This window comes from Eptesicus fuscus, chromosome 1 (genome assembly GCF_027574615.1).
Source record: "Eptesicus fuscus isolate TK198812 chromosome 1, DD_ASM_mEF_20220401, whole genome shotgun sequence".
NCBI lineage: Eukaryota > Metazoa > Chordata > Mammalia > Chiroptera > Vespertilionidae > Eptesicus > Eptesicus fuscus.
The window spans coordinates 50,986,154-51,052,738 of NC_072473.1; the positions used below are offsets into that span (position 1 = coordinate 50,986,154).

Consider the following 66,585-nt stretch of genomic DNA (forward strand, 5'->3'; position numbering starts at 1 on the left):
ATCATGACATTTTATTTAGACAACAACCTTATGAAGGAGCTATTTTTACTATTTTACTAGTAGGGAAACTGGTAGGCTCTAACTGCTTGTGCTCAAAAATGCTGGGATAGGATGCAAACCCAGGCCTGCCTGATGCCAGTCTGTGCTGCTGTTTCCACTACCAATGTGCTGCTTCCAGAACAAGGTGGGAGCCACAGACTAGAGCCCACAAGGCCAGCTGAAAGAGACAACTTCTAAGTCCTGGTACCATGCCCCAACCTCAGGAGGGGAACCACAGACCCTCCAGGGAACAGGACAGCCACAGAGCCAAAGTGTAGCACGTGTCAGAGCATGAGCCTCCCACTCGGAAACAGTACAGGAACAGGTTATGGGAGGGACTGAGAGAGAAGCTCCAGTCTAGGCAATACAGGACTTCCTTGGGCTAACGTCCCAGGTCATGCATGGGCCATCATCCATGGTGATTCGGACTAGTGCTTATCAGTTCTGTGCTTTAAGACCTCCAATTGGTTCCCTCCTATATCAGCAGAGGAGGAGGCAGACAATGAATTGGTATTGAGTCCTGGAGATGGAGATCCTTCCTTACCCCCTGGGTCTACCTTTCACCACCTTCATTATGCAGTACCCTATAGCACAGTGAGGTAGGCAGCTGCAGAGAGGGGCTTCCTGGCCTTCACAAACAATCTGCACCAGGTCACAACTCCAGGAGCCTTTTGCCCAAGGCCTTGCCAAGCCTAGGGGGCTGGCTCCAAAGAGAATCTGAAGAACAGTGCTGGAGGGGCCCCATTTGCCCACTGCCAGCTGGAAAGTCGACCTCTGTCTCTACAGGTAGGTCTCTTCTTAACCCATGAGAAAGTACCTGGTGACTAAAGAAACTGCTTCCCTTGTTAGGAGAATCCATTGCACTGAAAAGAGAATATCCATGGGGGAAGAGGCTGTGGTGGTCTTCCAAGTCTGGCTCATTGAATCTCCCCTCTTCCCTTAGGGCTCTGGCTTTTACTCTGGCCTTACCACTACCACACACTTGGTAAAACAACACAGAGTCTCCCAGATTGGAGCAAAGAAGACATAGGGAAGGAGGCATGCAGGAGGTAAACGCTCACTCTCAGACCTCCTTTGTGGGCCCCATGGCCTCTTTCTCATTGCCACTGTTGCCACATACTCAGCTCCAGGCATATGCCACTCGCTTTTTTAATACTCTGGCCTAAGATAACTACAAAGCCCATCTTTGGTTTTTCCCTGAACACAGTAGAGACAGCAGGAAGCATTTCCACAAAGAACTTCCTGAAACACTCAGAAAAGCACAAGGCAATGCCAGAAATCCAAACATCCCAGCATCCACAGCAATCATCTCTGAGCCAACTATGGCTAACTCTTCTCTGGGATGCATATACTCTGTCTGGACTGCATCCAGACTCCAAAGTGGCAGGGCCTGGACTCCTTTCCTGTCTGCCCTTGGCCTGTGTTCACAGGGGAGGCACCACTTACCTCAAACCTCAGTGACCAAGTATTTGAGGACTAGGTTTCCTCCTCAGCCAATACTAAAAACACCCGAGTCCCAGACTTCCAAGAGGCCTCCTCCTCAGCCCTGGTTTCCTCTGACAAACACATTTCTCAGGTAATCCTCAGAACTCTACAGTGATTGATACCATTTATTATCCCACATTTCAGGTGAGAGCCAACCCCCTACTTTGAGAGGCATGGCTTTGACCTGTACAGACCCCACAGTCTGACAATACTTCAGCCTTACAAGACCCTTAACATCTGAATAGCAAGAGCAACCCATTTACAGTATAACAAACGGCACCCCAATTTTCTATACTGTGAAATGTGGAGACTTGAACTCATCCCAAAATAATAACCTTTGTTTAAAAATGTTTTGATACAACTGGGCAGTGTACTTTCATCCTTGCTTTGGGAAGTATGAAGAAATAGCTTTAAATTTAAGCAGGAAAGATAAAAATTGGAAGCAAGATTGACAGTAAATGATGCAATTTGTCAGAGAGGAGCTTTGGAAGCTGAAGAGCCTCTAACCCATGCCAATCTTCAATGTAGTAAAAATAATGGCCCTCCAAAATATGAACTAGCTTATAACTTCTTTGGGAAGGGGAGAAAATGAATGAGGTGATCTCAGTGGGCCTAGGATCCTAGACTACTTTCTTCCATGTCTTTCCATTTTCCATCCCAGAAGGTATCTGAATTCTTTTTGCTCTAGCCACTGTCTCTCTATGTATCAAACCCTAGAATCACAAATCCTTGGATGGCAATAACTTTAGAAATCATCTATTCCTCTTGTGGCTATTTAACCACAAGCAGTCATTTAACTTCTGCTTAGATACCTGTTTGAAGATATCTTCACTGAGGGGAATTCACTACCTCTGGAAGCAACTATGAAAGAAAGACTCTCTGTTTCTATATGTTGTGGTTCATATTTTTTATTAAACAGTCATGCTAATAGATCTGTTAGAGTAATGCCATACCTCTGTGATATGGTGGGGATGGTCTCACTTGAAGTGTCTATTCACCCACTCATTCATTCATTTATTTATTCATTCATTTAACAAATACTGAGCATCTACATATTAGGAACTGTACTTGCTGCTTAAGGAACAGGGAGAAACAAAACAGACATGGCTCCTATGCTGATGGAGTTTGGAATGTAGTGGTTGAGATGGTAATAGACCAAAGAATCACACAAATAAGGGTGCAACTGAGATAAGTACTATGAATAAAGAAAGACAGTTCTTTGAGAGATATAATGAAGAAAACTGACCTAGCCTGGAGGGATTGGTCTAGAAAATCTTCCCTGAGGTAGGTTCTGGAACTGAGATCTGGGTATTAAGTAGGATTATCTAAACAAAGGGGATAGAGGTAAGAAGTTAGAGAGTGTTCCAGAAGAAGAGAAAGCATGTGAAAAGGCCCTGTGGCCACAAAGGAATGGTAGATTTGGAATTGGAAGAATGCCAGTGTGGATGGAGCATAGATCATGAGGAAGAAAGTGATATGAATCAAAGCTGGAGATGTACTAGTAAGTTTGGACAAGACCTTGTAGGCCACATCAACAATTCTTTCTTTTATGGGTCATAGAAAATTATTCATATTTAACTTTTGAAAACATCATTCTGGATACTGTGGAGAAAATGGGTTGGAGATAATCCCATGTGGATGTCTAGAGACCAATCTGTTTTAATAAATAAAATGAAAGATGATGGTAATATGGACAAGGGTGGTAGCTGGCAGTATCACTGGAAAAGTGTAAATGAACTAAGAAACATAAAATAATCTTTATTGTTGAGAGTGTTACAGATGTACCCCTTCTCCCCCCATTGCCCCCCCATCCACCTGGTTCCTGCCCTACCTTGCCCCAGGCCTTCACCACCCTTTTGTCTGTGTCCATAGGTAAGATCTTTGGTTAATATCTTCCTGCCCCTCTCCCCCCTTCCCTCTGAGATTCATTAGTCTATTCCATGTTTCCATGCTTCTGATTCTATTTTATTCACCAGTTTATTTTGTTCATTAGATTTCTTATTGTTTGTTTGTTTTTTTTTACTTTTAGATTCAATTGTTTATAGATATGTACTTATTGCCATTTTATTGTTGACATTTTTTTATCTCTCCTCCTCTTCCTCCTCCTCCTCCTCCTCCTACTCCTCCTCCTCCTCCTCCTCCTCCTCCTTCTTCTCTTCTTCCTCTTCCTCTTCTTAAAGAATACCCTTCAACATTACATGTAATATTGATTTGGTGGTGATAAACTCCTTTAGCTTTTTCTTGTTTGTGAAGCTCTTTATCTGACCCTCAATTCTAAATGAGAGCTTTGCTGGGTAGTGTAATCTTGGTTGCAGGACCTTACTATTCATCACTTTAAATATTTCTTGCCATTCCCTTCTGGCCTGCAAAGTTTCTTTTGAGAAATCAGCTGACAGTCATATGGGTACTCCCATGTAGGTAACTGTCAGGGCAGGTTCCTCCTTGAACCCTGCTCGCTACACTAACTGTGGGGTCTGAGCCGCTCTGCCAGGGACTGGACCTTCTTTGATGCTGGGTATTAAAGAAGCCATGAGAAGTTGTGGGTGTATAAGAATGAGTCTTTACGGGTAAGATTCCTCAAGGAAGGAACAACCTAAGACAGGCACAGTCGCAGAGGGGCCATCAGGATAGAATTTGGGGATCAACAGAGGTGGGGCACAGACCCTCACCCCCCCAACATTGCAGGGGCCTGAATCCTAGCCCCTTCTGAGGGAGATCTCCTGCCCCCATGGCTGCTTCGTGCTTCCCATGCCCAGCTCAGATCAGGACCCAGGTGACCAACAGAGACTTGGCCGACAGCAGCTGCCCTCTCACTCCAACAAGAATTGTTTGAGTTGTCTTGTACCCATGGTGTGGGGAAGTGGGTTTACGATATCTAAATCCAGCCTACCACCAGGAATGCTCAGGACCTACTCAAGAAGGCAAATAATCCCTTCCACCAATATTTACAGGGTAAAATAAGATTGTTGTTAGAGTAATAAATTTGACAGTAAAATAGTAGTCAAGTTTTCAGGCAAATTTAAATTGGCTAGTTGAAACAAGTGAATATTCTAGAAAAATTAATTGTACTGGACAAAAAGGTGTTTCTAAAGTGTTAACTAAAATTTTTATTGGTACTTCATCTCATGATAAAATTGTGCACCATATAATGAACCTAAAACAGTAATATTATAGTGCAAAAAATTAAAATTTAAAAGCCATCAAGACTATATTATAAAATTTTCAAAAGCCTCCTAACATTTAAATCAAAAAAGGAGGGGATAGTAGAGGAATATCATGTAAGGAAAAATATCCTGTAAGTAAATTACATCTAGAAAATTAATACTTTAGAAAATTAATTGTAAGGCTAAAAGCAAGACACCCATGAAAAACACACAAGGTGACAAAACAAGCCAGAGGAAAATCATTTGGGCGAAAAATGAAAAAGGATTCCCAGTCAAATTTATAGAAAATATTCCTTTATTAACTTTTGGTCAAGGATATGTTTGTATATTTTCAGAAAACAACTCTGAGACCATGTGGATTCCAGCAACAGAGAGGAATCAACAGGACTACTCCAGCCATGAAGACAGAAGAGAAGCAGTCCAGAGACGGAAGACGCTGATGTGGCCTTCCCATACTAGCAGTTAGCAGCTGTGCATCACTGCAGGTTGCCCAGGACCAAACCAGACAGAGTCGGACCTGCATTACCACCATTTGTCCACCATCCAGAACTGAAATGTCAGTGCTGACATGTACACATAAGGAACTGTTGGACATTGAAATTGGGTCTCAAAAGAACTGTTGGCCCAGAAAGAAACTCAAACTCACTACACACTGATTCATTTGCCTGTCACTATAACCATTATTGCTTGTCTCATTTTCGGTTCTTATAAGTGTATTTCTAATAGCACATGATCTCACTCATCTAGGGGAAATAATGAACAACGTAGACTGATGAACAACAACAGACCCAGAAACAAGGAGGCATGGATCAGACTGTCGGGCCTCAGGGGGTGGGTAGGGAAGGGTGGGGGTAAAGGGGGAGATTAACCAAAGGGCTTGTGTGCAAGCATATGAGCCTAACCAGTGGTAAAGGACAACAGGGTGGTGGGGGCATGTGTGGGGAGGGGTGTGGGATGGGAATGGGGGGATGAGGACAAATATGTGATACCTTAATCAATAAAGAAATTTAAAAAAAAGAATGAGTCTTTATTGTAGGAGCCACTGGCCTTGTAGCCATTGCTGACAAGGAGCCATCAGACAAAACAGTTCTTCACAACAGTCCCATACAGGCAGCTGCACACCAGGTGGTTAACAAATACATCTTTCTAACAAAGCAGCATCAGTCTCTGTACCCATGGTTATTATCTGAGTAGCTGCATGCTACTCTTAGACTCACCACATCACATAGTAGTGGCACCTGAGCTCTCTGCTCTTGCCTCTCTAGCCTCTCCCCTCTCTCCAGCCTTTACTGCACGCCTCTTGCAATAGCAGCAGCAATACACTAGCTGGTCAGTAACATATTAAAACACTTAGACAAAAGAGGCCAGTTGTCAACAGTGACATCAATCATTTGAGTTATAGAAGGGCACAGTATACTGTGAGATCGCTGTGGCCTTGCACCTGTGTATGGTATCTTAGCCTTGAACATTCTGATTAAGATTCCCATGTTCAGAGTGGCCTTGGTCGTCCAGTGTACTATTAACAAGCCCTTTCAAACTCTGTTGCCTTGACTATCTGGTGACTCTGGCATGGTTCCCACAGTAACTTACTGCTTTTCTCTTGCTGCTTTTTAAAAAATTTAATAAATCTTTATTGTTCAGATTATTACAATTGTTCCTCTTTCCCCCCCCCCCATAGCTCCCCTCCACCAGGTTCCTACCCCACCCTCTGCCCTTACCCCCGTCACTGTCCTCATCCCATAGGTGTATGCTTTTTGTCCAGTCTCTTCCCGCACCCCACACTCCCTTTTCCCCCGAAGAATTGTCAGTCCACTCCCTTTCTATGCCCCTGATTCTATTATATTCACCCGTTAATACTGTTCATCAGATTTTTTATTCCCTTGGTTTTTAGATTCACTTGTTGATCGATAAGTATTTGCTGTTCACAATTTTTATCTTTATCTTTTTCTTCTTCTTCCTCTTCTTAAAGAATACCTTTCAGCATTTCATATGATTCTGGTTTGGTGGTGATGAACTCCTTTAGCTTTTTCTTATCTGTGAAGCTCTTTATCTGATCTTCAATTCTGAATGATAGCTTTGCTGGGTAGATTAATCTTGGTTGTAGGTTCTTACTATTCATCGCTTTGAATATTTCTTGCCATTCCCGTCTGGCCTGCGTAGTTTCTATTGAGAAATTGGCTGACAATCGTATGGGTGCTCCCTTGTAGGTAAGTAACTGTTTTTCTCTTGCAGCTTTTAATATTCTCTCTTTATCCTTTGCTCTTGGCATTTTAATTATGATGTGTCTTGGTGTGGTCCTCTTTGGATTCCTTTTGTTTGGAGTTCTGTGCACTTCCTCGACTTGTAAGTCTATTTTTTTCACCAGGGAGGGGAAGTTTTGAGTCATTATTTCTTCAAATAGGCTTTTAGTATCTTGCTCTCTCTCTTCTTCTGGCACCCCCATAATTCTGATGTTGGTACGCTTGAAGTTGTCCTGGAGAATTCTTACACTATCTTCAAATTTTGGATTCTTTTTTTTTTTTTTTTTTTTGCATTTCTCGAGGAGTGTTTTTTGCTTCTTTATATTCCAAATCTTTGACTTGATTCTTGCAATCCTCTAGTCTGCTTTTAGGTCTCTGTATAATATTTTTTATTTTAGTCAGTGTATGCTTAATTTCTAGTTGATCCTTTTTCATATCTTTGAGGTTCTCATTAAGTTTATTGGCCTTTTCTAGGAAATACTTGAAAAAACCTTATAACCATGGTTTTGAACTCTATATCCAGTCTTTTGCTTTCATCCATTTCCTTCATTTGTGGCCTGCCTCTTTGTTTCCTCATTTTAGCTGCTTCCCTGGGTTGATGTAGTGGCTTTGTGTGCTAGGTGTCCCTTCAGGTCCCAGTGGTTCAGCCTCCTCCGTTACCTGAGGTGGGGTGCACCCCTTTGTGGGCTGTATGTGCAGTCTTGTTGTAGTTAAGCCTTGATTGTTGTTGGTATCACTGGGGGAAGTTGACCTCCAGGCCAATTGGCTGTGAGGATCAGCAGTGTCTCTGCTGGGAGAGCTTCTGTGCTCAGCTTGGGTGGGGCAGAGTCTCAGGGCTGAGCAGACAGCCTTGGTTTCCCGGAAGCCCCTTCCTACAAGGCCCCTGTGTCTTAGTGTCCCGTGGCAAAGGCTGCACTCACCTCTGAGAGAAGGCTGCCCTGAGTTTCGCCTGCTGCCAGACAGTCCAGGTTCTCCCTGAGTGAGTTTGGGTAGTATCACCTGGAACTGAATTTTGTGGAGGTTTTGTTTTCCTCCCGAACGAGGAAGCTAGCTGCAAGCTTGCTGTCGGCCGTCAGCGCCGCAGGTGTCCGAGCAGTGCCACTCATCTCCCAGTCGCGCTGTGTTTCTCCCAGCCGGCAGCGTTTCTTCCAGCCAGCAGCATTTCTCCCAGCCACGCCGCAAGTCTGCCAGCCGGGCAGCATTTCTCCCAGCCAGGCAGCATTTCTCCCAGCCGCGAGTCTCCCAGCTGCGTATTCCACCGCCCGTCCTTTCCACTCGCGCGGGACTCTGCACCTGTCCTCCACAGTTCCTCTGGGTTTGTGTCCTTCTATCTTTCCTTCTAGTTGTAGATTTTCCACTAAGCCAGCTTTCCGGTGGTTCTGGTCGATGTCCGCTCTCTCATCCAGTTGCAGTTTTGAAATTGTTGTGCGAGGCAGGAATATAGGTGTTTACCTAAGCCGCCATCTTGGTTTCTCTCTCTCTCTTGTTGCTTTTAATATTCTTTCTTGTCTTTAAGCTCTGGCATTTTAATTATGATGTGTCTTGGTGTGGGACTCTTTGGGTTCTTCTTGTTTGGAACTCTGTGTGCTTCCTGAACTTGTGAGTCTATTTCTTTCACTAGGTAGGGGAAGTATTATGTCATTATTTATTCAGCTAGGTTTTAAATATCTTGCTCTCTCTCTTCTCCTTCAGGCACACCCATAATGCGAATGTTGGTACACTTAAAGTTGTCCCAGAGGCTCCTTACATTATCTTTATACTAGTGCCCTGGTGCATGGATTCATGCACATTGAAAGGAAATTAATTAGAAGAAATATTTTAATGTCACTATTCACATCTTGCTAATGAAAAGAAAATAGGATTCTACTGAGTCTCCTATCTACCTACTCCAGGACTTCTGTGAGGATCAAATGAGATGAGGCATGTGAAAATGCTTCACAAACATTTGGTTAAACTGTGAAATGTTTGCACCTGGCTATAAAGCAAGTCAGGTTCCTGGGCTGAAGAAACTCCAAGGAGGCTAGTTGCTAGAGAGAGGAAGCCAGGCATTGCTATGTGACATCATTACCCAGCGCCCACAGTAACCATTTCTGGGCTGAACTGGGATGTGGTCAACATTTTGCATCATGGGGTCTTGGCAGCATTGGCTGTGATTTGTTTGGGTGTTGCTCCTGGGTGGTGGCGGGGCTTGTGCCGCACTTGGGGGAAGCTGAATGCTGGTTTGTTGGCGCCAGGTCTGTGGTGCCATTTATTTTTAATTGGCCAGTGCATGTCATGGCAGCTCCTGCCTTGAGTGTCTGCCCCCTGGTGGTCAGTGCATATCATAGCTACCAGTCAGATGGACAGACACTTAGCCTTTTATATATATACTAGAGGCCCGGTGCACAAAATTTGTGCATGGGGGGGAGGGGTTCCCTCAGCCCAACCTGCACCCTCTCCAATCCGGCACCCCTTGGGGGATGTCTGACTGCTGGTTGAGGCCCGATCTCAGGGATCAGGCCAAAACTGGCAGTTGGACATCCCTCTCACAATCCTGGAATGCTAGCTCCTAATCACTCACCTGCCTGCCTGCCTGGTCGCCCCTAACTGCTCCCCTGCCATCCTGGTCACCTCTAACTACCCCCTGCTGCTGGCCAGGTCACCCCAACTGTCCCCTCCCTGCCATCCTGGTCGCTCCTAACTGCCCCCCGCACCAGCCTGGTCACCACTTATTGCCCCCCCGCTGACCTGGTTGCCCCTAACTTCCCCCCTCTGCCAGCCTGGTTACCCCTAACTGACTCCCCTGCTGGCCTGGTCACCTCCAACTGCCCATCCCACCGGCCTAGTTGCCCCTCACTGCCTGGTCGTAGGCAGCCATCTTGTGAGGGCGTGATGGTCAATTTGCATATTTCCTCTTTATTATATAGGATTGCCAGTGCATGTCATGTGTACCAGATGGTCAGACAGATGGATGAATGGATGGTCACTTAGCTTTTTATATATATAGACTAGAGGCCTGCTGCATGAAATTCGTGCATGGGAGAGTCCCCTCAGCCCAGTCTGCACCCTCTCCAATCTGGTTTAGGCAGTTGGACATCCCTCTCACAATCCTGGACTGCTGGCTCCTAATCACTCACCTGCCTGCCTGCCTGGTCACCCCTTACTGCTGCTCCTGCCATCCTGGTTTCCCCCAACTGCTCCCCCCCCACCAGCCTAGTTGCCCCTCACTGTCCCCCCTGCCAGCCTAATCACCCTGAACTGCCCCTCCTGCCAGCCTGGTTGCCCCCAACAGCACCCCCTTGCCAGCCTGTTTGCCCCTAACTGGCCCCCTGCCAGCCTGGTCACCCCTTACTGCCCCCCTGCTGGCCTGGTCGCCCCCAACTGCCCCCCTCTGCTGGCCTGGTCAACCCTAACTGCCCCCCCACCAGCCTGGTTGCCCTTCATGGGCGCCCCCCCCACTGGCCTGGTCACCCCATGCAGCCTGCTGTTCAGTTGTTTGGTCATCCCTCACCAATCCCCCTGCCAGCCTTGTCGCCCCACACTGCCTGTGTTCAGTCATTCATCCAGTTGTTTCAGTCATGATGGCCCCTGGCTTTTTATATGTTAGGATAGATATTTAGATTCTTTTTTCTTTTTGCTCTTCGGATTGGGTGGTTTTTGCTTCCTCATATTCCAAATTGCTGATTTGATTCTCAGAATCCTCTCCTCTACTGTTGAACCCCTGAAAATTATTCTTTATTTTGGTTAGTGTATGCTTCATTTCTAACTGTTGTGTTTTTTTTTATGTCTTTTACATTCTCACTTAGATCCCTGAAAGTCCTACTAAGTTCCTTGAAGCTTTGCTTGAGTCCCTTGAAGCTCTTATTAAGATCCTTGAGTAACCTTGTAACCATTGTTTTGAACTCTGTATCCCATAGTTTGCTTGCTTCCATTTCCTTCATTTGTAACATGTTTATTTGTCTCCACATTTTGGCTGCTTCCCTATGTTTGTTTCTATGTATTATGTAGAGCTGCAATGTTTCCTGGAATTCTTAGAATGGCTTTGTGTAGTAGGTATCCTATAGGGCCCAGTGGCTCAGCCTCCCCAGTCACCTGAGCTAGGCACTTTAGGTGCACCCCTTTGTGGGCTGTGTGCACAGTCTTGTTGTAGTTGAGCCTTGATTGCTGTGGGTGTCACTGGGAGGAATTGACCTCCAGGCCAATTGTCTGTGAGGACCAGCTGCATCTACAATGGAAGAGCTGCTGTTTAGGAGATACCCCTATGGAGCAGAACTTACTTCAGTGGGGCTTACTTCACCAAGTCTGTCCCTTGAATGTGTCACTCATGGATGTGTAGAGTTGTGATCTGGTATAGCTGGTCTAAAGCTGTCCACTGGGTGCACTGGCTCTAGGGCCTCCTGGGAGGTGCAAAGTCAGCCACTGCATTGGGCCACCCAGAAGGAGCTACAGAGAGATCCACAGGTGGCTGCTATTTGTATTGGGCTAAGAAGTGCCCAGACCAGGTCCAGCTGTGAAGCAATGCAGGCTGGTGCTAGTGCTGGGTCTTGGGCCTTTTATTGATAGGTTTTGGGCCCACCAATGCCAGCTGCAGCTTGTTTGATAGATTTTAGCAAAGTCTGAAGCTGGGCCAGGACAGGCCATTCCTATGGAAAAGCCACTGGAAACAGCTTGGGTGGGTGTCAAATTGGATGGGGTGGGGTCTCAGGGAATCACTAGGTCTGAGTGAACAGTGTGAGCCAGGCTGATGGAGCCTCAGATATGGCTTCCAGCCAGGGCTTCAATGAGGGAGGTCCCAGTACAGGAACAATGACTCCTTTGAGCACCCCCATCTAGGAGAAAGCTGCCCCCAAGTTCCTGCCCGGATGCCAGACAGTCCAGTTCCTTCCTGTATTTGTCTGGGTCTCCCAAAGCCACCTAGTGCTGGAACGCAGAGGAATTGAGTCCGAGTAAGTTCGCGCACCGGCCCTTTAAAAGGAACACCTGAGTCTCTGGCAGCCTCAGTGTCACTCAACCATAATCTCCGCTACTTTTTACTGCCCAAAGTTATGGGGACTTCTCTTCCCAGCTCTGGAACCCTGGACTGAGAGTCTGGTGTGCATCTTGGACCCACTGATTCTTACAGGCAGCCTCTGCAGAGGTGATCTCCCTCTGGATTATAAAAATGGCACATGTGGGTGTCAGACCAGCCCATTCTGCCCCTCTGCCCCTTCTACCAGTCTCAATGAGCTTTCTTCTTTACTTCTCTAGTTGTAGGACTTCCATTCAGGCAGCTTTCAGGTGGTTCTGAACAATAGTAGTTCTGTATTTTTGTTGCAATTTTGATGTGGTTGTGTGAGGTGGTGTGTACCAGTGTTTACCTACATTGCCATCTTGGTTCCTCAGAACAAATTGTTTATCTTGAAAACATGTACATAATATCTGATCCAAGTAACTTTTAAGGGTAAACTAGATAGAACTTATCTATTTTAGTGATGATTGGGTATGAGAGAGAATGACTCCTGGGTTTCTAAATTACATAACTGGCTAGTTGGGGGTACCAGTCACTGAAAAAGGGGAAACTGGTAGAGAATCAGATCTTGAGGGGAGACCATGGGTTTGGTCTTGGATGTATTGCATTTGAGTCATGTTTCAGTAATCTCATTAGAGATATAAATATGAGATCCAGACCATGGGCATGGATGAGATTTCCTCATGAGAGAGTATAGAGTGAGAAGATAAGGCAGTTTTGAGGAACTCTAACATTCAAAAGCTAGTTAGAGAAAAATGATCCCCAAAGAAAACCAAGGAGTTCTCAGAGAAGTAGAAGAAAAACAAACTAAGGAGGCTAACAGAAGAAAGTGTCTCAATAAAGAGGAAGTGGTCAATAATATCAAATGCCACTGAGATGTCAAATAAATTAAGGATTGAAAATATATTTTGGATTTAATAGCATGAAGGTTGTTGGTGACCTGCCTGAGAGAAAACACTTTCAAGGTAGAGACAGAAGCATGATGGAAGATGGCTGGGGAGTGAATATAGAAAACTCTTTTGATAATTTATTTGGAAGGGCTGAAGAATGAATGATAACTGGAGGGGGTGTGGAGTTGAGAGAGACATTATTTTAAGATGGAAGAGACTGTTTTTTCTTGCTACTGAGAAGGGTCCAGTTGAGAGAAAGAGGTTGAATACATAGTTGATAGTGTAAACAGGTGGGAAAAGATAAACTACCAAACACTAGTGGAAGGAATGGGCCTCTAAGAAGAAAGACACGTCCTGCTCTATTACAGGAGGAAAGTCCTACAGAGGGATAAGGTAATGTGGGAAGTACCCTGTCTGATGCTTCAATCTTCCCAATGAAGTAAACAATTAAGTTTTCTGTTATGAGAAAGAGTGAATGTGGACGCAGGGGCTTGAGACTTAAAAAAATAGTGAAGAAGATTTGAAATAGTCTTCCTGTAAAATGAGAGGTCCTAAAACAATTTAGTACTTGGTAGGATTGTGAAGCAGTGTTGAGGGCTCAATTGAAACTGGTGATTTATAGTAGAGCAGATCCAGTTTGTGACAATGTAGGTAGTTGGCTGAGGTGAAGTGGAAGAGATGAGGATTTTAGGAACCAGGAGGTACAAATAATGGCTGAATCATCAACATGGACAATGAAGTGCCCTATAATGATGGCAGGACTTGCAGTGATGGGTGGAAAAGCTAGTGAGACAGAAACTAAAGTCTTCATTGAGAGAGTGTATTTGTTTCCTAGAACTGCTATAACAAATTGCCACAAACTGGGTTGCTTATAGCAAGAGAAATGTATTCTATAGCAGTTCTGGAGGCCAGAGTACTAAATCAAGGTGTTGGAAGGATTGCTTCAAAGGACTGGTTCATTCTATGGGCTCTGATGGAGATCTATTTCATGCATCTCTACTGGTTTCTGGTGGTTGCCACCAATCCTTGTCATTCCTTGGCTTAGCTTGTGGTCCCATTGCTCCAATCTCAGCTTCTGTCATGAAATGGCCATCTTCCCGCTATGTGTGCCTCTGTGTCCAAATTTCTCTCTATTTGTAAGGACGTGACACCAGTCAGGAGCCCACTCAAATCCAGTATGACCTTATCTTAACTTGATTACATCTACAAAGATTCTATTTTCAAATAAGGTGACCTTCACAGGTGCTGGGGGATAGGACTTTAACATATCTTTTTGGGAGACACAATTCAAACAACTACAGAGGATATGACTAGGAAGTCTGTACTTGACAACAATGAGGAGTGAGTATTGAATCAAAACAATGTGAGCCTTAAAAGAGCTGAAGTTTTTGCAAGTTGGAGAAAAACTAGTGGTCTGAAAGTAATGAGGAGCAAAAAAGACACCTACTCTACCTCCTGACCCTATGGTACTAGAAAAGACAACAAGCAGCCTCACCTAGGAAGGCAGCAGAGGAAAGAGAGCCTTTGGGTAGAACTAGCTTTCTGTTGGATAAAAGAGGTTGAGAATGCTGCTAAGCGAGCAGCTGGTCCAGAAGGCTCTGATGGAAGAGTTGGGAAGATGTAGCAAAACTGGAGGGATGGATTGGGTCAAGAAAAAATCAGAGCAGTATGATAATTAATGTGAGGGTAGAGGTGAGGCTTACAATTGGGGAGTGAAATAATGACTTTGGGAGATGTGGGGTAGTGTGGATTTAGTCCTAGTATCTTTGAGAAGTTGTTAGTCTCTCTCTCAGCCTGGGTTGGTGGCAGCTGCAGGAGACACAGACTTTGCATACTATAAGCTCTAGAATAATGGTGGCCCAATGGGTTACCTCTGTACCTTTGTGACCCAGAGTGGGGTGAAGTCTGGGGTGAAGTCACTGCTTCAATTACCTAGGGATGAGGCTGAATTGATTCCTCACACTACAAATAGGAAGTGAGAGGAAAAGCCCAATGTGGGCTAAAATATGGTCATTTACTTCTCTTGATTTTGACTGAGAAGGTGTTGAAATATCTAAGAGGAATCCCCTAGGTTGTAGGTCTTAAAATGGGGCCCTCTATCTCTCTGCCCCATCTGTGCCAACTCACCCATCACAGCCAAACAATCAAGCAAGCTGCAAATGCTATTTGGTATAAATTCAGGCAATTATACAGAATCACTAACCTCTTCTGAGTGGAGGTAAAGAAAGCATGAACTCTTGTGTTCAAATTCTTCCTCTGCCACTTGCTAACTGTGTGACCTTACTTTCTTCATCTGGAAAATGGAGACAATAACCGTTCCTATCTCACAGAATTATTGTCATGGAGTATTAAGTGACTTAATGTATTTAAATGCTTAGAACAGTACCTGGTACATACTAACAACTATACTAGTATAAGTGATTGTTTTGATTGTTATTAACTGTCCCATCCTTCTACTTAATCACTTGATACTACCTGCTTGCTAAAATCCTAACTTGAATAACGGCTTTTGACACTCCTCCTGTGGGGGCTCTTCCCTGTTTACTTCTAGACCAAATAAGTCCAGGTTCTTGAGCTGTTCCTCATATGATTTGGCTGCTCGTGTACCAGCCTAGAGACTCACATTTGAACACTTTGCACTCTGTCATTGTATCCCTGTTTAAATGGAGCACAATGCTCTCTGAGTGGGATGTGACAGGCATAGAGAAGGGTAGAACCATCTTTTCTCTTGTTCTGGTTCTACACTTCTATTAATGCAGTCTAAAAATTTAATTACCTATTTTGGCATCATCAACACTCTGTTGGCTCATATTGACTTTACAATAAAATCTAGATCTTTTTCATATATGTTGTTGTTAAACCAGGCAGGTATATTCTATCCTGTACTAGAAGAATAAACCAGCTAGTTGCTGGGAGAAAGTCAGTTCAGCAGCCAAAGCCCAGTAACTGAGGGGTTTAGTAAGAAAGGAAATGTGGTCTAAACAAGTAGTTGGTGGTTGGGTTCTTGACAGATGCTACCAGTTGCTTGCCCAATAAGGATTTCCCTCTTCCTCCTTACTTACAGAATCCCAACTTTATTCAGAGCAACAATGTGCCCAGCTAAAAGCATTAGTTTTCCCAGCTTCCTTTGCATCTAGAAGTGTCTGTATGACACAAATCTAATCAGGGATATGTAGGTGGGTGACACTGGAGAGAGTGTTCCATTCTGGACAAAAAGTAAAGCTTCTCGAGAAGATCCTTTGTCCTTAGCTTTCCTGTCCTGTAGCTGTTTCCCTATCTATAATACAGACATACGGCCGGAAGCTGCAGCAGCTATCTTGTGACCACGAGACAAAAAGCAAATAGATAAAAGCCTTCCCGCAGTATGGTGGAGATGAAAAGCCAGGATCTTGATGACATGTTGAACTGCCTTATCAGCTCTGGACCATGCCAGGGAATTTTTGTTGCATAAGACAAATAAACCTCTATCTACTTAAGCCACTATTGCAGAATTGTCTGTTTTTTGTTTGTTTGTTTTGTTTTTGTGGCAAAAAGTACACCTAACTGAAATAGGGTTACAACATAGGAAAACTGGGGATCCAATCAGAGGGTAAACATGACTACAGGAATTTAGCCATTAAGAAATACAAGTGGGCAGTTAGGATCAGAGAAGTCACTAGGCTATCAGGCCTCAGTCACTGGGTAAGGGTCAGGGTCAGGATGATAGAGCAAAAGAGCATGACTGGGTCTAAGCCCTGACAGGGGACTGGTGGTCAGGCAGCATCTCTGACTGGGGGACTCAGACATAGGACATGAGACATATGGCCAGGGATCATAAATGGGCAATATGGTAGAGGCTCATTGGAAACTTGAGGTCAGAATCAGATTGGTGGCAAAGGAACTACTTGATGCAGAGTTCCAGTATGTAGGGTGGGGTTATTTCAATCCTTCGTGTCTTAGGACAGGTGCAGTCTGCAGCTGGGGAATATTACTTCAACTATAAAGGGAGGAGGAGAACAGAGGGTGGGATCCAGGCAAAGCCTGACAAGCATCAGCTCAAGCTGTGCTTTAGCCTTCCTGACACTCTTTTTACAGGTTCTTAAATTCACCCTTAATTTCTTGTTTCCATCTTTTGCCCATGACCTTTTAAGATCTGAGCTTAACAGAAAGTTAACAAATGTGTAACTCTGTTGGTCTCTCTAAATGGCTACCACTTTTTATTCTTCCTAATTGTCAGAATTTCGCTGTGGAAAACCTTCCCTTCTCCCCTATACTCCAAGGAGTCTTCCCCCTGCCTGGATTGAGAGCACTCTGGGTGCCCTGGGAAGTGACCCACCTTTATCCTCTGCCTTTAGCCTCTGCTGATCTGGAAGTGGGTGTAGAGAAAGAGCTGGGAAGAAGGCTGGCCAGGACCCACCAGTTCTGGGGAGCAGCAACCCCATTCCTACCTGGTTATTTTGCTTCAGAAGCCTGGAGCAAATGCCTTCCCTTCCCCCATCCCAATTTCTTGTGTCCTCTAGAGCGAGAGAATGAGAGCTTCTGACCACTGGTGTGCTACCTTTTTTCTTTTGTGTGCAGCAGGTGCTGTGTGGGTAAGTTATTGCTATATTGTGCTCCTGGGAGAAATTGACCTTTGCTGAGACACTTTTTGCCCTGTGTGTGCTGGGGAGAAGGAAGAGGTCTTGCCTGAGTGCTCAGAGCTGAAAGCTTAGGCTTGTCAGGCTGCTCTTTCATTGGCGCGCAAGGCTGTCAATCATTATGGCTGTGCCCATCAGTTCTGAACTAGGTATCTCTAAGCGACTAGCCTTCTTTGTTATACAGAACACTGAACCCTCCAAGGACTGAACAAAGAGTCACTCTAGAAAGAAACAGTTGCTAGATGGGCAGGGGCAGTTGTGCCAATGTCACTAAATCAAACCCTTTGGTTTCATCCTCCTTATTCAGGCCCTGTCTCTACTTTATGCCTTACATTTCGACCCATCCTAGGTCCTTTCCATTCTACCTCTATCATTTCCCTCCCATGTGCATTTCCTCTCCCCACCCCTAATACTGCATTCTTTGTTCAGCCCTTAACACCTCTCACCTGGACTACTCTAACCAGGCTCCTAACCAGTTTCCTTGCCTCAAGTCTCCTCCCACCCACCCCCCACTCCAATCCAGTCTCCATCCTGCAGCCAAATCAACTTTCTAGAAATACAAATCTGCCGAAAATCTTTCAGCCTCTTCTGTGGCTCTTATTACCCTTGGGATAAAGTCCAAACTGCTTAGCACGGCACCCAGGGCCTTTTGTTATTGGTTCCTACTAAATCCTCACCCTCATTTTTGAAAGTGCTCCCCTTTCACAACTAGTCACAATGAATTACTTTGCAGGTTTCTGAACATGCCATTCTTGGCTTGGCTTCTGGGCCTTTACATATGACATTCCCTCTGCTTGGGACATCCTTCACACACCACCTTCTCTCTTGTCTAGGCAATTCTTACTCAGCCCTTAAGAATTCAACTAAACTCCTTCAGCCCAAGACAGGTATTTTATTCATTTCTATATCTTGGATGCCTAATACAGCGTCTGGACCGTAACATATCGTCAATAGACATTTGCGGAATAAATAAATGAATGGATGCCCCACCCCCAACTCAAGTGGCTGTGTGCAAAATCATCTCTGAGGGAAGCTGACAGAGTTGATCAGTGCTCACCTCTATGATAGGAAGCCCTCTCCTCCCTCCCATTCATATCATTCTTGTTTCAATGGATTGCAATGCCTCCTTTAAAATGTCTGCATCCCTAATTCACCATTGATCTTCAGAGAGAGTGGGAGGGAGGGGGAGAGACACACAGAGAGAAACATAGATGTGAGAGACACACATCGATTGGTGGCCTCCTGAATGCACTCAGACCAGGGCCAAGGATAGAGCCTGCAACCAAGGTACATGCCCTTGACCGGAATTGAACCCGGAACCCTCCAGTCTGCAGGCCAACGTTCTATCCACTGAGCAAAACCAGCTAGAGTGAATTCCACTACTTCTTTAGGAACCAGCTCAAACTCTCCCTCTTCCAGAAACTTTTCCTGCATCCACCCCAACCCACCCTGGCCCATCTCTGAATAGTGCTAATGATCCACATCTATCTTATTTAGCCATTGGCATTTCCTCATGTTACTCAGGGGAAAACCAAGACTCAGTGAGAGAAAGGACTCTCTCAAGGGCACATAGCATGTCAGTGGTAGAACTATTACCTGAACCCAAGTCTCCAGGAAAGCCCTAACCAACATATATGCCTTGCTTCCTCATATAGACTATAATTTCCTGTATGGCAGGAAGGACTGTGTCTTCCACCCCTTCATTTTTTTCCAGGGTTTACTGGAGTGTTAAGAGAGCTCTAGACCAGTGATGGCGAACCTATGACACGCGTGTCAGCACTGACACGCGTAGCCATTTCTGATGACACGTGGCCGCATGCCGAGGATGAAACATTTGCTGCTCCCGAGGATGAAACATTTGCGACTAGAGTCTTGGAGTTAGTTTTTTCCTCAAAGTGACACACTACCCGAGTTATGCTCAGTTTTTTGGCGAAGTTTGACACACCAAGCTCAAAAGGTTGCCCATCACTGCTCTAGACTCTAGAGCCAGACTGCCTGGGTTTCTATCTTGGCTTCATTGGTTATTAGCTGTGTAACCTGAGGCAACTTAGCCACTCTAAACCTCAGCTTCCTCATATGGAATGAAAATAACAGTAGACATAAGATTGTTGTGAAGATTAAATGAAATAATGTGTGTAAAGTGCCTAGAGCAGTAACCAAACACCTAGTATACATGCAATAAACAGTATTTTTATTGTTATTATTCTCAATATTAGCAAATCCTTACTGGTAATGGTTGATTAAAAATTAGAATGTGGGAGTTACTGGGAGTGGGACGGAGTGAGAAAAGGAAGTAGACAACCAGACCACTCTGAGATTTGGTGAAATCCAAACAAGGTTAGTGGCACAGCAGGACGTTTGTTCATCAGAGTTCTTAGTGCCATGTGACTCTGTGAGGGCCCCAAGCACATGGATCCATCTGGGCGGCACTGCTTCCCGAACTATCGTTCAGCTATTCTCAGCAGCCTATAGGGGGAGCCAGGAAGCTAAAACGGGGAAGAGGCTGCTGGAAATCTTACTAAGGGCAGAAACGACACCCCATCACTAATAACCATCTTAGCCCACTGTCGTGCCCCCCTCAAGGACGCACTCCTAGCTCTGTCCCGAACAGCTGCTAAGCAGGGAGCTGTCATTCAGCACCAGGGGCCGCCTTGGCCTCAGGCAGGACAGCGGAGTTAGGGACAAGGGACTGGTCCGATCCGCAGCCAGCTCCAGCTTCGCCTAGTCACGGGGACAGGGGAGGCAGCGAGACGCTACGGAGATGCCTCCTGCCTCCGAGAATCACCCCCAGAAAGCCCCCGAACCCTCGGGGGCAGTGAGCAGCCGCCATGGGGAGGAAAGGGCGCTTGGGTTGGCGGGGGTGGGGGAACGCCAGGACCTGGCGGGTGCACGCGAGGAGTGGGTGGATGAACGGAGGCGCTGAAGTGAATGGAGTTGGGGGTGGACTGGAAACATCCCCAAACAGCACAGACTGTGGCCGGCGGGGGCTGGGGGGCCGGGCGGCGGGGGGGTGGCTGGGGGGGGGGGGGGGAAGAGTCCTAAGGCGCAGGCGCAGTCGGGGCCCCAGTCCTGTTCCCTCCTCCTCTCCGTGCCTCTTTCTCCGCCCCGCTCCCCACCAAACACACTCGCACACGGGCTCTCAAGGTGTTCTCACAGCGGAAGATGGCGACAGACTGAGGGGGCATGGCCAGCGGGAACCACGGGCCGTGCCGCTCTGCGGCCGCCTCAGCGGTGCGAACGAGAAGCAGAAGCTAGAAGCGCACTAAGTAAAGCCCGGCGTCCGCGTCCGCGTCCGGCGCCTGTGGCGCTGCTGGGAGCCAGGTGGCCCGCCCGAGCCGGAACTCCGGGAGCATCCGGCGAGGAGCCAGAGCAGAGCCGGCCCAGAACCGGCCCCGCGAACGGCCAGAGCGAGAGCGAAGCCCGAAGGGCCAGGCAGCGGGCCGACCGGCGGACCTAGGAGGGCGCGAGAGAGGCAGGAAGCGGAGCGGCGCGGCGCGGGCGGACGGGCGGGAGCAGAGCGGCGCGGGGCGAGCGAGCGGAGCGAAGCGCGGCGACCGGGCCCGCACGGCGGCGCTGAGGGGCGCAGAGGTGCGCCGAGCCCAGCCGAGACGGCCGGAACGGAGTGCGAGCAGGGCTGCCGCCGGCGCCGAGTGGAGTGTAGCGGAGCAGAGGGCAGCTGAGGGGCCCGACACTATGAAGAGCGCGGCGCTGCCGCCGCAGCCGCCACCGCCCCAGTGCCCCGCACCGCCCCCCGCCGGGACGCCGGGCAGCGCCTAGCGGGCCGGGTGGCCGCGCCCGGGCTACAAGCGAGGGAGCGCGGGAGGGGCGCGGGGACGACACAAGAGCGCTCCGCGACTCCGGCCTGAGTGGGGCCCCGGGCCGGCCGGCCTGCCTCACCATGCAGCCCCCGAGGTAGAACCTGGACGGCGCCGAGGAACGTGGAGCGGCGGGCAGCCCGCTCGCTCGCCGGAGACGGCCTCGTGCCTGCCTGCTTTCTCCAGCCCGGACCCCCCTGAAATATGTTCAGGGGCGCTTGGATGTGGCCTGGAAAAGACGCCGCCGCGCTGACTATCTGCTGCTGCTGCTGCTGCTGGGCTCCCAGGCCGAGCGACAAACCTTGCGCCGATTCCGAGCGGGCGCAGCGATGGCGACTGTCCCTGGCGTCCCTGCTCTTCTTCACCGTGCTCCTCGCTGACCATCTGTGGCTGTGCGCGGGGGCCCGGCCCCGGGCCAGGGAGCTGAGCAGCGCCATGCGGCCACCCTGGGGGACCAACCGTGAGCGGCAGCCAGTGCCTCCTCGTGCGGTGCTGCCACTGCTGCAGCCGTCCGGCGAGCCCAGTGCGCCCCCAGGCACCTGCGGTCCCCGATATAGCAACCTGACCAAAGCCGCTCCCGCCGCCGGTCCCGGGCCGGACTGCGGCGGCATCCCAGAGCCCACGGGGCTGGATGCAGCTTGCACCAAATTGCAATCTTTGCAGAGACTTTTCGAACCGACTACCCCAGCCCCACCTCTGCGGCCCCCTGACTCCCCTTCCCGTGCTCCGGCCGAGTTCCCCTCCGCCCAAAAAAACTTGCTCAAAGGCCACTTTCGGAACTTCACTCTCTCCTTTTGCGACACCTACACGGTCTGGGACTTGCTGCTGGGCATGGACCGCCCCGACAGCCTAGACTGCAGCCTGGACACCCTGCTGGGGGACCTGCTGGCCGTGGTGGCCAGCCCGGGCTCCGGGGCCTGGGAGGTGTGTAGCAACTGTATCGAGGCGTACCAGCGGCTCGACCGACATGCTCAGGAAAAATATGACGAGTTTGACCTCGTGCTGCATAAATACTTACAGGCGGAAGAGTACTCAATCCGGTCCTGCACAAAAGGCTGTAAGGTAGGGACTGGCATCCGTGGCCACGAGGCGGAAGTAGTGGTGATGGGCCCGAGAAAAGAAAAAAAAAAGAGGTCTCCCCCTCTGCCCAGCACACCTCCTCCCAATACCCCCACCATTTGAGCGCTGCTTTGGAACCCGCCCTGGAGGAGCCTCAGGGATTCAGGTCAGGTCACCACCTGGCCAACTTCTATTAATTCCAGGTTTGGGCATGGTCTGACTGGGGCCTCCTGGCGCCCTGCCCCGCTTGAGGAGGGAGGGGTCTTGGGGCCCTTGGCTGGCAAAGGGGTGGAAAGAGGGATCTGGCCTCCATCTTCAGCCATAGGTACCCTCTTTCCTAGGCTGTAATTGAAAGTCTTGGGAGTGGCTGGTGCTGGGGGAAGGCCAAAGGCGGAAGGAAGAATATTTGTCAACCTAGCCCTCATCCTTTGGCCCCAGGAATGGGCTAGAGGAGGGGCACCCCTGCTTGTGGGGCACACCACACTGTTGACCTTATGTGACCTGAGGTGGCCCGTCAGAACCTAGATAGGTGGAGCCTGTCATCTCCCAAGGAGAAGCTCCTTGCCAACAACTCTTCCCTGACAAAAGGAGCTGGGAACAGAGCACAAGCTCCCAGTGCTTTCCCAGCGCCCTGGGGTGGCAGTGGGAGGACAGCTGGCTTTCTGGCTTATGGGAAAAGGAATCCAGAGTAGAGGCGACGCTGCTGCAGAACGGGCCTGCCTAGGGCAGAGCTGAGTTGAGAAACTTCTTGACCCTCAGCAGGATAGTTCTGGGCAGTAGGTGTATGGGGGCTGGAAACACTTGTGACATCATGCTACTCCCTTGTTGGCTCAGCCTGGCCAGATGGCCCGCCTTTGGGAGGAAAGAGAACAGCAAGGTCAAAGGGTCAAGTGACAAGGAGATAGGGTGGGCTGGTGGCCTCACCCATCCTCAAGCAGGGACTGGGTGGGGGAAGTGGGGGAGATACTGGGATCTAGAAAGGGAGATAGTTGCCTCCTATTCTAGCTTGTCTCCCACCAAGGCTTTGGAGAGGGGCAGAAAGTGCCCCTTTCCATCCAGTGTGCCCCCTGTATACTTCAGTAGGATTCCATGCTCTTGGTAGGCTCCTTATATGGTTGGGTAGGTAAGGGGTAGCTCCTTGCTTCTGACTTCACTTTCTCATTCTCCTTTTCCCTTTTCTCGTAACCTACCTGTCTTTCTCCCGCCTCCCTCAGCCTCAGCTGACTCACTGCCTCACTCACACTACCAAATGAGATATTTCATTTCTTAAAGGTGTACACACACACACACACACACACACACACACACACTGTCATACACCATACACCACCACCACTACCCCGGGCAAAGTCACACAGATATAGAGAGGTTGTCACACCAAACAGTGCCATGGAAGCAGGCACCCACACGTACATCTCCCCACCATGTTAGAGACACAAAGGCAGAAATCCTGTCACATGAAGAAGGACATATTTTGTCATAAAGAGATAGAGACACATATATATACACTCAGTGGGAATAGATGGACATGACCCAATAGTAGAAGGAATATAGAATGTGTGTCTTTTGTGGCCCTCAATTCAATCCCGTGGCCCCAACTTTTCCTTTTCTTCAATCACCAGGATGAATGAGAGACCATGCCACAACTTTTCCATAGGTTTTCCCCATGTTATAGTTGGCTTCAAGCTGTGTCTGATCCCACGGTAAATAAAAATCACTCATGTTGATTATTTTTACTAGGCAGTTTAGTATAGGAGAAAGACCACTGATCTCCAGGATTTAGGCCTTATCAGCCTCTACCACTTGTTAACAGAATGACCTTGGGCATGTCACTTCACTTTAAGCTTTCATTTGCTCAGTTATAAAACAGGGATAATAATCCTTACTCTGCCCACATTCTGAGTCTTTTGTGTGAGATTCAAGTAGGAAGAGAGGTAGCTGATAATATTTTAAAATAATATAACATCCAACATTGTTCTCCCATATATTATGAGATCACAACTTCCCAAGAAGACTGGTTATACCAGCACCATTATCTCCATTTCACAGATGAGGAAGCTGAGATGCAGGGGGATCAAGCATCTTGTCCTAAGGTTTCTCAGCTAATGAGCAGGAGTGCCAGGCCTCCAACTTACATGTTCTGTTGCTAAGCCCATGTGTTTTCCAGTGTCTCCCATCAAGTTCCCAGTGGCCAGGGTGCTCCCTCCTCTGCTATGTCTCTTTGTCTGTCGCTGTTGCTTTCCCTCTCTCGGTCTCCCTCTCAAACGAACTCTGCCTGCTCTCTTGCTGCCTGCTATGCCAGGAGAAGGGCAGTGCCAGCTCTATAGCTTTCTTCCTGTCTTTCCCACCCCTCTCCAATGCTCTCTCCCTCAACTGAGGCCTAGATCTAAAGGGCTCTTGATTCCAGTTGTATTATGGGCACTAAGGGAAAAGACATCCCTCTCCTCTTTCCTGCAGCCCCTCTCTCTTCACCCTATCACACCACTTGTATCCCAGGCCTTTTCTGCTGATCCCTGATCCTACCCCCAGGCGCTGAGCCTACATGTTTAGCTCCTACCCCAAATGGGATCCCTTGGAGATGATGACCATCCTTAAAGCTTCTCCTGGGTGGAGGGCTCACAGCCCCAGGCCAGGATGAGGGGGCTTCATCTACTTCTGGAAGCCAAGTCTGAACCTGCTTCAGGGCCAGGTGACCCCCATCCCTGGGACCCTGTCTTAAATGTCTCAGTCACATCTTTCCTGGGAAGCCCCAGAAATCCTGTTCACTCCCTTTGCAATGTCTGCCCCTGTTTTGGGCCCCACAGGGCCCCACAAATCATACCTGTTCTCACTGCTGCTGCCTGTGACACCTCCCAATTTAGTACCAGTTGCAACATTTCCTTAATGTGAGACTTACTTCCTCTCACACAGCAGGGCGATGTTAACTGAGGCAGGCCATGCCTATCCCCACCCTGGCGTCTCCAAACCCCAGGGACCATGCTCCACTCCCCTAATTTCCTTATGCATACCCCAAAACACTTACCTCCCCATCTCCTTGGCCCTCCTGGCCCTGCCTAGGGTTATTGGACAGCCACCTCACTTCCCACAGCTCTCCATCCTCCCAGCCCTGCCATGCCCCTGCCTGGTTTTGATTGCCTCTTCCCCACCTCTGCCCTTCCCTCCTCTAATTCAGGGGTTGAGGGGAGTGGTGGAGATAGGAACAAATCTCTGGCCTCTTCTCTCGTAGCTCTTATCCCAAAGGGGCTAGAAACCCAAGAGAAGGATAGTTCTCAGCTTTCTTACCAGTCATTGGACCACAACAGTAAAGGTTAGTGCCAAGGAAGGATGTGATAGTTCTACTCTGTTCTGAACTGGCCCAAACCCACCTGAAAGACCATGTGTTTGGTTCTGGGTCATACACTGAGCAGGTCTGGAGGAGGCTGGAACCCAAATTCTCCTGGACAGAGTTGAAGAAGCTGTTTCACCTGGAGAAGAGGACACTCAGAAGGCTGTGGTTTCTGCTTTCAGACCTCTGAAGAATTGTCATGGTGCAAAAGAAGAGGCATGTCCTACTTAGCCCCAGGGGCACTTCGTAGTTAGAAAGTCCTGGGTTCAGACCCTCCTCTTTCATTTATTATCTATGTGACCTTGAGCTAGGGGCTTTTTTCCTCAAAGCCTCACTTTTCTCATCTGTAAAATGAACCTCAACCCTGTGAGGTCATTATTAATGAGAAGTTCACAAGGGCACCTAGGCACAGCAGAGTTACTCAGTTAACAGGTATTTTTTCTTGCAAAGAGGGACCAAACTGCCTTAGGAGGAGGTGAGCTCCTATTCTCCAGGAAATGTCTAGCCTAATTCAGGCAGACCCCTGGAAGAAATGCTGTGGAGATGACTCTAATTCAAGATTATGGGGAGAGCTGGACTAAGTGACCTCTGAGGTCTATTTCAGCCCAGAGTTAAGGCCCATGAGCCCAGCCTGCTCCATGAACACCAGCACTAAATGGGAAAGGCTGGGGCAGAAAGCCTAACACCCACACACAGTAGGGAGTGTCTGCCAGATCCAGTGCCTTGCCTTATGTCCATACCCTTTGGGGTCCTGCTCTTCCTCCACTCTGGCTGGCAGCTGTTTCTGCCTCGCTGCCTTCCTCTCTCCTCTGATGTGCCAAGCAGGACTTGTGGGCTAACGCTGGTGCTGAGAACAGGGAGCTCAGGGCTCTGGCCAAGTGCTGGAGTCCCAAGTTGGCCAGTGGTCCCTGTTGTCACCCAAGCTCATCGGCTGGGAGCAGTGCCCACAGTCAGCCTCCCCAACCCAGGATTCTTGGCAGAGGAGGTGCCCTGGTCCCTGTTTGGGGGTGGGGGTGGGGGAAGGGGACAGCAGTCAAGAAGCTGCCTCCTGGGGACTAGGGCAAAGCCTCCTCTGGGGAGGGGCCTCCAGATTCACAGAAGCCTACTTACTGCTCAGGAATTTGGGCCTTGGGTTTTCTAGAAGGTGCAAGGACAGAAAAGAGGCAATGTTTATAGCTCAGACAGGATACAGTGGGTCAAACAAGGGACTGGGAAAGTGGCCTCATGCTACCCATGCCTCTCCAAGCCCTCTGACCCAATCCTGACCCCCCACTATTACACCTCATATTCCTCTTAAATTTTCATCCACACTCAACACCTCCCATCCACATACCAGTGACCCCACAACCTTCCCAATCTTCTACTTGAAGATCACCCTAGCCAAGCATGTCAAACTCGCAGCCATTGGGCCACATGCCTTGTTTAAATCCAAACTACTTCCCACATCTCACTCTCTAGTCCTTACCCGTACACCTACACTCTTTCTACCCCCACTCCTCACAATAGTTATTCCTCCCCTCCCCCCTCCCTGCCCCACTCCTCTTGACCCTTTCCCATTTCCCATCCCTCTCCACTCCTTTCATCTCCCACCTCTTCCTCACACCCCTCCCAACCTTTACCACAAGCCCTTACCCCCAGTCCTCATGGAACTGCACTTCTTGCCCTTGACACCTACATGCCTCCTCACCCCTGGCATCCCTCATATCCCACTTTCCCCATCCCTCCTCCTGCCCCCCTTTCATCCTCTGGTCCCCTCTCTTTCTGTCCCCTTTATCCCTCCTCCATCTATCTCTGCTTTTTTCCTCCCTCCCTTCTCTCCTCCCTACTTAGGGCAGACATGCATGCATGCACACACATACACTTAGCCACATGACTCACACAGACATTCAGTCTTCTTCATGGCTACTTCCCATTCTTCCCACAGGCTGGTTCTTGACTACTATAGTTACCATAGCAATGGGAACTTCCGAGAAGGATACACTGGTATCTCCTGGAGGTGGGGGTAGGGGAATTGAATGGAGGAAGGGAGCCTAGCAGCCTCCCACCCAATCTCATGGTCTGGCTGGAAGTCTAGTCTACTGAACACAGTGGAGGTAGGGAGTGAGGAAAGGGAAGACAGTGGGTGGGGGTGAAATTAAAGGAGAGTCAGGGATCTCCAAACTCATCATGAGCAGGAGAGAGTGCATTATAAGCCACGTAGGGATTTAGACAAATATGGGCTTTCAGAAGCACCATACTCTGATGCTGACCTGGGAGATTTCTGGGGAACAGGCATGTCATGCATGTTCCTGTGGTTATGCATACCAGTGTCTGTGCAGGTGGCCAGGGACACTGGACTAGGCTTTTCTCCATGGACATAAGAGGGGGTTCAGAGAAGCCTGAATTTTTGACACCTTGAGCCAGGCAGGTGCTTAGAAGAGAGAGCAAGGGCATCAGGTGAGCTGCAGCTGGCCATGGAAAGGGAAGTAGTTATTATGGAGTGATGGGCTTCCAGGGCTGCTTGAATGGATTCTGGAGAAAGGAGCTGGAATCTAAACCACAAGTCTCTGGGCCAGAAGGCTGGGCAGGCTGGCGCCAGAGAAGAATGGGGTAAGAAAGGGGAAGGGGAAAAGGAAACAGCAAGCTTTTGACCCACAGCGTGCCTAGGAGATGCCAGGGCCCTTGCATGTGTCCATGAAATCATTTTATTCTGATAATGGTCCTATAATTATCCCCATGTTGCAAGTGAGGAAACTAAGGCTCAGTGAGGAAATGTGACCTACCCAGGCCACGTAGCTAAAAGGTGGGAAGACTGGGATACACAATCAGGTCTGTCTGTTCTTTCCCCAGTGCACACATGTATAAAAATGTTAATAATCTCCTCTAATTGTCCAAGGCAACCGATGCCCAGCTGGCTGCTGAAAGACTGGGGCCAGAAGCTGAACTGTTGGCAGGTGCTGTCCGGCAGGGCCTTTTGGTAGCTTGTAGGGGACCCCTGGGGCATTTCAAAGAATGGGGACCCACCAACATCCTCTTTGTTCAACACCCTAGTCTCATGTCCCTGAGAATCAGTGCCAGTCACCAGTATCCTTCTAGGATAGTGATGGAGGAAGGCATGAGGAAGGGGGATATTTACTCCCTCTTTTTTCTGCAGGCTCTGCAAATGAGATAGGAGGAGCTGGGCTCCTCTTGCCTAGAGAGAAGGTATCTGTTATAGTCTCAGCTTCAATATGCTGGAAAGATCAACTGGGGCAGGAGGACAGAAGGTCCCCTAGGCAGGCCTAGTGCAAGCCTGAGCCCTGTCCACCTGCTGGGTGGGAGAGCTGAAAGGGGAAAAGTGACATTTGTCACCCCACAGCCTGATTAGACCTGGCCTGGGCTTTGGGCACCTAGTTTCCATGCCAGGATTTAGGTGAGCCCTGGTCTGGGATAGCTAGGCTTCTCTTGGGGGTAGAAGGAAGTGCCAACTCACCAAGTTTTGCCTGGAGAGGACATGTGGTAGTGGTAGGGATACCATTATTTCCTGCCTTTTTGTTTGGTGTTCAGAGGATAGTATGGCCATCTGGCTGGTTTGTGAAAGGTGAGCCTGTCTGCTTATAGAAGTATAACAGAAAAAAGGTCGCAGAAACACTCTTAATGTTATAGTGTATTGATATGTATTTTGTGGCACATATGAAAGATACATAGATATAGATATATAATATTTTTAGTTTTTTATTGTGGTAAAATATACATATAAAATTTACCACTTTAACCACTCTTAAGTGTACAAATCTAGTAGCATGAAGTACATTTGCACTGTTGTACAATCATCACCACTATCCATTTCTAAAACATTTTTATTCTTCTAATCAGAAACTCTATACCCATTAAGCAATAACTCCCCTTCCTCTCTTCCCCCAGCTCTTGGTAGCCTCTATTCTACTTTCTTTCTCTATGAATTTGACCACTCTAGGTACCTCATATAAGTGGAATCATACAGCATTTGTCCTTTTATGTCTGGCTTATTTCATTTAATAAGTTTTCAAGGTACCCCCATTTTATAGCATGGATTAGTACTTCATTCCTCTTTATGGTTGAATAATATTAAATTGTCTGGATATACCACATTTTTTTTATCCATTCATCTCTATGGACACTTGGGTTGTTTCTACTTTGGGGCAATTAAGAATAAAGCTGCCATGAACATTCATGAACAAGTTTTTGTGTGGACATATGTTTTCATTTCCTTCCACCTCTTTCTATTGTGAATGAGGTTGTTATGAACATTGGTATACAAATATTTGTTTGATGCCCTGTTCTCAATCCTTTTGGGTATATACCTAGATGTGGACTTATTGGATCACATGGTAATTCTATATTTAACTCTCTGAGGAACCGCAGCACTGTTTTCCACATTGGCTCCATCATTATACATTCTTACCAGCAATGCAAGAGGATTCCAATGTCTCCATATCCTCATCAACACATGTTATTTCTCATTTTTTGTAATAGCCATCCTAATAGGTGTGACTATATTTTTACACATTGAAATCACATAGTTTTTTACTCTGGTCTTTTTAACATTGCATTAAAAGTTATACTGAGTATATTTCCGTGTAATTAAATATTTGTAAACATCATTCTTTTTTTTAATCCTCACCCGAGGATATGTTTTTATTTATTTGAGTGAAAGAGAGAAACAGAAACATTGATGTGAGAGAGAAACCTGATCGGTTGCTTCCTGTACATGCCCTGACCTGGGATGGAACCTATAACCTAGGTAAGTGCCCTGACTGGGAATCAAACCCACAACCTTTTGGTGTATGGATGACGCTCCAGCCATCTGAGCCACCTGGCTAGGGTCATAAACATCATCCTTAATGAGTGTACAGTATTTCATCACATGAATATAATGCAATTTATATATATTGCAATATAGTTCTCTGTTGTTAGATATTTACTGCCAACTTTTACTATTATAAATAATTCTGTGATGAATATTTTTGTTCATAAATCTTAGTCAGACCTGTTTCCTTTTTTTAATAAATACTATCTCAAATTATTTTTTTCTTATTTCTCTACTTTGCTGAGTTTTGTAAATCACAAAGTAATGCATACTCATTGTACAAGACCTAACAATACAGAGGCTAATAAAGAAAACATTAATAATCCTCCCAGTCCCTCCCCTCACAGTCCCACTGCCATGAGGTCACTGATGTTAGCAAAATTTGGAACCCCTCTCCAATGAATACCAGAAGAAAACAATACTGTCAACAGGAGGGTTGATAATTTTACTTGACTCTGTGTTGATAAACTCTATCTGGGGACACAGTTGCAAGGGTCACAGGAAAATAGGACCTCGTCTGACTATGGACAACCAGTGTAGAGACAACCACATTACATGAAAAAGTTGAGAAAAAACTGGAAACCTTTGGCTTCTTGGAAGAGTAATCTACATATAGCTATATCCATTTTTCTTCCCTCATGCTCCCTTTTATATTGGCTAGTCCAGTTTCTGTCCCCACTGCTCCACTGAAACTGATCTCACCATGGTGAGACTGCCAACATGATACTGTCTAAGTCCTAATCTGTTGACCATTCCCTAATCTTTGAAACTCCTCCCCTAATTTACAGAATGTCACTCTCTTCTGTTTCTCTTCCAACCTCTTAAACCACTCCTCCATCTTCATCAGATTGCCTTCCTCCATCTGCCCCTTAAATGTTAGTGTTTCCAAGGGACCCACTGTTGATCCTATTTCTCTCTGTGCTCACTATCCCTAGACAATATCATCACTTCCTTGGCCTTCACTATTGCTTTATCAGTCAGGGGTGGGGGTGGGGGGAGGCTAATTCATGCTCTGGTAACAACTCCCAAATATCAGAGGCTTAACACAACAAACAGTTATTGCTTGCTCACAATACATGTCCAAAACAGGTCAGCAGGGACCAGTGCTCATGATAGTCACCAAGAGACCCAGGCTAGTAAAGGATTCATTTCAACACCGCTTACACAGTCAGCAGCAGAGGGAAAAGAATATGACAAATTATATACCAGATCTTAAAGCTTCTCCCAAGAGTTATCCATGTTACTTCAATTCACATTTCATTGTCATGCCTACTTCAAAGAGTGTGGGAAAGTATAGCCCTACTGTGTTTGTAATGATTAACCCCTTAACTTTTTTGTTTAATTTAATAAATCTTTATTGTTCAGATTATTACATTTGTTCCTCCTTTTCCCCCCATAGCTCCCCTCCACCCAGTTCCCACCCCGCCCCATGCCCTTACCCCCCCCACTGTCCTCGTCCATACCTATAAGATTTTTGTCCAATCTCTTCCCGCAACCCCCACACCTCCTTCCCCCCAAGAATTGTCAGTCCACTCCCTTTCTATGCCCCTGATTCTATTATATTCACCAGTTTATTCTGTTCATCAGATTTTTTATTCACTTGATTTTTAGATTCACTTATTGATAGATATGTATTTGTTGTCACTTTGTTGTTCATAATTTTTATCTTTACCTTTTTCTTCTTCTTCCTCTTCTTAAAGAATACCCTTCAGCATTTCATATAATACTGGTTTGGTGGTGATGAACTCCTTTAGCTTTTTCTTGTCTGTGAAGCTCTTTATCTGACCTTCAATTCTAAATGATAGCTTTGCTGGGTAGAGCAATCTTGGTTGTAGGTTCTTGCTATTCATCACTTTGAATATTTCTTGCCACTCCCTTCTGGCCTGCATAGTTTCTGTTGAGAAATCAGCTGACAGTCGTATGGGTACTCCCTCGTAGGTAACTAACTGTTTTTCTCTTGCTGCTTTTAAGATTCTCTCTTTGTCTTTTACCCTTGGCATTTTAATTATGATGTGTCTTGGTGTAGTCCTCTTTGGATTCCTCTTGTTTGGGGTTCTCTGTGCTTCCTGGACTTGTAAGTCTATTTCTTTCACCATGTGGGGGAAGTTTTCTGTCATTATTTCTTCAAATAGGTTTTCAATATCTTGCTCTCTGTCTTCTTCCGGCACCCCACAATTCGGATGTTGGTATGCTTGAGGTTGTCCCAGAGGCTCCTTACACTATCTTCATATTTTTGGATTCTTTTTTCTTTTTGCTTTTCCGGTTGGGTGGTTTTTGCTTCTTCATATTTCAAATCTTTGACTTTAATCTTGGGATCCTCTAGTCTGCTGTTGGGTCTCTGTATATTATTCTTTTTTTTTAATATATATTTTATTGATTTTTCACAGAGAGGAAGGGAGAGGGACAGAGAGCCAGAAACATCGATGAGAGAGAAACATCGATCAGCTGCCTCCTGCACACCCCCCATTGGGAATGTGCCCGCAACCAAGGTACATGCCCTTGACCGGAATCGAACCTGGGACCCTTCAGTCTGAAGGCCGACGCTCTATCCACTGAGACAAACCGGTTTCGGCTGTATATTATTCTTTATTTCAGTCAGTGTATGCTTAATTTCTGATTGGTCCTTTTCCATATCCTTGAGGGTCTCACTAAATTTCTCAGAGTTTCTAGAAGATTCTTGAGTAGCCTTATAACCGTGGTTTTGAACTCTATATCCAGTAGTTTGTTTTCCTTCATTTCTTTCATTCGTGACATGTTTCTTTGTCTCTGCATTTTGGCTGCTTCCCTGAGTTGATAGAGTGGCCTTGTGTAGTAGGTGTCCTATAGGGCCCAGTGGCTCAGCCTACCCAATTACCTGAGGTGGATACTCTTGGTGAACCCCTTTGTGGGCTGTGTGCACAGTCTTGTAGTTAAGCCTTGATTGCTGTTGGTATCACTAGGAGGAATTGACCTCCAGGCCAATTGGCTGTGAGGACCAGCAGTGTCTACAATGGAAGAACTGCTGAGCAGGAGACTCCCTTATGGGGAAAGACTTGCTTCAGTGGGGCTTTGGCGCTCATTGAGTCTGCCCCTTGAGTGTGTCCCTTATTGATCTGAGGGGTTGTAATCTGGTATGGTCTCACACTGACCACTGGGTACACTGGCTCTTGGATCTCCAAGGAGTGCAAAGTCAGCCAATGCCTGAGACCCGATTCCTCCTCTTTGTTTGGGGTTTGGAAGTGCCCAGACGAGGCCCAGCTGTGAAGCAATGCAGGCTGTTGCTGCAGGACCTTGGGCCTTCTTTGCAAGCTTTGGAGCTCTCTAACCCAGCTGCAGTTTGTTAGGTTTTAGGTTGCAAGAGGGACAGGCCATTCATATGCAAAAGCTGTTATGCACAGCTTGGGTGGGTTGTAAATTGGGTGGGGCCGGATCTCAGGGAATCACCAGGGCGGAGCAAACAGCAATGGCTGCCAGTCAGCCCTGCCTCGGAGAGGTACCCAGGTCTCTGTGTCCCGCAGCCCCGTGCAGGAACAATGATCGCTGTGAGCACCTCTGAGAGAAAGCCGCCCTCACGTTCCTGCCTGATGCCAGACAGTCCAGTTTCTCCCCTTATGAGTCTGAGTCCCCAGAGTCTCGCCTAGAACTGGATTTCAGAGCAATCAGGAGCTTGTATCTCCCTCCCAATTGAAAAAAAACAACAGCGCACCCAGTTGCCAGCCCGTTTCGCATGTGCCTCCGTACCTCCGTACCTCCACACTTCCGCACCTCTGCACCTCCTACCCATCTCAATGCGCTTTTTTCTTCCTTTCTAGTTGTAGAACTTCCACTCAACCAGGTTTCCCATGGTTCTGGATGATATTTGTTTTGTCTTTTAGTTGGAGTTTTGATGTGGTTGTGTGAGGCAGCAAGTACAGGTGTTTACCTATGCAGCCATCTTGGTTGTTCTCCCCCTTAACTCTTGATGACTCCCAGACTTTGATGTCTAGTTCAGAACCTCCTTCTGAGCTCACACCAGTATGTCCAACGGCCTCTTTGACATTTCTACTTAGCTGACCCACATATGCTTCAAAATCAAAATGACCAAAATAGAATTCATCTTCTTCACACCTAAATCTGTTTCTCTTCCTGGCTTCCTATCCTTAATGAATGAAACTACTATTCATCCTGCCACTGAAGCCAGAAACCTGGTAGTCATCCCAGACCCCTCTTTCTCCCTCACTCCCCATATCTAGAAGTTATCCTGTTGATTATACCTCCTTGACATCTCTCCTTACATCCACCCTCTTCTTTCAGTTTCTGAATTCTGCTACTGCCTTCATTGAGATCCCCATCACCTATCCCTCAGATCGTTGCAATAGTCTCCTAACTGGTCTCTCAACCAGTCTTGATGCCTACAGTCCCCATAATAGTCTGAAAAGTTAGTCACAGAAGTGGTAAGCAGTCTTTAAGAAGCATTATGTAAAACTTGTTAAAGGCTCCCCCTTACCGATAGGGGAGAAACCCAGCTCTTCCTCAGCGTCTAGGGCATATTATAATATGGCCATAGCCTTCCTCTACTTATTACTGTGACTTATAATGAATGATAGATACACATGGTTGTCCCTCCTGCTCCTTGAAGATGGCAATCTTGTCTTACTCATCTCTGTGATCTGTAGCTCCCAAGCACAGTGTCAGGTACTCAGAATATGTTCAGAAAGTGATCATTGCATGGACAAATGGATGGGAAGACCTGTTTCAGAGAAGTTTACAAATACTTACAGGGCTGGCATGGGGGACAAGAAGCCAACTATTCTGTATGGCCCTAGAAGAGCTATTAGGAGCCATGAGTAAAGCCACAGAGTAAAACTCAGAAGGAGGAAGAACTTCTTTAACTGCTAGAATTGTCTGAAAGTATGGGTTGCCCTAGGAGACATTGAGTGCACTGTGACAAGAGGTTCACAATAAGTAGCTGGATAGAGCTTTGTGGTGATGTTGGAGTGGAAATTCCAAAAGCAGATAGGAAAGTGGAATGATGCCTGTCACAGTCCCTTCCATTCTGGAGTGGTCATGAACCTGCCTCCTCTGCTCATATGATTGATATGGGTCATCTAGGCTCCTTAAGAGCTGCCCCTGTGTTAGGGACACTGCATCTCCATTAACCAGGCTGACACTGGTCAGGCCAGGCCCACCCAGCTACTGGCCTTTGAACAGATGGCATAAGGGGCTTGGAGGCTCCAGGGCTCTCTGGAACTATACTTGCTCTAGGTTCTCACCCACCTTTCAAGCCATCTCCCCCACCTTTACTCTAAGCCAGGCCAGGCCACTTTGACTCATGACTGCTCATTCTCAAAAGCAGGAAAGCTGTTGCTTACTTTTATAGCCACTTAAGTAAAGCCATGTCATGCACCTGGATTTGCCTCGTAATGCCTCTAATCTCAGTATGACTCTGCCAATCCCATTGAACTGCTGTCACCAGAGTTATGTCCATGATCTCCCCTGGATTGGAGAGACTGACTTTGACTTTACCCTGTTCTGATCCAACTTTTTGAAAGTCCAGAATCAAGAGTAGGTACACAATTCTAGGTGTGCTGATGGATGCAGTGCAAAGCGACATCAGAGTACTTCCCTTCCAGCCCTGGCTTTTCTGGGCCTCAGTTCCCCCCTAGGTAAAATCTGAGAGTGGGGTGGTTACTTCTGTGCTGTGAACAGTGAGTTTCATTCCCAAGCCCAGCCCAGATTTCTGCTCTGCCTCCACAGGCTCTGCAGCTGCAGCTCCTGGCCAAAGATCCCAGAGGTGCATTAAGAAAGCAAGCAGCCGTGAAGGGAAGGTCTGTAGGGAGGATTTGGATGGGGAAACAGGCCTTAAGGAGGGGAGCCCATTGGAATCCAAGAAGAAAACTGCCAACTTCCTTGTTGGCAAGAACTGATGCTCTCCTCTCTACAGGCTTTCCAGACTCCAAACTGAGGAGTCCAGGATGGCCTCCTCTTTCTAAACCCTCTGGCCCCGAGTCTTGGAGTTGGGCTGTGTGTGTACACATGCACTTGTGTGCATTCATGCAGCACCCTGGGAGCCAGAAGTCAGGTACTTCTTTCCAGAGGAGGATAGGAATAATAATGCCCTGTTCAAGGCTTTGATATAGGGAGCAGAAAGGTGAGGCTCTCCAGGTACCCCTGCTCCTCCCTAAACTGGCAGCTACAGAGCCCAAGAAGGGTAGGGATCCCCTTAATCTTGCCTGCTCTCATTTCAGGAGTGGCTTAACAGCCCAACTGGGAGGAGTGGTGGGACAGCCTTTCCAGCTTCCTTTTTGGGTTAATTGGTGTTCCCTCTAGTTACTCCCTGTTTCCTTCCCCTCCCAGTTCCCATAGCAACTTGTCTGTAGCTGCCAGAACTTGATTGAGCCCAGCGGTGGCCTGACTGAAGTGGGAAAAGGGGTTCTACAGGGAAAGGAGGGCACTGCCAAGCCAAGGCTTCCTACCCCACCCCATCCTCTGCCACTACCTCGAGGATCCAGGATGGGTAAGCTTAGAGGACAAGGCATGATGAAGAAGAAGCCTTTTCTGCCACAGCTGGAGTTTGAATAGCTGGAAAATCCAGGCAGGCCTGGTTTTTAACTCTTCCCCCCTACTCATGCTCTTGTGTCCTGCCCCCTGAGTTTAGACTTCAAAGTCACTGGCAGGATTGCCCAGTAGAAGGAACTCTGGAGCTGGAGTTGGGAAACCAAATTTCAAGTTTCTCCCTCTGCCATTATTTTATGTGACTATAGACAAGTCCTCCCCCTTTTCCTAGGCCTTTGTTTCCTCATCTCTAAAATGGTGTACTAGGGCTAAGTTGATAGTTCTCTGCATACTGAAATTACCCGAGATGTTTTGAGAAACTACAGATATGTGGGCCCCACCCACAAGGATTCTGACTTAGTTGGTCTGGAGTGTGATGTGGGCCAAGCAGGAGCATTTTTTAAAATATATTTTATTGATTTTTTACAGAGAGGAAGAGAGAGGGATAGAGAGCTAGAAACATCGATGAGAGAGAAACATCGATCAGCTGCCTCTTGCACACCCCCCCCCCACTGGGGATGTGCCCACAACCAAGGCACATGCCCTTGACCGGAAATCAAACCTGGGACCCCTGAGTCCGCAGGCCGACGCTCTATCCACTGAGCCAAACCAGTTTCGGCAAGCAGGAGCATTTTAAAAAGACTGTCTGAGTGATTCTAATATGCAGCCAGAGTTGCATCTTAGAGCAAAAAAATATCCAACCCTATGGCCCTGAGTCTTGCCTCAGTGGGTCTCTCAACTGCCTATTGTCTGGTTCTAAGACATTTCCTTTTCCCTGCATGCCCCAACTCCAACAAGCACCACAGCTCTCCTAACCTGGCTCTTCTCCATCCTTATGGATGAGTACCCAGGGTCTCTGTGCCTGTGCAAACAAGTCAGCCAGCCCCCTGTGGCTCAGTCCTAACACTGATGAGACAGGGCAAGCTACTTAGGACCGTCTAAGGAAGAGGGCTGCAGAAACTAAGGCAGGCTGCCCATGTGGTAGCACTGAGAGCCAGACTTTTCATCTGAGAAGGACCCCAGGCCACCCCTGAAGCAGATGGGCTAGCAATAGCCTCAGCTGTCTGTCTGTGGGACCAAGGAATTGAATTACCTCTCAGCCCCTTGTCGATCTTCTTCTTCCATTCCCCTCATTAGCTCCTTGCCTGTTCCTGCCTCACCACCCACAAGCCTGGTGTCCTCCTCAGGCAATCTGCTAGCTGACTTGTTGCCATGGTGACTCTGGCTGGGGGTGTGGGGCTTGATGGAGGGTCCTCTAATTAAGGAGAAAGGTCGCACTCCCAAGGTCAAGCCACCCATTTCCTCCTCCCGCCTTTCTCCCTACATTTCTTTGTAAATACCTTTTATTTCAATAATTTCACTTTTCATTCCTCCCTCTTTCCCCTAGCAAATGAGGGGAGAGCCCAGCCACCACAGCCTGCCATTAGGCTAATTGTAGTTTTCTGGGAGGAAGGCTGGAACCTCCTCACCTAGGTGAAGATATGTTGAATTGGAAGAGCTGAGGGAGAATCCCTTGGGAGTCTCTGAACCCCTCTGGTGGAAGAGGGGGTGATTCCACAGAGTTTGGGGTGAGGCTTGAGGTGGACTCTGGTTCCAGGCTGTAGAGATTGTGGCAGAGGCTGTAGAAACAGCCTCATCTTGGCACTCTGGGGCCCAAAAGGTGGCAGGGGTCTCTGAGGTACTGGGGCCCTTAGCTCTAGGGGTTTCCTTTTCTGCCTTACTTTTATGTCTTTCTCCTAGTCTCCTTTAGCTCTTGTATTTCTCTCTCTTACCCCTGCTTTCTTGTACTCCCATCTTCCTCACCCACCTTTCTTTCCTTGTTCACTCTTACCCTCATCTTTCGTACTCCCTCTTTCTTGGCCCTCATCTTCACAGCCTCCCTCTTAACCCCATTCTCTTACCCCCTGCTTTCTTACCTTTATCTTCTTTCACCCTCACCATACCTCTTTATTTTCCATACACTCTCTATCTCTTATTCCCATGTTCTTTCTCCTTAACCCTGTTTTTTCCTACCCTCCAACTCCATACTCTTTCCTATTCTCTCTTTCTTACACACCCTTGTACTCCCTTACCCCACTGCCACTCTCTCCTATTTCTTACCCTCCAACTCCATACTCTTTCCTATTCTCTCTTTCTTACACACCCTTGTACTCCCTTACCCCACTGCCACTCTCTCCTACCCCTTGGCCCCATCTCTGATGCCTCCAGCTCTCTTTCCCTGCCTTTTACATTCACATGTTCTTTTCCACCTTCCTCTCACTCCCTTCTCATTCCTTTGTAAATATCTTTTATTCTAATAATTTCACTTTTTGTTCATATAAACAAAATGTAACATAGGTATGCAAGAAACATGAGTACAAAGATATTCACTGAAGCATTGTTTATAATAGTGAACACTTAGTAATAACTTTAATGTCCATCCACAGGAGATTGGTACCATTTTCACTCCATTCATACAAAATCATTCTCTGTTCTTTTAGCACACCATGTGTTCACTCCCCTCCATTGCTTTGTTAAAGCTGTTGCCTCTGCCTGAAATGCCCTTTTGTCTTTTCTCTACCCAACCGTCTAAAATCCTACTGTGAGTCCTTGCTTAGCTATTATCCCCTGGCTGAAATATTTTTTTCTTTTTTGCTTTCTTTTCTGTTTTTTATACTTTTAAAAAATGTTTAAAAATTTTAAAATTTTTTTCATAGCTAGAATCTTTCCTAACTTTTCTATTTGCTTCCCTCCAATGTTTAACCTCTCCTATAGTATGGATCATATGCCAGAGATTCAAGTTAGATGTGTCTACCCATGAAAATGGAATTTCTCTGAGGGTAGGGACCTGTCCTCATTTACTTGTCCTGTTCATTCCATCAACAGACATTTTTTACATATATTATGCTAAGTACACAATGGTCAACAAGACAAACCCATGTCTGTTTTCATGCATCTCACATTTTAGTGAGACTGACAGAAAAAAACAAAACAAAACAAAATGCAGCCAAAGACATACTTGTGGTGAACAGTTAAGAAAAAGGGAGAATGATGAGGGGGCATCCTCTAGCCTGACTAATCAGGGAGACCCCCTCTGAGGAGGTGATATTTGAACTGAGGCCTGAAAGATGAGAAGGACCTAGCTATGCCAAAAGCAGGGGGGAAGAGCATTCCAGGCCAAGAAAACAGTATGTGCCAAGGCCCTGAGTTGGGAAGAAGTAGGTCATGTTCAAGAAAAAGAAAATCTCTGCATGTGGAGCATGATGAGCTTGAAGGGAGAGGTAGAAAATGAGGCTGGAGAGACAGAGAGGTCATGTTTTGCAGGGGTTTGAGGTCTGTGGTCAAAAGTTTGAGTTTTATTCTAAATGATTTGAAGATTTGAAGCAAGGGAGTAACATGATGCGATGACATTTTGAGATCACTCTTAATCCTGTGTGAGCAGTGGATTGGAAAGACCAAGAGTGGAAGCAGGAAGGCCAGATAGGAAACTGTCATCCATGTGACAAATAACAGTGGCCTGCATAAAGCTGTGGAAGAGGATGGACTGCATGTGGGGACTCAGGGAAAGAGGAATGAAGGCTGACACCTAGGTTTCCAGCTTGGACATCCAAGTGGATGGTTGTGGCACTTACCTGAAATGGCCAAGACTTTGGGGTGAGAGAGATTTGGAGTGGGGAAAAAAATCGAGAACTTCATTTTAAGATTTAGAGCATGTTAAATTTCAGATGCCGGTAAAATATCAAAGTCCCAAGCAATGCTTTGTTCTTCACGGGGCTGATTTGCACCATAACCCACTACTACTCATCAATGATGGCTTTGGAGAAGACCAATGTGAAATTACATTGCCAGAGTCCATGTTCACAGTTGGAATTATTTGTATTTTAGTGTAAATATTTGAAGTCGGTGTGAGAAGCTCTGACCATGTTGTTCAGAGTGTGGGTGAAAGGCTTTTGGCAGCAGAATGACCTGGATCCTTATCAAAATGCAGATCCCTGAACCCACCTCAGTCCTTTTGAAGATTAATTGGAGGGGCTAGTTGCATATTAACAGGTGCCCCAGGGATTCTCAGGCACACTGAAATCTGAGAACCATTGCTGTGAGGAGCAACCATTGCTGTGAGAAGGTGTTGAAAAGATGACTGAGTGTGGGCAGGACTCTAACCCCAAGCTTGAGTTGCAGATGCTGACTTGAGTCTAAGGAAAGGCCAGGGTTCTGCACTTCTTACAAGCTTCTAGATAGGTGATAGTATTGCTGCTGGTCTGGCTCCACACTTTCAGTAGCAAGTGATTATCAATGGGAGATGATTTTTCCACCCTCCCCCCTTTCAGGGGACATTTGACAATGGCTGGAGATATTTTTTGGTCATTACAATTGGGCAGTGCACCTGGCAACTAGTAGATAAAGGCAAAGGAAGCTACTCAATATCCTGTAGTGCACAAACAGTCCTTACTACAAAGAATTATCCCAGCTAAAATGGGATAATTTAGCTTGGATAATTATTAGAGTGTTGCTGTTGAGAAACTCTAGGCTTGATGATAGCCAAAGAGTATAGAGCAGGGAAACTCTCTTGGCTAGGATCCAGCACCTGATTGGAGTGAGCTAGATAAGGGACAGGAAATATACCCATGAAGTGAAACTGCAAAGCAAAGTTTCCAAATGAAGCATGGTGTCTGCCCCACACCAGGGTTTAGCATTGGATTAAATAGAGCTTGAAGGCACAAGTAGTGCTTGGTAAGGCAGATTCCTGTTTTTATTAAAAATAACCCCTCACATTTGTATTGCACTTTAGAATTTACCAAACATTTTCATGCATCATATTATTTTTTAAATTTCTTTATTGATTAAGGTATTATATATGTGTCCTCATTGCCCCATTAACAGCCCAACCCCCCTCACTCATGCCCCCACCCCCCTGTTGTCTGTGTCCATTGGTTAGGCTTATATGCATGCATACAAGTCCTTTGGTTGATTTCTCCTCCTTACCCCCACCCTCCCTACCTTATCTCTGAGGTTTGACAGTCTGATCAATGCTTCTCTGTCTCTGGATCTGTTTTTGTTCATCAGTTTATGTTGTTCATTATATTCCATAAATGAGTGAGATCATGTGGTATTTATCTTTCTCTGACTGGCTTATTTCACTTAGCATAGTGCTCTCCAGTTCCATCCATGCTGTTGCAAATGGTAAGAATTCCTTCTTTTTTTACCGCAGCATAGTATTCCATTCTGTAGATGTACCACAGTTTTTTAATCCACTCATCTGCTGATGGGCACTTAGGCTGTTTCCAAATCTTAGCTATGGTAAATTGTGCTGCTATGAACATAGGGGTGCATAATCCTTTCTGATTGGTGTTTCTAGCTTCTTGGGATATATTCCTAGAAGTGGGATCACTGGGTCAAATGGGAGTTCCATTTTTAGTTTTTTGAGGAAACTCCATACTGTGCTCCACAGTGGCTGCACCAGTCTGCATTCCCACCAGCAGTGCAAAAGGGTTCCTTTTTCTCCGTATCCTCTCCCAACACTTGTCGTTTGTTGATTTGTTGATGATAGCCATTCTTACAGGTGTGAGATGATACCACATTGTCGTTTTGATTTACATCTCTCGGATAATTAGTGACTTTGAGCATGTTTTCATATGTCTCTTGGCCTTTCTTCTGTCTTCTTTCGAAAAGTATCTATTTAGGTCCATTGCCCATTTTTTGATTGGATTGTTTATCTTCCTTTTGTTAAGTTGTATGAATTCCCTGTAAATGTTGGAGATTAAACCCTTATCGGTGATAACATTTGCAAATATGTTCTCCCATACAGTGGGCTTTCTTGTTGTTTTGTTGATGGTTTCCTTTGCTGTGCAAAAGCTTTTTATTTTGATGTAGTCCCATTTGTTTATTTTCTCTTCAGGTTCCATTGCCCTAGAAACAGTATCAGTGAAGAAATTGCTTCGGCATATGTCTGAGATTTTGCTGCCTGTGGATTACTCTAGTATTTTTATGGTTTCCCATCTTATGTTTAAGTCCTTTATCCATTTTGAGTTTATTTTTGTGTATGGTGTAATTTGGTGGTCTAGTTACATTTTTTGGCATGTATCTGTCCAATTTTCCCAACACCATTTATTGAAGAGACTGTCTTGACTCCATTGTATGTTCATGCCTTCTTTGTCAAATATTAATTGAGCATAGTGGTTTGGGTCGATTTCTGGGTTCTCTATCCTATTCCATTGATCTATGTCTGTTCTTCGCCAGTACCAGGCTGTTGTGAGAACAGTGGCTTTGTAATACAGCTTGATCTCTGGTATTGAGATCCCACCTACTTTGTTCTTCTTTCTCAGGAATGCTGCACCTATTCGGCATCTTTTTTTATTCCAGATGAATTTTTGGAAAGTTCTTTCTAGGTCTGTGAAATATGCCATTGGTATTTTAATGGGGATTGCATTGAATGTATAGATTGCTTTGGGTAGTATGGACATTTTGATGATGTTGTTTCTACCAGTCCATAAACATGGTATGTTCTTCCATCTGTTTATGTCTTCCTCAATCTCTTTTTTCAGTGTCCTGTAGTTTTCCGCATATAGGTCTTTTACCTCCTTAGTTAAGTTTATTCCTAGGTATCTTAATTTTTTTGGTGCAATGGTAAATGGGATTGCTTTTTTAGTCTCTCTTTCTGTAAGTTCACTATTGGTGTAAAGAAATTCAATAGATTTCTTGGCATTAATTTTGTATCCTGCTACATTGCTGAATTCATTTATTAAGTAATAATTTTTTGATGGAGTCTTTAGGGTTTTCTTTTTTTTTTTTCATTGATAATCATTTATTCTTTCTTTTTTTTTTCTTTTTTTTTTACATTTTTTTATTGAGGTATTATATGTGTACATATCTTACCATTGCCCCCCCACCCCACACCCATACATGCCCTCACCCCCCAGAGTTTTGCATCCATTGTTTATGCTTATATGCATGCATACAAGTCCTTCGTTTGATTTCTTAACTCCCCCACCTCTCCCTAACTTTCCCCCTGTAAATTGAAAGTCTGTTTGATGCTTTACTGTCTCTGTATCTATCTTTTTGTTCATCAGTTTATAATGTTCTTTATTATCCATAAATGAGTGAGATCATGTGGTATTTTTCTTTCATTGACTGGCTTATTTCACTTAGCATAATGTTCTCCAATTCCATCGAGGTTGCTGCAAATGATGAGAATTCCTTCTTTTTTATGGCAGCATAGTATTCCATTGTGTAGATGTACCACATTTTTTTAATCCACTCATCTGCTGACAGGCACCTAGGCTGTTTCCAAATCTTTGCTATTGTAAATTGTGCTGCTATGAACATAGGGGTGCATATATCCTTTCTGATTGGTGTTTCTAGTTTCTTCGGATATATTCCAAGGAGTGGGATTACTGGGTCAAATGGGAGTTCCAGTTTCAGTTTTTTGAGGAAACTCCATACTGTTCTCCACAGTGGCTGCACCAGTCTGCATTCCCACCAGCAGTGCATGAGGGTTCCTTTTTCTCCGCATCCTCACCAACACTTGTCGTTTGTTGATTTGTTGATGATAGCCATTCTGACAGGTATGAGATGGTACCTCATTGTTGTTTTGATTTGCATCTCGGATAATAAGTGTCTTTGAGCATGTTTTCATGTGTCTCTTGGCCTTCCTTCTGTCTTCTTTTGAAAATATTCTGTTTAGGTCCGTTGCCCATTTTTTATTGGATCATTTATCTTCCTTTTATTAAGTTGCATAAGCTGCCTGTAGATGTTGGAGATTAAACCTTTATCAGTGATAGCATTTTCAAATATGTTCTCCCATGCAGTAGGATTTCTTGTTGTTTTGTTGATGGTTTCTTTTGCTGTAAAAAAGCTTTTTATTTTGATGTAGTCCCATTTGTTAATTTTCTCGTTAGCTTCCATTGCCCTAGGGGAAGTGTCAGTGAAGAAGTTCTTTTGGCATATGTCTGAGATTTTGTTGCCTGTGGATTCCTCTAGTATTTTTATGGTTTCCCGTCTTATGTTTAAGTCCTGTATCCATTTTGAGTTTATTTTTGTGTATGGTGTAAGTTGGTGATCTAGTTTCATTTTTTTGCATATATCTGTCCAATTTTCCCAACACCATTTATTGAAGAGACTGTCTTGACTCCATTGTATGTTCATGCCTCCTTTGTCAAATATTAATTGAGCATAGTGGTTTGGGTCGATATCTTGATTCTCTATTCTGTTCCATTGATCTATATGTCTGTTCTTGTGCCAGTACCAGGCTGTTGTGAGAACAGTGGCTTTGTAATACAGCTTGAAATCTGGTATTGAGATCCCACCTACTTTATTCTTCTTTCTCAGGATTGCTGTGGCTATTCGGGGTCTTTTTTTTTTATTGATTTTTTACAGAGAGGAAGAGAGAGGGATAGAGATTTAGAAACATCGATGAGAGAGAAACATCGATCAGCTGCCTCCTGCACACCCCCTACTGGGGATGTGCCCCCAACCAAAGTACATGCCCTTGACCGGAATCGAACCTGGGACCCTTGAGTCCGCAGGCTGACGCTCTATCCACTGAGCCAAACCGGTTTCGGCTCGGGGTCTTTTTTTTATTCCAGATGAATTTTTGGAGAGTTCTTTCTAGGTATGTGAAATATGCTGTTGGTATTTTGATGGGGAGTGCATTGAATCTGTAGATTGCTTTGGGTAGTATGGACATTTTAATGATGTTGATTCTACCAATCCATGAACATGGTATGTTCTTCCATCTGTTTACGTCTTCCTCTATCTCTTTTTTCAGTGTCCTGTAGTTTTCCACGTATACGTCTTTTACCTCCTTAGTTAAGTTTATTCCTAGGTATCTTAATTTTTTTGGTGTGATGGTAAATGGGATTGCTTTTTTAGTCTCTCTTTCTGTAAGTTCATTATTGGTGTATAGAAATGCCATAGATTACTTGGCGTTAATTTTGTATCCCGCTACATTGCCGAATTCATTTATTAAGTCTATTAGTTTTTTGATGGAATCTTTTGTGTTTTTTATGTACAATATCATGTCATCTGCAAATAAGGACAGCTTCACTTCTTCTTTTCCAATTTGGATGCCTCTTATTTCTTCTTCTTGCCTAATTGCGATAGCTAATACTTCCAGTACTATGTCAAACAGGAGTGGTGAGAGTGGGCATCCCTGTCTTGTTCCTGTTCTTAGGGGAAATGGTTTTAGCTTTTGCCCATTGAGTATGATGTTTGCTGTGGGTTTATCATATATAGCTTTTATTATGTTGAGGTATGATCCTTCTATTACCACCTTGTTGAGAGTTTTTATCAAGAAAGGGTGTTGGATTTTGTCAAATGCTTTTTCTGCATCTATTGATATGACTATGTGATTTTTATCTCTCAATTTGTTTATGTGATGTATCACGTTTATTGATTTGCGGATATTGTACCATCCTTGCATTCCTGGGATAAATCCTACTTGGTCATGATGTATGATCTTTCTGATGTATTGCTAGAGCCGATTTGCTAGGATTTTGTTGAGGATTTTGGCATCTATGTTCATGAGGGATATTGGTCTGTAATTCTCTTTCATTGTGTTGTCTTTATCTGGTTTTGGTATTAGGGTGATGCTGGCTTCATAGAAGGAGCTTGGAAGTGTTCCTTCCTCTTGAATTTTTTGGAATAGTCTGAGGAGGATAGGTTTTAGTTCTTCCTTGAAAGTTTGGTAAAACTTTCCTGTGAAGCCATCTGGCCCTGGGCTTTTGTTTGCCGGAAGCTTTTTGATGACTGCTTCAATTTCTTCCATAGTTACTGGCCTGTTGAGCTGTCTAGATTATTCCTGATTGAGTTTTGGAAGGTTGTATTTGTCTAGGAATATGTCCATTTCCTCCAGGTTGTCCAGTTTGTTGGAATAGAGTTGTTCGTAGTATTTTGTAACAATCCTTTGTATTTCGTCGGAGTTTGTTGTTATTTCACCTCTTTCATTTCTGATTTTGTTTATTTGGGTCCTCTCTCTTTGCTTCTTGGTGAGCCTGGCTAGAGGTTCATCAATCTTGTTTATCCTTTCAAAGAACCAGATCTTGTTTTTTTTTATCTTTTGTATTGTTTCTTTGGTCTCTATGTCGTTTATCTCCGCTCTGATCTTTAGTATTTCTTTCCTTCTGCTTACACTGGGCTTTTCTTGTTGCTCTCTCTCTAACTCTTTGAGTTGTTGGGTTAGGTAATTTATTACCATTGTTTCTTGTTTTTTGCAGTAGGCTTGTAGAGCTATGAACTTCCCTCTCAGGACTGCTTTCGCTGTGTCCCATAGATTTTGGATTGTTGTGTTTTCATTGTCATTTGTTGCCATGATGTTTTTTATTTCTTCCTTGATGTCTTTGGTAACCCAGTCATGGTTTAATAGCATGCCGTTTAGTCTCCAAGTGTTTGATTTCTTTGGGTTGTTTTTATTGTAGTTGATTTCCAGTTTTATGCCACTGTGATCTGAGAGGATACTTGATATGATTTCTATCTTCTTGAATTTGGAGAGACTCTGCCTGTGTCCTAACATATGGTCTATCTTTGAAAATGACCCATGTGCACTTGAGAAGAATGTATATTCTGTGGCTTTGGGTTGCAATGTTCTGAAGATGTCGATTAATTCCATCTGGTCTAGTGAGTCATTTAGGATTGAAGTTTCTTTGCTGATTTTTTGTTTTGAGGATTTGTCCAATGGTGATAGTGGGGTATTGAAGTCTCCTACTATGATTGTATTGCTGTCAATCTCTCCTTTGATATCTTCCAGGAGTTTTTTAATGTATCTTGGTCCTCCTGTATTGGGTGCATATATGTTTACCAGAGTTATTTCTTCTTGTTGGATTTCTCCCTTTAGTGTTATGAAGTGGCCTTCATTATCTCTTATGTCCTTCACTTTGAGATCTAATTTGTCAGATATAAGTATTGCTACCCCAGCTTTTTTTTCATTTCCATTCGCCTGGAAAACCTTTTTCCATCCCTTTTCTCTCAGTCTGTATGCATCCTTATTTTTGAGGTGGGTTTCCTGTAGACAGCAGATATATGGGTTTTGTTTTCTCATCCAGTCTGTTACCCTGTGTCTTTTCATTGGGGCATTCAATCCATTTACATTTAAAGTTATTATTGATAGGTACTTATTTGACGCCATTTTTATTCTACACCCCTGTGTTCCTTCTTTGCTTCCTATTTCTTTCTTTCTTTCTTTCTTTCTTTCTTTCTTTCTTTCTTTCTTTCTTTCTTTCTTCTTTTTTTTTTTTTTACAGCAAACCCTTTAGCATTTCTTTCATTGCTGGTTTGGTGGTGATAAACTCCCTTAGTCCTTTTTTGTCAGTGAAGCTCCTGATTTCACCTTCAATTTTGATTGATAGCCTTGTTGGGTACAGTATTCTTGGATTGAGACCCTTCCTTTGCATGACTTTGTATATTTCATTCCATTCCCTTCTGGCCTGATGAGTTTCTGTTGAGAAATCAGTTGCTAGTCTGATGGGGGTTCCTTTGTATGTAACTGTCTGTCTCTCTCTGGCCGCTTTTAAGATTCTTACTTTGTCGTTGGTGTTTGCCAACTTAATTATAATGTGCCTTGGCGTCGGTCTTTTGGGGTTCATTTTGCTTGGAACTCTGTGAGCTTCTTGGATTTGTGTGGGTTTTTTCTTCCCTATATCAGGGAAGTTTTATGTTATTATTTCTTCAAACAGGTTTTCTATTCCTTGCTCAGTTTCCTTTCCTTCTGGTACCCCTATTATCCTGATGTTGTTTTGTTTCGTGTTGTCCCGAAGTTCCCTTAGGCTCTCCTCATGCTTTCTAATTTTTGTTTCTAGAAGCTGTTTTACTTGGGTATTTTTTTCCATCTTGTCTTCTAGCTCACTTATGCGGTCCTCTGCTTCTTTTAGTCTACTCTTGATGCTTTCTATTGAGTTCTTTACAGCAGCGATGTCATTTTCATTTCTTCTGGGTTCTTCTTCATTTCCTGTTGGTTCTTACTCATATTGTCGAATTTGTCTTCCATCCTTTTCAGCCACCTTATGACCATTTCTCTGCATTCTTTCTCTGATAGGTTGTTTGCCTCTAATTCGTTTACTTCCTTTTCTGGTGATGCCCGCTTTTCTTTCCTATGGGGGCTATTTCTTTGTCTCCCCATGGTCTCTCTTCTCCGGATGTCTGGTTATGTAGTTCTCTCTCTCTGGCGTTGATTTAAAGGTACAAAATACAACACAACCAGGCACAACACAGAAGGCACTGAACAGAATTGTATTCATGATATTAATAACCTCCAATAAAGGTAACCACCAGAGAAAGACAAATTAGGGAATAGGAGTGGAAGAGGGAGAGTAAAAAGAAAGAAAGAAAAAAAAAGTGTGTGAATCTGAACTTGGGAAAAGAGCAGAAAAAAAAGAAAAGAAAAAAAAGTAAGAGAGACAAGAACGATATTAAGAGAGAAAAGGGGAACAAACTATATCTGTGGGGAGTAAACTCCACTAGAACAACCACTAATCCCAGCAAATTCCAGCAACACAAGCCTGGAGATTAATACAAACTGCAACACCAACTAATATCAAGTGAGTCAAGGGAAAACAAAAGTAAAAAACAAAGCAAACAAAAGAACCAACCAAACAAAAAGAATAATCAAAACAATCTCATAAAAAAATCATAAAAATTCAATCTAATCAACATTCAAGCAAACAACAAGAAAAGCCAGAGAGAAAAATTATTTTTTTTAGGTAGCATATAGAGAGGTATGTATGGATTTGGAGCAGGGGGTTGGGAATCCTATCTAATAATAGACAGATATGCAAATTGACCATACCTCCGACACACCCACAAGCCACACCCACCATCCAATCAGAGCAAGTATGCAAATTAACCCAAACGAAGATGGCTACAGCCACAGAGAGCAAGGTTTCCTAGGTAACAGAGGAAGCCAAGCTTTCTGCCAGCCATTGCAGGCCTAATCTTCCACTCAAGCTACAAAGTTTCAATTATAGAAGGTAAACAAATTCAAACAAATGGCGGCAGAATGGAGCTTGAGAGAGCAGGCCAGGGTTGCCGCCGGCAACAGGGGAAGCAAAGCTTTCCGCACACCCTGGCCAGGCCCACCCGCTTAAGGCAACAAAGTTTCAATTATATCCCCAACACAAATGGCTTCGGGCCTCGGAGGGAGCCCCAGGCTTGGCTCTGCTCCAGGCTACAAAGTTTCAATTGTAGAAGGAAAATAAATTCTAGATACCAGGGCCTCCGCTTGCATTGCCAGGGGGCATGGCCGGCCTGCAAACCACCACAGGCCCCTCGCTCAGGCCGCCCCATGCCCCAAGGGAACCCCACCCTGATCAGGGACACCCTTCATGGCAAACCAGCTGGCCCCCACCCCTGTACCAGGCCTCTATCCTATCTAATAAAAGAGTACGATGCAGATTGATCATCACTGCAACACACAATATAGCTGCCCCCATGTGGTCAAAGATCCTGCCCCCATGTGGACACAAGATGGCCACCACAAGATGGCCAGCAGGAGAGGGCAGTTGGGGGGCACCCGGTCTGCGAGGGAGGGCAGTTGAGAGGGACCAGGCCCACAAGGGAGGGCAGTTGGAGGTGATCAACCCTCCTGTAGATGGCAGTTAGGGGTAACCAGGCCGGCAGAGGAGGGAAGTTGGGGGCAAACAGGCTGGAAGCAGAGTGGTTAGGGGGTGATCAGGCTGGCAGGCAGAAGCGGTTAGGGGCAATCAGGAAGGCAGGCAGGCAAGCAGTTGGGAGCCAGCAGTCCTGGATTGTGAGAGGGATGTTCGACTGCTCGTTTAGGCCCGATCCCTAGAATCGGACCTAAACGAGCAGTCGAACATCCCTTGAGGGGTCCCACATTGGAGATTGTACAGGCTAGGCTGAGGGACAACCCCCCTCCTTGCACGAATTTCGTGCACCGGGCCTCTAGTTAGATATATAAGTAGGGTGAAATTTTAGCAGAGGGTAAACTGAAAAAGTAGGGAAAATCCAAAGCCAGAAAGGGTTAAGATAAACAGGAGGTCAAAATGGGATAGGTTAGGAGGAGAGTGATGGCATAATGTTAGCGTTCAGATAGGGTAAAACGATTGTAAGGGAAAGATGCAAATAGAATGTAGGACACTAATCCCAAAATAAAAGAAAGAGAAAATCAAATGACATTAAAAAAAAATTAAAATAATAGTAATAATAATGCTGATTGAAAATAAAAATGTAATAATTAAAAAGGTGAAAATCGAGTGAGCAAAAAGAAAAAAATTTAGTTTCTTAAGTAAAACATGCAAAAAATGAAAATAAAAAATTAGAATAAAAAAATTTAAAAAAATTGAAAAAGGAATTTAAAATAAAAAATAGGAAACTAAAATGTGCAGTAGTGGCTGTCATTCACTTCCTCTATTATTCTGTTTGGTATGCCTGTTTCCCAGTCTGGGCGGTATTTCAGTTCAGCTTCATTCCAGGGCTCGTCAGTGTTGGAAGCCAGTCCTGCTTTTTAAGCCGGCCGTGTCTTAATTTCTCGTATTTATTTTTGATTACACCCGAGACAATTAGCGTTTCAGCTCCTGGGTGGCAGTGTTTCTGAATTGACTTCTGGGCCTCTCTAGCTTTTTTTTTTTTTTTCCCCTCTATGGCACTCACTACCTGTTTGTGGAGGTGTGCACCTCAGAGCTGCCTCTCCGATGGTCACACCCAGCTCTGCTCCCCAGGTTCCGGAAAAACAACTTCCCCTGCAGTCTTTCAGGGTTTTTCCCACCTGGGTTTTCCTATTTATTGGGCTTAGTAATCAGAGTCGGAAAGAGCCCAAGTGTGCGGACAGTGGGTCTGCACACAAGACTAAGGAGCCTGCACTCCTTTGAAAATTCTTAGTCTGACCCTCCTCGTCAGATTAAAATGAGTTGTTTTTAAGAGATCACTTCTGTTAGCAGCTCAGAGGACCCCCTTCCACATTCACGGATCACGGCAGTTCCAACTGCTGCCGATTTTTCTAGGCACAGACCTCCAGGTTCCTGCCGGTCCTGCGGCTCGCACGCTTCCCTCTCCCACCACGGGGATTAGAAACCACACCTTATTTCAGGCGAAATCTGACCTTTCCCTGGTGCAGTGAAGAGTTCCTTTGAACCGGAATGTTTGCGCCCTTTGGGGACAGATACTCTGATGCTCACAGCTGTTCAGTGTTTGCAGTTGTCGCGGAAAGTCAGGTTTCCAATAAAATCCTCCATTCCTTGCAAGATGGCACGGCGCCCCTAGGGTTTTCTATGTACAGTATCATGTCATCTGTGAATAAGGACAGTTTTACTTCTTTTCCAATTTGGATGCCTTTTATTTCTTCTTATCTGATCGCAATGGCTAGTACTTCCAGTACTATGTCAAACAGTAGTGGTGAGAGTGGGCATCCCTGTCTTGTTCCTGTTCTTAAGGAAAATGGTTTTAGTTTTTGCCCATTGAGTATGAAGTTGGCTGTAGGTTTGTCATATATGGCTTTTATTATATTGAGGTATGATCCTTCTATTCCCACCTTGCTGAGAGTGTTTATCAAGAAAGGGTGTTGGATTTTGTCAAATGCTTTTTCTGCATTGATTGATAGGATTATGTGATTTTTATCTATCAATTTGTTTATGTGATGTATCACGTTTATTGATTTTCGGATATTGTATCCATCCTTGCATCCCTGGGATAAATCCTACTTGGTCATGGTGTATGATCTTTCTGATGTACTGCTGGATCTGATTTGCTAGAATTTTGTTGATGATTTTAGCATCTATGTTCATGAGGGATATTTGCCTATAATTCTCTTTCTTTGTGTTGTCTTTATCTGGTTTTGGTATTAGGGTAATGCTGGCTTCATAGAATGAGTTTGGAAGTGTTCCTTCCTCTTGAATTTTTTGGAATAGTCTGAGGAAGATAGGTTTTAGTTCTTTCTTGAATGTTTGGCATACCTCCCCTGTGAAGCCTTCTGGCCCCGGGCTTTTGTTTTCTGGGAGTTTTTTGATGACTGCTTCAATTTCTTCCATAGTTATCAGCCTATTGAAATTTTTAGAATCTTCCTGATTGAGTTTTGGAGGGTTGTATTTTTCTAGGAATATGTCCATTTCCTCCAGGTTGTTTAGTTTGTTGGAGTAGAGTTGTTCATAGTATTTTTTTTTAACAATCCTTTGTATTTTTGTGGGTTCTGTTGTTATTTCGCCTCTTTCATTTCTGATTTTGTTTATGTGGGTCCTCTCTCTTTGCTTCTTGGTGAGCCTGGGTTCATCAATTTTGTTTATCCTTTCAAAGAACCAGCTCTTGGTTTCATTGATCCTTTGTATTGTTTTTTTGTTGTTGTTGTGTTTGTTTTTTTTTTGTCTCTATGTAATTTATTTCTGCTCTGACCTTTATTATCTCCTTCCTTCTGCCCACCATGGGCTTTTCTTGTTGCTCTCTTTCTAATTCTTTGAGTTGTAGAGTTAGATGATTTGCAGCCATTTTTTTCTTGTTTTTTGAGGTAGGCCTGTAGAGCTATAAACTTCCCTATCAGGACTGCTTTCATTGTGTCCCATAGGTTTTAGATTGTTGTGTTTTTATTGTCATTGGTTTCCAGGATATTTTTAATTTCTTCTTTGATCTCATTGGTAACCCAATCTTTATTTAATAGCATGCTATTCAGCTTCCAAGTGTTTGAGTTTTTTGGATTGTTTTTATTTTAGTTTATTTCTAATATTATGCCATTGTGGTCTGAGAAGATGCTTGGTATGAATTGAATCTTCTTGAATTTGGGGAGACTTTGCTTGTTACCCAATATGTGGTCTATTTTTGAGAATGTCCCATGTGCACTTGAGAAGAATGTGTATTTTTCATGGCCTTGGGGTGAAATGTTCTGAAGATGTCATTTAAGTCCATCTGATCTAGTGAGTCATTTAGGATTGCTGTTTCTTTGCTGATTTTTTGTCTAGAGGATTTATCCAGTGATGTCAGTGGTGTATTAAAGTCCCCTACTATGATTGTATTGTTGTGGATCTCTCCCTTGATATCTTCCAGGAGTTTTTTTAATGTATTTGGGTGCTCCTGCATTGGGTGCATATATGTGTATCAGGGTTATATCCTCTTGTTGTATTGATCCCTTTAGTATTATGAAGTGGCCTTCCTTATCTCTTATTATGACCTTCACTTTGAGGTCTATTTTGTCAGGTATAAATATTGCTACCCCAGCTTTTTTTTATTATTATTTCCATTTGCCTGAAAGAAATTTTTCCATCCCTGCACTTTCAGTCTGTGTGAGTCCCTTGTTCTGAGGTGGGTCTCTTGTAGACAGCATATTTATAAGTTGTGTTTTTTTATCCATTCAGCCACTCTTTGTCTTTTGATTGGAGCATTTAGTCCATTTCCGTTTAAACTTATTATTTAAAGGTACTTGTTTGTAGTCATTTCTATTTTTGTGCCTGTGTTCCTTCTTACCTTTTTATTTCTTCTTTTTACAGCATTCCCTTTAGCATTTCTTGCATTGCTGGCTTGTTAGTGATAAACTCCCTTAGCCTTTTTTTTTGTCTGCGAAGCTTCTGATTTCCCCTTCAATTTTGATTGATAGTCTTGCTGGATAGATTATTCTTGGATTCAGTCCTTTGCTTTGTAACACTTTGTATACCTCCTTCCATTACCTTCTAGCTTGATGTGTTTCTGTTGAGAAATCATTTGATAATCTGATGGGGGATCCTTTGTAGGTAACTCTCTGTCACTCTCTTGCAGCCTTTAAGATTTTCTCTTTGTCATTAACATTTGCCATTGTAATTATGCTGTGTCTTGGTGTGGGTCTTTTGGGATTCCTCTTCGCTGGACTCTCTGTACTAGCTAACTTTTTTCTTCCCCATATCCAGGAAGTTTTCTGTCATTATTCCTTCAAATAGATTTTCTAATCCTCGCTGCTCTTCTTGTCCTTCTGGGAGCCCTATTATACGTATGTTACTTCGTTTCATGTTGTCCCAAACCTCCCTTAGGCTCTCCTCCTGCTTTTTAATTTTTTTCTCCAGTTCCTGTTCAGATTGAGCTTGTTTCTCTACCTTATCTTCTAACTCACTAATTCGGTCCTCTGCTTCTAGTCTACTGTTGAAACCTTCCATGGTGTTTTTGATTGTAGCTATGTCACTTTTCATTTCTTCCTGACTCTTGCATAGGTTGTTGATTTTCTCATCCATCTGGTATATGAATTGTACGACCATTACTCTGAATTCTTTTTTTGTCATGTTGCATGCTTCACTTTCACTAATTTCATTTCTTGGCGATTCCTCATTTTCTTTCCTCTGGGGATTGTGTCATCTCCCAATTCTGATTATCATTGGAAGATTCAAACGTCGAGTTGCATGGGCCTGGGCCATGTGCAGTGGGAGCTTCGCACCACCCAAGTGTAACTGAATAGCTCCGTCCACTAAGACGTGTGGCTGCCGTGGGTTAGTGGGAACCAGGCTCGCCCAGGGTCTGTGTTATTGGCGTTCAGTGTGGCCTCGTGTGCGCACCTAGAATCAGGGACCCCACTTGCCCCACACTGAAACAGAGACCCCGCTGACGTGTGCTGAAAATCAGAGTCCCCTAGTGTGTGCCAGGAGTCAAAGTTCCCCTGTGCCTGCACCACGAATCGAGTATCAGAGTGTTGCTTCATGCAGCCTCACGCTGAGAATCAGGGTCCCTGTGTGCACATGCACCAAGAATTGGAGTCACTGGCTCTTAGTGTGAATGCGCTGGGAGTCAGGGATCCCAGGCGCACGCAATAAGAAACAGAGTCAAGTCACTGGTGCTCAGTGCTGCCTCCTGCCTGGAGAATCGGGGTCCCGGTCAGCTTGGGGGACTGGGTTGCACAGTAGCACTGTGTCGGCAGGACGTCCACTCCTGTGCTGTGGAAAACAGATTTCCGTGTGCGCTTGCCCAGAATCGAAGTCAGGTGGCACTTCCGCCATACTTGGGCTTTGGGTTTGGTCGCCCAATTGCATTGCAGGGAACAGATTCTCAGTCTGTGCGAGCCCAGGCTCAAATTCCTGCAGGGGCTCTGCAGGCCCTATGTGAGGGGCGGATCTAGCAGTTCCTATGGTGCTGCTGCAGGCCTGTGGGGAGGGGGATGGGCTCTGTGACTCACAGAAATCTGCAGCTGGGATGTCTGGATTCTTGGTGTCTGTGGGTCTGCAGCTGTGGTCGCAGGTCTCTGTCCCCAGTGGCTGCAGGGTCCTGGTTTGCATCTGAGACCAGACTGGGTGGTGCTGAGGCCAGGATCCTAATCTCAAGCAGCTGTTTCTCAAGATGGCTTGGTCTCTGTGCCCGCACTGGCCACCCCGGAGTGTCCGCGTTGGGAGTGGGACTCCACTGCCTAAGACTGCCCAGTTTGGCAGCCCTTTGGAAGACCTGCAGCATCTAACTGTCCCTAGCTCATACACACACACACACACACACACACACACACACACACACACACACGTCTACACACTCCTCTATCGCTCCCTCACTCTCTCACACTCTCTCCCTTCCTACCTTCCTACCGGTCGCCATCTTCCAACCTCCATCACATTATTTTTTTAATATATTTTTTATTGATTTCAGAGAGAGGAAGGGAGGGGGAGAGAGAAACATCAATGATGAGAGAGAATCATTGATCGGCTACCTCCTGCACACCCCCTACTGGGGATGGAGCTCTCAATAGGCATGTGCCCTGACTAGGAATCATGAACTCCTGGTTCATGAATCAATGATCAACTACTGTGCTATACCAGCTGGGGTGTGTCATATTATTTGATCCACATAACACCCTAATGAGATAGAGCAAGGATTATTGTATCTCTTCCTTGAATTTAGAAAGTTAACCATCAACAGCCAAATAAATGTTTGCTGAATTGAATAGAACTCAAATTGACCCCATTGTAGGTGACCTCAGACAAGTCAGGACACCTCTTTGGGCCAACTGTAAAATGGTAAGGTTGGATGGGATGATTGGTAAAGCCCCTTCCAGTTCAGACACTGGAGTCATTTTGTGATTTTACTAATGAACAAATTCTAAGTCTTGGATTATTGTAGACTCAGGGACTCGGGAGTCCTGGCTATGAGATGGTAGATCTTAGGGTAGGATGTAGTGGTCTTGACCCAAACCCTTCTTCTCCTGGATCCTGGGGTTGGGTTGGTGAGCACACATACACCCCCAGAGTAAAGTACACCCTCCTCATCACTTTTGTCTGAGGTGGGAAGGGGCTGACGCCTGGGCTGACACTCTTTCCTTTCCCCACAGGCTGTCTACAAGGCCTGGCTGTGCTCAGAATACTTCAGCGTGACCCATCAGGAATGCCAGCGGTGGGTGCCCTGCAAGCAGTACTGCCTGGAGGTGCAGACCCGGTGCCCCTTTATGCTCCCTGACAATGAAGAAATGGTGTATGGAGGGCTCCCTGGCTTTATCTGTACAGGTAAAGGCAGGGCACTGTGGAGGAGGGAGGAGGCTGGGGCCCAGGGAAGCACCAGGTCTGGGGTGTGGTAGCAGGGAGAACAACAGGGAAGTCAGGTTAGAAGAAGGTAAGTGGCTGGAGGAGCGAGCAATGAGGTCCCCAAGTTGGGATAAGGGCGAGTGGAATAGGGGCAGAGAGTAGAGTGGTCCTCTCTATCCAAATCATGCCCATCCAGGTAGTTATCCCAGAGAAATGATCTGGAGTCCCTGGGAGAGAAGACTCCAGAAAAGGAAAGTGGTAAGGGGCAGGGGGAAAGGTGTCTTGAGCATGGCTACCTGAGAAGTCAGTCCCAGCTTTGAAAAGCTCATCTCTAGAAAAGGCCTAGGCCTTATCCCCTTGAGCACCCCACCACACCTTCCTTATCCATTGGCAGGGTTGCTGGATACTTCACCAAAGCGGCTGGAAAGCAAGTGCTGTGACGTGCAGTGGGTCTCCTGTGAGTCGGAAAAGAAGAAGTTCAAGGAGTCTGAGGCCCCCAAAACTCACCACCAGCAATTCCACCACTCCTATTTCCACCACTACCACCAACAGTACCGCCACTACCATCCCCGCCATGACCCCCCAGGCCATATCAGCCACAAGCCCTCCCTGCTGCCGGTCTCTGGGGACTCCCGCCTCAGCCCCAGCAGGATCCGGCTCTATGTCCTTGTTCTCATGCTCCTCCATACCATGGTGTCCTTCTCCAGCAACCAGAGTGGTGGGGGACTGGGGCTGGAGGCACTGCCTGCCCTAGATGAGGGCCTGACTCTGGAAGAGTGACAGCAGGGAGGGAGGACAGACCTCCACCACACACTGACATCAGCTCCAGCTCCCCCAGGGGCAGGGGGATGGGGCTCCTCCCATGGGAGATATAGGACCAGGTGGGGGATGGGGGAAATGAGGGACTACACATGGTCCCCAGCCTACTCCCACTCCAAAAGCAGCTCCATCAGAATGGCCAGAGGGCCCCGGGAGCTGCAAAACTCATCCAGGAGAAGGCAGGAGCAGCAGGCGCCCCATCCTAGGCCCCATTTATGGGGTTCAGCAAACAAAGTGGGGACTGGCATTGTCCACCCCTGCTGAGAGCCCTGACCCCAGGGAAGGAGGCTGCTAGCCCAGCCTTGGCCCTGCAGGGAATGTTGGGGGGCCCAGAGGGGAGAAGCTCTTTCACCCCTTCACATTCCTTTTGTTGCCAAGATCCTTAATTCCCTTCTGCCCATACCCCTACAGGCAACGGCAGACGCAGACGGTGCAGTGGCCCTCCTCCAGTGCACCTTGGCCCACATGAGACCACAATAGGGAAGTGCCAGGCTGGGAGATGAGGTGCGCACAGTCACAGCTGGGTCAGGACTGCCCTCAAACTTCCCCACAACCCTAGGCAATGAGGGGTAGGAATGGGGTGCAGAATGAGTGGTGAGAGAGTGGGGATAGGGAAGAGGGAGAGGAGAGTTGTAGGCAGAGGGCTTAGAGAGATGGCTAAATGGGTTATTGCTATCAGGCTTTGGGTAGATGGATGATCAGTGTTGAGGCAGGTTCAAGGACAGCTCCCCAAATCAAAAAGGGTTGTATAAGGAGCCCTGTGGGGGGAAATTGCAGGAAATGGGTTGTTGGGCCTTGAAGCAGAAGGCTGAGGTCACATGGTCAGACTGCCGCTGTCTGGAGGGCCATATCTTACAGAAGGTGCACATACTCCCAAGGGCCGCTCTTGCCCTGGAGATCTTAGCCTTGGGGACAAAGACATTTCCATTTCTGATCTCCATGGGGAGGAGGGACTTAAGCCCAAGTGGGTCAGGCCTGGCCTGGGTCCCCATACTCCCCCATCTTGCCCTAGCCCAGGCCTCCATGAAGGAGAATCTGGTGGCATTGCCCCAGAGCTTTCCAGAGATGAGCCCCATCCCTTCCCTGTCCCCATCCCCAGCCTACCAAAGAGTATTCATCTCTTCCCATTCCTGACCCCATGATATACTATTCCAATAGTGAAACAACCAGACTCCTCCTCACCCTGTGGCGGGTCCGCTGATCCAGCCACCCTTGCTCCTTGCTGGAGAACATCTAGAAACTGGCAAAAAGGACCCACTGAATAAAGAGAATGTGCTGTCATCTGTTGGCTGACAGACTTGAACTATTTAGCCAGGTTAGAGGGCTGAGTGAGAGAAGAGGCATCAAGAGCCCTTTGGGGGCCATTAGCCTTGTGCTGATCTCTTGGGAGTGGGAGACCACATTGCCTGGGACATCTCAAAGCCAACAGGAAGCCAGAACTGTCTGGAACAAGCCCAGCAGCTTTGGTGCCAGAAGACCCTGTGTCCTAGGATGTGATGCTAGTGAATTAAGGGGATGGGTAGCCGTGGAGCCACATTAGGTAAAACCAAGAAGGGAATCGAGAGGGGACAGCTGAAATTGGTTGGCTAGGGGATAAATGGGAGACTTCCCTTGTAGAGAAGGAATCATTCTAGGGCCTCAAATGTGTCCCATATAGACTTCATGAGACTGGGAAGTCCTTCCCTACCAGTTTTTTCATTTCTCATAGCGTGCCCCCTCCCCCTACCCATATGCCCTGCCCACACACTCCCCTGTTTGGCCCTCAGCACTTTGGGCCTAGCCACATACCCCATCCCTAGAGTGCTCTTTTCAGCTGGGGAGGGAAAGAGGTGCTGGCTCCTTTCCAGAGATGCTTATGTCGACATGAGAGACCCTAGGTACTGCCTTCTAACTCCTGCATCCTCAGGAGGGGAAAAGGGGACTGGGAAGTAAAGGGGGACCTTAGGGCCCTAGGGAATGGACCCTTGGAGACTCCCATCCTCTCTTCCCCCTCACCAAGTGCCCAGGAGACCCCTGGCTCAGACCAGCCCAGGGCCTTGCCCGGTGGCAGGGGAAAGGGGCACCTCACTCCACCTCAAAGTCATTTGATTGTCCCTATCCACCCCACCACCCAGATACTACCCCTCAAGCTGCCCTGCCCTCCGCCACAGGCAGCAGAGCTGGACAGCTTTCTTACGCCATTTTCTACACTGTGCTTCATGAGTAGGACTTTCTTGCACTAGTTTCTATGACTTGGGTCTCCAAGCTGGATTCCTAGTAGTCCCCTGTCCCTTCCTCCCTCACCTGGCTATGATTCAGTTGTCTCCCTTCCCCTACCTCTGTGTTTCAGTGAGAGTCTGTATGTGTACTGCTTTCTGTTTTGTTGCATTGTGGGGCAGAGGCCTCTCTGCTCTTGTTTAACCCCATAAAGAAATAAATTGTAAGACTTGATGATAACCCTCCCTTCATGGCTGTGTTCTGTGGAATCAAGTGCTATCAGAGGAAAAAGTATATGGCTTGGGGAGGAGGTGGGACAAGAGGTTGCTGACACTGTGCCTGGCTCCTTGATGGCTCATGTGAGGGGCCGAGGAGGGAGGCAAACTCTGTAGTAGGCCATTATAGACAAGGAATCACAAACTCAACCTCCTGCAGGGATCAGGTAGCCCAGCCAGGGGTGAAGTGCAGACCCCAGCATTGTGAGTGGTGATGAATACAGGGCACTGCAGGCTACACAGCAGCTGAGGCCCAAGGTTGTCTTTGGGAATGTGGGCCCAATGTTGCCAGATCTCATTCTTTAGGGGAAATCAGGACTCAGGGTTTTTACGTGAAGCCCTCTAATTTCTAAATGTTGGCTCGAGTAAAAAACAAACAAACATCTGTGGGGACTAAACACATCTGCAGGCCCCACATAGCCTGGGGATGAGAAGTTTTGTACATTTGTTGCAGCCTTTGGTTCTAGTCTACCAGCCTCATCTCCTATACTGCTTCACCAGGTCCATCTTCCCATCACAGGAGTGAAAGGGGTTCAGGAAGAACTGATGGAAGAGCAGCAGGCAGAGCCCTCCACAACTACCACCTCTTCACATAAACGGGGAAAGGGAGAGCGTGAGTTCGGAGGGAAACTGGTCTTCTCACTGAACTGCTAAATTCCTTTGCCAAGAAAACACAAGTTCCCCAGCTCTCTGAAGTCAGCATAGCATGGAGGTTAGGTACTGGTCTACACAACCAGTGTATGAGTTCACTGTCTAGTACCTATTTGTATGACTTTGCACAAGTTCCTTGACTTCTTTGAGCCTTAATGTCCTCATCTATCAAAAGGGTTATTGTGAAAATCAGATGATATACACAAAATACTTTGCACAATGGTTGGTTATTCGAATACTGATGGTTATTATCATAACTAGAGGCCCAGTGCACAGAATTCGTGCAAGGGGGGGGTGTCCTTCAACCCGATCACCCTCTCCAATCCAGGAGCCCTCAGGGATGTCCTACTGACGGCTTAGGCCTGCACCCCCTGGGGAGCGGGCCTAAGCCACAGTCCGGCCTCCCTCTGCAAGAGGCAACTGGGATGGTCAGGGGAAGGCACCGCCGCCATCACCCCACTGCTGCTGCTACTGCTGGCTGCTGCAGTTGCCAAGGTGTTAGCATCAACACGGACTCTAGTCCCTTCACCATGAAAAAAATGACAACTTTCTTTAGGCATTTTCAATATGTCTCTTTCATAGGATATGACATTTCTTTCCTTCCTTCCTTCCTTCCTTCCTTCCTTCCTTCCTTCCTTCCTTCCTTCCTTCCTTCCTTTCCTCACCTGAGGATATTTTTCCATTGATTTTTAGAGAGCGTGGAAGAGAGAGGAAAAGACAGAGAGAAACATCAATGTGAGAGGGACACTTCGATTGGTTGCCTACTGCATGAGCCCTGACCTGGGCCCCGGCCAGGAAGGAGCCTGCAACCTAGGTACATGACCTTGACCAGAATCGAACCCGGACCCTGCGGTCGGCAGGCCGAGGCTCTATCCACTGAGCCAAACCAGCTAGGGCAGGATATGACATTTCTTAGCCCCTCCAACAGCGGACCTTCATTTTTCCTCCAGGAGTGAGGTGGAAAAACCCTAGATAACGCAAGTTATGCACGTAACTTGGATTCTTATTACACAAGTTACCAAGAACACTGCGAGTGGCATACCGGGAGCTTAGCCTATGAGCGGTCAGAAAAGGTGTTTCCTCTGCAGCTCATGCACAGAGGCGGGTAGGCAGCGCACCCCGGCTGATAGGCAGGCCCTGCTCCCTGCTCTCTGCAGGCCTGCTGCTCCCTGAACTCTGCGGGCCCTGCTTCACCCTGCTCTCTGCAGGCCTGCACCATCCATGGCTTGCCTCACCACACAGCAGTCCCCTCCTGCCCACCTGCGCACGCAGCCTCCTCCTGAGTGGTTGTTACTGTTACAGCGTCCCAGCTAATTTGCGTATTACCTCTTTATATATATGTAGATAATATGTCTTCTCTTTCCTTCACCTCCACCTAAAATGGTCACCAAGTTCTATCAAATCCACCTCTGTAATAAGGGCCAGTCCTCTTTTCTACCCCCACTCCCACTCAGCCACTTTAGGCTCTCAGTAGCTCCTGCCTGGACTATTGCAATGACGTATCAAGTAATCTCTTGTTCAATTACTTGGCTCCAATCCACCTTCCCCCAGCACAGTGCACTTAGGCTATTAGGAGACACTTCACAAATACTTTGTTGAAAGAACTGCTGCCATAAAGTATACATCTCATCTTCCTAAAGCAAACACATTACTCCAGTGATCAAGAACATCAGATGGCTCCACATGGCCGGTAGATTCAAGAGTAAACTTCTTAGCATGACTGTCAAGGCTCTTAATATTCTGATCCTATCCTTCCAGTCTGATCTTCCACCAAAGGCTATCACACACATTTGTCCCAGCCACATTTCACTGCTGGTCATTCACTGAATGAGCTCTGCACCTTCTCATCTGTCCTTTGCTCACATTGTTTATTCTGCCCTTAATGCCTTCTTTCCATCTCTGCCTATCACTGCCTTACCCAGTTTTCAAAGTCCAGCTCAAAGTACCACTCTGCTATGAAGACTTCCACATTCCCCCTCTCCCAAGCTGAGAACAACCTCATCCTCTTCTGTAATTCTGTAACACTTTGTGCCTTGATCATGGTACTTATTACATCCTACCTGTATTCAACTTAGTCATTCATTCATTTATAATATACCTATTGAGCAATTACTGTATGTGAAGCACTGTGCTGGGTGCTTGGAATACAGTAGTAAAAGACAGACATGTTGTGGATCCACAAGATAACATGATGTTACACATTTGGCAACCATGATATGCTTACTAGAACATTTAAGTTTTTATCTCACCAAATGTCTATGAGGAGAGCCAAGCTTTCTTGGTCTTGGGGATAGAGAAGAGATGTAAGGGATTGGAGGCAGCTGCATACCCATAGTGCTAAGGCAGTAAAGGGCACAATGGCTGTGCCAAGGAAGTAGCCCTACCAGCTACATGTCCTTTGACCCTTGCAGCCACCCCTCTGAGCAACCCCTTCAACCCAGGCCCAGGCCTTAGTGCTCTCCCTTCAGTTCCATCTAACTGCAGACAGTCTCAGTGGCTCACAATCCTGCAAGTACAACAGTGTCACCTGGAGAGTTTTCACTCTAGCCCTACCAGCAGAGATTTGGATTTAATTAGTCTAGGTTGGAGTCCCAGCTTCAGTATTGTTTAACAAACTCCACAGTGATTCTAATGTGCAGCTAGGCTTGCCAATCATGGATGAAGAGAAGGCTGGAGTGACATGAAGTTCTTGTTATTTGAGGATAAGTGGTGCTAGAAAAAGGCCACTTGCCATGAATCCACTTGAAGCAGAGATCGACATTTCACAACAGAATAGGGAAAAGAAAGAGGAAAGGGTTTGATTGGGACTTTGCCTTGAGAAATAAAATTGAAAATGTGGAAAATATTTCTGTTTAAATTTAAAATGAATAATTGCAAATATGCACTAATTCTTAGAATGAACAAAAACTGAATCAAGCATTGGGGAAATAACATAATTTTCCTGACCAAAGTGCATGAGAACACACTGACTTTTGACACACAATCATAATCACATAATCAGGTTTTTTAAATTACTGGTTCACTTTCATTGCTGATAATCCATCTGTTTAGATTTTCTTATTTCTTCCTGGTTCCTTAGGAGGTTACAGGCCTCTAGAAGTTTCTCCATTCTTCTAGATTATTGAATTTGTTGTTCATAGTATTCTTTAATGATTCTTTGTATTTCTGTAGTGTTGGTTGTAACTCAATCATAAACAGTCTTGCTTTTTTTTTTAAATTAGAGAGCTTCTTCAACTATTCCAAGGACCTCTTATTATCTTTTAAGAGTTGAATCATTCTCTTTGAAGCCTTGATCCTGTCATTACCCAGGTCGATTTTCTCTTCTGCCAGTGGTAACTGGTCTATCTCTGCCAAATCCTCACTTATCAAGGACTTTACATGACATTAGAGATGGCCTTCAGTATCACTTTTTTTTTTGAGAATACAGTATTTTTTCCCATCACCATTTATCCCTCCGTACCCTTTTCTACAGCATCACTTTCATTGACTTCATGAAACCCTAGATCTATTTAAAAACCTGCAGTTTCATTCTGAAATTTATTGAGTTGTACAACGCTAACAATTAACAAAAGGCTGAAATAATGGGTGTAGATAAACAGTAGTAGGGTGTGATATGAAGGGAGGGACTTATAGAGGATGCAAAATATCTTGTGCTATGACAACTTTGGCCTTCCATAAAGTCCCTTTTCCTTTGTGGATTTTTATCAGCTTATCTCTAAAATGAAGGGATAGGGTTAGATGTTGTTATAAAGATTAAATAAATTAACTTAAATGAAATAATATATGTGAAAGTGTTAAGCACAGTTCCTAGCACAGAGGGAGAACTCATAATTCCTGCTTTGCCTTCTCTCCCCAAACATTTTTAGATTCTTTTAGATGACTCTAAGGACAAAGAATGAAAATGGAGAAGTGCATCAGTGTAACTAGAAAGAAGACCCAGGACTTCTGCCCCAGGCTAAAGTTTCTGTCTTATTGCCATTTCCTCTTGTCACATTCTCTGTGGAGATGCACCAAACACCGAGCGCCTATTAGACTAACTGTGTAGGTGTGTAAAATCCAAAGATCACTCAGACAGGGAATCTGCCCTCAGTAAGGTCCTGGGTTGGTTGGGAAGAAAACACACGAACAGAATTTGTTCAAAATACCTCTAGAATATGACAGTTTCCCCCAACTCCATTGTCATCATCTAGACCAGGCCATCATCAACTCTCTCCTGGAGCACTGCAATGGCCTCCTAACTGGTCTCCCTGCTTCCAATCCCCACCCCCCCCCCCACCCCAACAACAACAACCCAACATTCCACCCAGAGTTATCTCTAAAAACTGCAAATCAAATCCTGCCTCTCCTCTGCTAAAATCCTCCAGTAACTTCCCATCTTGATTAGAATAAAATCTGAAGTCCTTACTATAGCCCACACTGCCCTACATGACTTGTTGCTCTCTAATCTCACCCAGTACATCCTTTACACTATCCTCCAGCCACCCCGCCTTATTGGTTTTCTTCTGATGTAGGTTTGTTCCCGTCTCAAGACTTTTGTATGTGCCCTTGCTAAGCCTGAAATGTACCCCCCTCCCATTTTTTCCAAGGCTCACTCCTTCTTATTATCAGATCTCAGCTCACATGTTACTTTCTCAGAAAGGCCATTCCTGACTATTCTAGGTATGTATGGTAGTGCCCTTCTTGGCCTGGACACTCCATCATATTATCCAGCTTTTTATAGGATCTAGTGCTGGTAACTATTTGAAATGAGCTTGCTTATACATTGGTTTTCTTGTTCATTGCCTCTTTATTTGAATGTAAGTTCTGAGCAGACAAAAATCTGTGTATCCCCTGTCTGCCCAGTGCTTTAGTAAAGGTTCACTGAATGAATGGATGGGGATGCAGGGGAGTAGAGGTTTATTTGGGCAGAAGTGAGTGGTGGCAGGATGTGGAGTGGTGGCAAGAGATGAAACTTGACAGATGGCTTGAAGTCAAAACATGAAGGCCTTTAAAGTCAAACTAGGGAATTTGTGCTTTATACAGAGACCCACTGGGAGCCATGGAAGATTGTTGAGCTTAAGAGGAATATTATCAGTTGACCTGGAGTAAGATTCATCTAGCGCCATGTGCCAGATGGATTGGTGGGTGAAATGAATGGATGGCCTGCTGTAAGAGTCCATCAACTACTATGTGCTCCACCTTCACATTCACTTGCCTCCAGGCTTTCCAAGGAGGATCCATTCAGCTCCCTCAATCTTCTGGGGCCATACAGGAACCCTGACTGCTGTTTCCCGCCACCGGCCGCTGGGTGGCACTGTGGCTCCTCTTATCCAGGTTGGAGACACCAGGCAGGCTGAGGAGC

The 66,585-nt window shown here is 45.9% G+C and overlaps 1 protein-coding gene across 1 annotated transcript; it reads left to right on the plus strand.

The window, feature by feature from the left end:
• The first annotated feature begins 20,857 nt into the window (after positions 1-20,857).
• Positions 20,858-60,558, plus strand: NALF2 (NALCN channel auxiliary factor 2). Its single transcript, XM_008155953.3, has 3 exons — positions 20,858-22,298; positions 57,114-57,285; positions 57,698-60,558. The coding sequence occupies exons 1-3, from the start codon at positions 21,441-21,443 to the stop codon at positions 58,081-58,083; spliced, it is 1,416 nt and encodes a 471-aa protein (XP_008154175.1). The 5' UTR covers positions 20,858-21,440; the 3' UTR covers positions 58,084-60,558.
• Positions 60,559-66,585: the final 6,027 nt, after the last annotated feature.

What these genes read in the sequence shown, in the direction of transcription:
- NALF2 (XM_008155953.3), top strand. Translation starts at nt 21,441, where the DNA reads ATGTTCAGGGGCGCTTGGATGTGGCCTGGAAAAGACGCCGCCGCGCTG. An exon ending in CCTGCACAAAAGGCTGTAAG is followed by an intron (nt 22,299 to 57,113) that starts GTAGGGACTGGC and finishes CTTTCCCCACAG; the next exon opens with GCTGTCTACAAGGCCTGGCT. An exon ending in CCCTGGCTTTATCTGTACAG is followed by an intron (nt 57,286 to 57,697) that starts GTAAAGGCAGGG and finishes ATCCATTGGCAG; the next exon opens with GGTTGCTGGATACTTCACCA.